Source organism: Panicum hallii, chromosome 6, assembly GCF_002211085.1.
Source record: "Panicum hallii strain FIL2 chromosome 6, PHallii_v3.1, whole genome shotgun sequence".
Lineage (NCBI taxonomy): Eukaryota > Viridiplantae > Streptophyta > Magnoliopsida > Poales > Poaceae > Panicum > Panicum hallii.
Genome location: NC_038047.1, coordinates 5616895 through 5685314, shown reverse-complemented (window position 1 = coordinate 5685314; position 68420 = coordinate 5616895). Strand labels below are relative to the sequence as shown.

The 68420-nt window shown below is 46.8% G+C and overlaps 3 protein-coding genes and 1 pseudogene across 3 annotated transcripts; 3 read left to right on the top strand and 1 right to left on the bottom strand.

Annotated features, from left to right (window-relative positions):
* Window positions 1-9324: 9324 nt before the first annotated feature.
* Window positions 9325-16787, top strand: LOC112898058 (annotated as a pseudogene).
* A 17900-nt stretch (window positions 16788-34687) lies between these two features.
* On the bottom strand, window positions 34688-36050 carry LOC112898057. The gene is made up of 4 exons (XM_025966469.1): window positions 35612-36050; window positions 35439-35505; window positions 35224-35322; window positions 34688-35060 (listed from the first exon to the last, which is right to left on the bottom strand). Exons 1-4 carry the CDS (start codon window positions 36048-36050, stop codon window positions 34937-34939), a joined length of 729 nt encoding a protein of 242 aa, XP_025822254.1. The 3' UTR covers window positions 34688-34936.
* Window positions 36051-52907: 16857 nt separating this feature from the next.
* Window positions 52908-53690, top strand: LOC112898056. Its single transcript, XM_025966468.1, has 3 exons — window positions 52908-52962; window positions 53060-53232; window positions 53400-53690. Exons 1-3 carry the CDS (start codon window positions 52908-52910, stop codon window positions 53688-53690), a joined length of 519 nt encoding a protein of 172 aa, XP_025822253.1.
* A 10490-nt stretch (window positions 53691-64180) lies between these two features.
* LOC112896356 (reticulon-like protein B23) lies at window positions 64181-67759 on the top strand. Its single transcript, XM_025964298.1, has 4 exons — window positions 64181-64470; window positions 66488-66629; window positions 67016-67085; window positions 67205-67759. The coding sequence occupies exons 1-4, from the start codon at window positions 64235-64237 to the stop codon at window positions 67318-67320; spliced, it is 564 nt and encodes a 187-aa protein (XP_025820083.1). The 5' UTR covers window positions 64181-64234; the 3' UTR covers window positions 67321-67759.
* Window positions 67760-68420: the final 661 nt, after the last annotated feature.

Below are 68420 nucleotides of genomic sequence, written 5' to 3'. Positions count from 1 at the left end.
GACTGGACTAATTGGAATTGTTAGGGCAGTAAATTGAGCGTAATATTTGCTCGGGGGGTTAAGCAGACAAAGTGAATTTTTGAAGGGAGTAAAATGAATTTTTTCCGTAGCTTTATAAGCTTGTTTTGTCTGTTTACATTGTTTGGTGTACTGTTTCTTATTAGTTGTACTTGTTTGCTTGTTAACTTGTGTGGTGCGATAGACGGTGCATAGTTCGAGGATGTGCAAGACCAAGGCTTTGAAGACACCGCTAAGCAGCAACAGTTCTTTGAGGAAGGCAAGTGGCTCTTGATCATATTTCGGTCCCAATAATTTTCAATATACACATATTTACTTTATATGTATGCATGAGTCTATAGTTTGATGGATCCCAATCTAAGGACATACCTAGTTTCCATTTTACTTCCTTGATTAAATCTGAGTCGTTTTACTTTATGATGTAGCTATGCTAGTTGCTCATCTACTTAGACTATGGTTGGTTAACTTGAAAATAATACTATACTTGTTTTACTTCATATTCTGGAATACTTTATGGTAATAATTATAAGATTATTACTTTAATTGGAACATGGAGAACCGCCCAGGAAAACAGTGCAACCACAATACTACATGGCTCTGGTCTTGGCTCATTAATTAGAAACTTTAGCTTATGATAATCTTACCGAAAGGGCAAGAGGGGTTGCATCGTCAGGGTATAGCTCGGTCCTCTTGAGTTTATGATATGGTCCTGATTAAGACGTCTTCCTTATTAGGGAGAGTTATGACCGTTTTGACTTGAAATCTTAGCGGACTGTCATAAATTAGTGAATCTTTGTAAAGGCCTCGTAGCGAATCCCTGCCACTCACCTCGGAAGTGTTTCATGGCCTTGCAAACCCGGGCATTAAGGGAAACACAAGTCGTGGGTAAAGTGTACAATCTCTGCAGAGCGAAAACTGATATATCAGCCGTGCTCACGGTTAAGAACGGCTTGGACCCTCACATGATAATTGAATTTGAAGATGATCTAAATTGATATTTTTATTTATGTTGTTGGTACTTATCTTTTTTACTTACTTAAGAGTTTTGGTATATACTTACACTTAGATAATACTTGCTAAATAAAACTTGACCAACTAAAAGCGCTTATCGCAGTCAAGTGATGTCAGCTATTCTTTGAAATTTGCCTTGCATGTCATATACTCCACTTGCTGAGTTCCAGCCACAAGCGTACTCACGCTTACTTTATTAAAACCAATGCTGCTCAGAACAAGATAATTATCCGGAGTTCCTGAAGACTTCGAGGAGTTCTATCCGGAGTTCCTGAAGTCATCTGCCTATGAAGTTGAAGTTCCACAACTAGTTTAAGATGTTTATTTGTTGTTTTAGATTAAAACTTTCGGTTATGTAATAAAGTACTGTAATTCTCTCTTTAGTTATGATATTGTTTTGGACAATACACTTGTATCGTCTATTATATGTGTGTGAATTTGATCTTGGTGCATATATCAGATGTATCTGGTTTCTTCTTAGAACCGGGTGTGACATGCCAGTCTTTAATGGATTTACCTTGAAGCCAATGATCGGTCCAGAAAAAAGAACGATTGCCATCACCTAAGTTGATGGATATTGAAGCCTGGAACATTGCCTGCACCAAGCTTTCATGTCTATCTGGCAGTTGCGACCATGGCCTAGAGTCATCTGTTCTGCTCAACGAAAGCCATCGCATGCGCAGCACGTATATGAACAGTTGGAGATCAAGGAAACCAAGACCGCCCAACTCTGGTGGTCTGCAAACTTTTGGCCAAGCAAGCATGCAGTCCCCCTTTGAACTCATCAGTACCTTTCCATAAGAAAGCTCGCCTTTTCTTATCAATACATTTGATCGCCCAAGGGGAAATATCGATTACCATTGCAGTGTGTGTTGGTATGGCTGACAAAACTGATTTAATGAGCACGGCACAGCCTGCTTTGCTTAGAAGCTTTGATTTCCAGGAAGGGAGGCGATCATTTACTTTGTCAATTAACGGCTGCAAGTCAGACTTTCGCAATCTTTTTATGGACAGCGGGATCCCTAGGTAGTAGGTACTTGGTCCGGAAGGGGTCGAGCTTGCCTGGGCAATGGCGCAACAGCAAAACAGTGTCCTCCAGGTTGCATTGGATGGGCGATATAAGACACGTGTCCAAGTTTGTTCTTAGGCCAGAAACATGGGCAAAAATTTCCAGAATCCCTTTTGTCATTGCTAGGTCTTGTTGCTGTGGTTGCAGGAACAGAACCACGTCATCGGCATAGAGGAAAACTCTCTCTTTTACCCGGTCATCAGGAGGGAGCAGCAAGCCGTTATGCGCGTCATCCAAGCAGAAGAAGAAATTCAATGCACCCCAAGAGAAGAAGAACAAGCCACAATAGAACTCGACAAAAACTAATCAAACAACCACTTTCAGTATGTCAGCCATCTGAATGGTGAGTTGATACAGGGGGCTAATATTTATGTATATGCTGATATTTTCTTATTTTCTTCTTACCAGGTCGGAGGGACTTCCTCCTCGTTGATGGGGAACAGATCGCATGCGCGTATTCTTGATGTTGGTACGGTTGACCTGAAGCTTACTTCATGAAAGACCTTGCGGCTGAGGAACGTGCAGCATGTCCTCACCATGAAGAAAAATTTAGTCAGTAGCTCTCTACTGTGTAGAGATGGTTTTAAATTAGTTTTTGAATCTAATAAAATATGTACTTTCTAAGTATGGAAAATTTATTGGTAAAGACTATGATAGCGGAGACTTGTTCCGCCTTTCTTTATCTGATGAATATAATAAATTTGTGAACCATGTGATGAATACATATGATGAGTTCTCTGTTTGGCATTCACGACTTTGTCATGTTAATTTTGGTTGTATGATGAGGCTAGCAAATTTAAGTTTAATTCTAAAGTTCACTTTAGTCACAAATTCTAACTGGCATGTATGCGTTGAATCGAAACAACCGTGTAAGCCTCATTTGGCTGCAGAGGCGAGAGACTTGGCACCTCTAGAATTAATTCATTCCGATCTGTGTGAAATGAATAGAGTGTTGACAAAAGGTGGCAAAATATATTTCATGACTTTGATAGATGATTCGACTAGATTTTGCTATATTTATTTGTTGAAGTCTAAAAATAAAGCATTGCACTACTTTAAAATAGCTGAAGTGGAAAATCAACTTGAGAAAAAGATGAAACGTGTAAGGTTCGATCGTGGTGGAGAGTACTTTTCTAATATTTTCATTTTTGTGAAGAATATGGAATAATTCATGAGAGGATATCTCCCTAGTTGCCTCAGTCAAATAGTATTGCCGAAAGAAAGAACTGCACTCTAACTAATTTGGTTAATGCTATGTTAGATACAGCGGGACTTTCCAAGGAATAGTGGGGTGAGGCTATTTTGACTGCATGTCATATCCTGAATCATGTTCCTACAAAGAATAAAGAGATAACATTAATTGAAGAATAGGAGAAGAAAAGGCTTACACTTTCTTACTTACGTACTTGGAGTTGTTTAGCAAAGATCAATGTGCCAATAACTAAGAAACGTAAGATCGGGCCTAAAACTGTGGATTGTGTCTTTCTATATTATGCTATTCACACGTGGGTTATAAATTTTAGTAGTAAAATTTGGAGTACCTAACATGCATGTTGGTACAATTATGTAGTCCAGATATGTTACATTCTTTGAGGACATCTTCCCTATGAGAGAGGAAGTTAGAACGACTAGTTCTGAATTGTCCATTATTAAGGAACCTGCTGTTGATAGAACACAATGATCATAAACATGAGCAAAATCTTGAGGAGGATGACAATAAAGCTCTTAGAAGGAGCAAGAGACAGAGGACCACAAAGTTCTTTGGTGATAATTTCATTATGTACCTTGTGTCGATACTCCTAGAACCCTTGAAGAGGCATATTCTTCTTCAGATGCTGACTAATGGAAGGAAGCAGTACGGAGTGAGATGGATTCTATTATGGCTAATGGTATTTGGGAAGTAGTCGAGCATCCTTATAGGTGCAAACCTATAGTGGTTGTTCAAGAAAAAGCTTAGGCATGATGGTACTATTGAAAAGGGCTATACTCAAAAGAAAGGAGAAGACTTTTTTTATACTTACTCACATGTGGCCCGATTGACTACAATCCGAGTACTTCTTTCTCTAGCAGCCTCTCATGGTCTTATCGTTCATCAGATGGATGTTAAGACAACTTTTCTAAATGGAGAGTTGGAAGAGGAGATCTATATGGATCAGCCGGATGGGTTTGTGGTAGAAGGTTAAGAAGGTATGGTGTGTAAATCGATTAAGTCTTTATATGGCCTGAAGCAAGCACCTGAGCAATGGCATGAGAAGTTCGACAGAACTCATACATGAGCAGGCTTTGTTGTGAACGAAACTGACAAGTATGTGTACTATTGCTATGGTGGTGGTGAAGGAGCGATCTTTTGTTTGTATGTGGATGACATACTAATCTTTGAGATAAGACTTTGTTGGAAACGGAGGTGGCCCTAATCACCCACTTGAAGGTGGACCTATACCTAGAAATACCCACTCACTCTATAGTGGATAGCTTTATAATTTCTAATTACTTAGTGCCTTTTGGTCCTTTTTGGCTGCAGGGCCGACCTTCTAGCTCCTGGGTGGCAGAGCCAACCTACAGATGAAGCTTGCTTCCGGGTGGCAAAGCCAACCTTCAGATGAAGCTTGGACCGTTGTAATCCCGGGGGCAAAGCCAACCTTCGATAGATCACAAGCCACGCACTAAGTAGTTACAAACTATAGAAGCAGATTGGGAGACCAACTCTTTTGAACAATACTTTATTACACGAACAACAGTATTACACGAGAGTGTGAACACTTGTTAAGTGGCTATCCTAGCACTCATTCACACACTCACCTAGCACTCCAACCCCAACTCTCTCTTATGCTTGTGGCTTGTATGTGTTGTTGCCTCTTAGGTTACTAGGGGAGGGAGAGCGGGTTCTCATATATATAGACAATGGCGACACATATGGTGATGACATGTGTCCCCTACTCTATAACCTTCCTACATATTTTTTACTTTACCAGACAATAAAAGATATTTTAGAATATTTCTAGATATTTTTTTCACTTGCCATATAAGACAAGTGACTCTAGAACTTTCCATAAATATTTATATCTATGGTAATATCTTTACCTTCAAAATATCTTCTTTCTTGTATGGTTAAGAGTATTCTAGAAGATTGACTTGCTTTCTTCCAATAGACTTAAAGGAAGTCAAAAAATTCTTGTCTGAAAATTTTGAGATGAAAGATTTAGGAGAGACTGATGTTATTCTAAATATTAAATATTAAACTATTTAAGGAAGGTGATGATGGGTGACTCTTGTTTAGTCCCACTATGTAGAGAAGGCATTGAGTCGCTTTGGTTCCTGTGACTATAATCTAGCTCCAACACCTTATGATGCTAGCAAGATATTACGGAAAAACAAAGGAATAATAAGAGATCAGCCAAGATATTCCCAGATTATTGATTCACTTATGTACCTAGCTAGCGCTTCCCGACCTGATATCTCATTTGTTGTGACCAAACTAAGCCGGTTTGTGTCAAATCCGGGAGATGATCACTGGTACGCTCTAGATCGAGTACTGAAGGGTACTGTGTACTATGGGATTCACTACACTGGGTACCCAAAAGTACTTAGTGGATATAGTGATTCAAACTGGATCTCTGATGCAGATGAGATTAAGGTTACGAGTGGATATGTGTTCACACTTGGAGATGGCGCTATTTCCTGAAAGTCTTGCAAGCAGACCATCTTAACGAGATCAACTATGGAAGCAGAACTCACTGCGTTAGACACTGCCACTGTTGAGGCCAAGTGGTTTCGTGAACTCCTAATGGATTTGCCGGTAGTTGAAAAACTGATACCAACTATCCTAATGAACTTGATAATCAAACTTTGATTGTCAAAGTGAATAATTTTAAGGACAACATGAAGTCTTCTAGGCATGTAAAGAAGCGGTTAAAATCTATTAGAAAATTAAGGAACTTCGGAGTGATAGCCTTGGATTTTATTTAGATGGCTAAAAATCTGACAGATCAATTTATAAAAGGTCTTTCACGTAATATGATAGACATTGCATCCAAGAAATTATGCTTGAGACCTATGAGAGTTACTCGGTAGTGGTAACCTTTTCTATATGATCAAAAATCCCGTGAATTAGTATGGTGAAACAAGCTATTGACTGACTAAGAGAAGAGAACCTTTCAACAAGGCTCATTTCAGCGATGATGTATTTCTCTTCTAATATATATGGCAGGTTGGTGACCTTACTGTGATCCAAGTAGCTCAGTGGAGCAGAAATATTAGCCTACGGAACATCTCTAAGGATTGCACCTATATGAGTTTGACTGCTAGTTATAGTCTATAAGTTTGAGTGATTTCTAGATACTCATGAAAGAGTCTGGAGTATGACTTATAAGGTCCAAACCACGAGGATCTTTTAGCAGCCCGGTACCAGAAAAGGATCTTTAGTAAAGCTTGTTTGCACAAGACTTTCAATTCAAGGTATAGTCCATTGATCAGTTGTGGATAAGTGTAGCCTTTGCTCTAGATGGGTGTTCAACTTCACAGTCTTCATCGAAATACTGGTATATCAAAACAGCAGTGGAACAGAGAGCATTTCCCGTGTGTCTTGTAATTCTTGGTGGGGATTGTTGGAATATTTGGGCTAGGCCCATTTATTTAATAATGAATTGAGAACTAAAAGACCCACGAGTTAATGCTAGGGCGTTATGGCCTGTGAGTAATGGTTTTTCCGTTGGAGAGTAATGGCCGTCAAATGCTGTTAATTGCAGGTGCAAATTGATGGCCATTAGCACAGAGGCAGCCCCTCTCATTCAAAAACACTCTCTCACACAATTAAGATATTCCTGCTAAGGAAATCTCTCACATCTCCCTCTGTTCTTCTGCTGCTGCATATTCATTCTCAACGCAACTCTCTACGCGCACAGAAGATTGCGTGAGCAGGCCTCCGGAACCTCCTCGTCTAAGTGATGCTGCTCGGGATAGACGGGCAATAAGGTTTTTGGGAGCGTACGAATACGCGACTACTCGCTGTATCACTAATTCGAGCCTCAACATGTGTACGACTACTTTCTACTACAAAAGTGACGTGTTCGACTACTTTGGCTACAACACGACTACTTCGACTACTTCCTCTGCTAAAGAAGAAGGACGCTCATGGGACTGCACTACGTACATCTTCGTGTAACAACTAAGTTCTACTTCAAGCGAGACCAACCGAGTAGTATGTTTACTCCAATCGGTGACGGCGCATCCAATGCCTCCAGCAAAGGACCCGCCTCAGGGTCCTACTTGAATCTTTTATGGTTCATATTATGTATCATGTTCTTATTTAATAAAAGATTAAACTTGAACACGTGCACATATGATCACAAGATCACTGGAATTTGTTATGTTTAAAATGTTAATTCTCGAAATCAAAATATACGGCGCTCCTGGCCGACCAGATCATGTACAACATTGCGACGCGCTCGCGAGTTCAACCGGCGAACGTTCCAAAGTAGAAAATTTTCACAGATCATTTGGGATACAGATTTTGCGACCTGGGTAGGGACCCGAGTTTACAACAGATCGTTTCCCTCGGAGGTACCGAAGGAAGACAACCCAGACGGCAGCAGCGCGTCCAAAGCCTCACACTGGGAGGAGGTGAGGTTGGAGTAGAATGTATCCGTAAAGCGCTGGAAAGATGATGCGTCCGGCGGGTAAGGCCCAGGCGCTTCATCATGAAATTTTGTGCTTGGAGCGTTCCAATCCTGGATCATCAGACGAGTCCGGTAGCATTCCGGAGCAGATCATGATTTGCTGCAAGTTTTATACTTAAATCTGAACTAAGAAATAGTAGTATTGTAACTTTATTTGAACTATTATAAGCATGTAAGCTTCATTTGCTGCAAGTTTTATACTTAAATCTGGATTTGGAGATGTTATAAGATATTTTATTAATATGTTGTGGACTTGTGGTATTCAAAATTTTTACCTTGGACCATCATAACTTTGAATCGTAGATTCGCCACGATCACATGTTACGGAATACGAATTGTTACCACATTATTAGGGATGAGATCAGGGTCAATACACCAAACCGCCACCTGAAAACGACGCAGATTTTCACGGGCCACAGTTGCTGACGTAGGTTCAGGGCATGCACAAGCATCACCAAGAGCAGTTTCCACCGACCAGGCATGTGCAGGAATCCCCCGCAGCTCCACCAGAACACGGTAGCGCATAGATTCAGCATCAGCCGCAGCAAAACGACGCCACCGACGAAAACGGAGGACCATATCAGCAACCGGGAGAGGGGGTGCGTGGAGAACATGCTCGAGGACGGTCCTGTCCCGGAAGATGATCAGGAAATCTTCCGGTTGGTGCCGGTGCAGGGAGAAAGCGTCTTCCGGGACACCGTAGTTCTCTTGAATGAACTGGCGGACCAGCGGCGGTGAGAAAGTTGGGTTAGTGCCCACCAGGCCACCACCACAGCGACCAGGGCGCGCTCCGACAGGGCGTCCTCCTCAGCTTGGAGGCTGGGTCGCTCATTTTTTTCCCCTCGCTCTTGCCAACCTGAAGCTAAGTGTGGCGCTGCTCCACATGATCACATCGCGAGTTCGCGTATTTGCGCCCGTTGAACTTCTACCGCCGCGAGCCGCTGGAAGCCCTCATCGTCGTCGTTTTAAGGGCCTATGAAGTCAAGTTTGCCCGAGGGCCCTCCAAATCATGGAGCCGGCCCTGCCTTGAAGGAAGGCAACTGCAGCATGCATTCTGTGCTCGCTCTTGCCTTCGGTTGCGCCTGATCTCTTCTTATCACCTTGGCTCAGCGAAGCCTCACTCTACGGCCTTTGTTGAATGCTTATAGCAACTTGACTCCTCGGTAATCGATGTATCAAACTCCTTGGAATCTTGACAACACAAGACGTACTCCTTCGCGAATGAAGGGGTTTAGGTGGTCGTCGTTTCCCTAGCAAATAATATGGTCCTGCACTAGACTGCAACCATCATGCATAGTTGCGGAAATGCATCCTTGTTTGTGATCCTCCCGGGATGTTAATGCCCTATCTGTTTTATATATGTAGCACTTGATGAAGGGTTACATCGAACCATTATGTCAACATATATAGGAAAGCAACACATTTTTTTCATGAATAATTACGTTCTCTCACTGCGTTCTTTGACAAATAGACAGTTTTCGTGAACAGACATCTGCTCATAAATTAATGCTTATTCTATATACGTAAGGGAGGGGGGTGTTAAACCCAGTAATGCCAAGTCTTTTGTTCTATCAGCGACATTTAATTCTTGGTTTGGCAACAAAGAGTGAAAATCTGAATAAGAAAAGCATAGGCAAGCTTGTTTCCTGCAGATCTGAGTGGAAGGAGAGACCAAACAAGTTCGTTGGGAACAAACAACATAATCTTGAAACGGAACTACCTATGCAGGACTTCCCATGGGTGCCATATGTTGATTTGTGGCATAGTAAACACTGGGAAAATCTTCATAGATTTAGCACTCAATGGTTTCGTCCAGGCCCATTATGTTGCAAGCAACATGATCAGCATAAGCCTCATATTAGTAACCTAGAAATGCTAGGACTGACAGATGTTCCTCTAGAACATGTTATTGAAGTAAATTTGCAGTGTCAAGTCTCATTGTCCGAGTACAACAAACGTCGGACCATGCTGTCTGAATATGAAAGTTCTCTACAAGATTGTCCACAACTGAATGTTGGGCTTGCCTTCACGCCCCATGATTCTTCAAAAGACATGCTGCCTGCAGATAAAAGTTCTGCAATAGCATCTATTGACGGTCAGGAGCAAAATTGCTTGCATACAAACATTACCTTGAAATAGCTGAATGAAACCATGCTGACAAAGGCAATAGATTACTTCTACGGAAACACCAAAGCAAAAGTCTGCCAAATGCTGTGGAAGTCTAAACATGGCACTGAATACATTAAGTTTGAGAAGGCAAGCATGGTGACACGGAGAACATCTAGGGGAGCTTGGAAAAGAAGGCCGGTGCAATGGCAGGTTCAGGAGCTGGGGAGTCGGAATCGTATGGTCCTTCGCTTCCTTACACTACCGGATTCAGGATCTTTGCCGAGTGTCTGGGACACTCGGCAAAACCAAGAAAACACTCGGCAAAGGCTTTGCCGAGCGTAACACCCGGCAAAGCGCACTCGGCAGCGAATATTCCGGCAAAGACGTCTTTGCCGAGTGCCTTTTGTCGGGCACTCGGCAAAGGCTTCGCCCAGTGTCCCGGAAGGCACTCGGCAAAGAAAAGCAGCCGAGACGGCGTTTGGCGCCGTGACGGCTCTTTGCCGAGCGCCCTCCACTTGGCGCTCGGCAAAGACTGGACCTTTGCCGAGTGCCACGCAGCAAGCACTCGGCAAAAGGCCTAGCCTTTGCCGAACGCCCTCAGTTTGGCGCTCGGCAAAGCCTCAGTCTTTGCCGAGTGCCTGTGACGTGGCACTCGGCAAAGGCCTAGTCTTTGCCGAGCGCCAAGAGGAGGGCGCTCGGCAAAGTTTAGGTCACTTTGCCGAGTGCCGGCCACGTGGCACTCGGCAAAGTTCAGGTAACTTTGCCGAGTGCTTCATTTATACACTCGGCAAATTGTTTTTTTTAAGATTTTAACTTGTTTTTTCCCACCATTTTTCACAGGCACATATTCACACAGGCATATTATATATTCACACAGTCATATTATTTGAAATTTCACAGACACAACCAAAGTCACGCAAGTCTTATCGTCACAACCAAATTTAACAAAATCTCGTCATCACACAAGTAATATCACATACACAAATTCACCACATAAGTGTTAAGAACATAAAGGTTCATTTGAAGTTCACCACACAAGCTCACCACACAAGCTCCAATGTCACAAATGAAGATTTCGAGATGGCTGATTTGGAGTTGCCTGATTTGGAGATGGCTGTGCATGCGGATCATTTGACGCCGCCGATTGTCTCTACACAGAGAAGAAGAGATTGCATGTGAGACAAGATAAATGACGATCGTACATAAATATAGCCAGACTATTAGAAACCTAATAAAGAAATAAATCAGTACAAGTGAATTCCTCTAATCATCATCTAATGTACAAAAGCATCTAATAATGAATTAAGCTAACAAACAGCATACAATAACTGTCAATAAAGCATCAAAGGCGCCTCGACTCAGACTGTACTGCGACTTTAACGCCATTATGCGTCCAATGGCATCAAGCTGAGAAACCGTCGTATGTCCATGAAGGGGTTTATGTGACGCGGCAAGCATGTCGTAGAACGCCTTTGCGGTCGACTCTGGCTCCTCCTCCGTTTGTCCCTTTGCGAACCGTGCCTCCCCATAGTCATCCAACATGTCCGCTACACCGGCATTAGCATCATAATCCTCGACACGTGGTCTCACCACATCCTCTCTCATACGATTGGCTTCACCGTGGTAGATCCACCGGGTATAATCTGCCGTAAATCCATTCTTGCAAAGATGTTCCCCCATATTCTTCTTATTCTGTCTTTTCCTGTTTGCACACTTGCTGCATGGGCAGAGAATCATATTCGCTCCTTTAGCAGCTTCGCCAAACGCCATTTCCAAGAAAGCATCGGTCTTCCTGATCCATTCACTAGTCATCCCAACCTGACTTGGGCGGCCAGTGTACATCCACGCACGGTCTTCCATCCTCTAACGTATACAGCGGAGACAGAGTAATATCAATTGCCCTACGTATATGCACGAGAGCGAGGAATATGGCATGTTATATCAACACAGCAGAATGATCTATAACAACTCCTAAAGATACATGGTGTATTTTTTAAAGAAACGTGCATCAGCTGGTGGAACATGATCGGATGCAGTACCTGCGGCGGCCGGGGCGCGGCGGGGGCACGGCCGAGGGCACGGGCCGGGGGCAGTACCTGCAATGGAAGCCTCAATTTTGCTTTAATATTTCTAGGTGACTTAATAATATATGTTACATATGTTACATCAAAGGAGGCACACTCACACACACACAAACCAAAACAGAGATCACAAATTAATAAAGAGGCTCTTTGCCGAGTGAGGTGACAGTACAGTTGTTCACACTCCAGGCAGCTCTTTATTTCAAACAGAAAACAAAGAAAAAAGGTGCCATCTTTCAGATGAGAAGAAACAAATAAAGGAATTATTATGGTGTATGGTGTGTAACCAAACAAGCAAGATTGCCATCATCTCATCTCAGGAAGCCATGCATGAAGGCTGTCATGTGGTGTTATTATATGATGCGTGTGCTTTGCTACGAGTAAAAAATTGTTCTAAAACTCTAGCAGCTGGTTCTGGTGCCATTGCAGGCAGCTCGGACTGTGTTAAGCCTTCAGCTTGCCACAGCCCTGCCAAGCTCAGCCCCGGCCATACTTGCACTACTATACCTCCACTACTATGCCCGCCCTACATCGTGGGTTGGCCACTGCTGCACCTGGCTTGCCCCGGACCCTTGGTCCTGCCGGCACGCCAGTCTTGCATCATAATCAGGGGGCATCACTTGACGGCATCATAATAAGATCAACAGAATTTTTGTGGGAGGAGGAAGCGGAGCCACATAAAGGAATCTCCGGAATAAAAGGTTGGAACAATATTATGATGTGCAGGAAGTTGAAATGCACGTTACATCTTCGTAAGCATAATTTACTAGAGCAAGAAAATTAGTAGTGTGTGATGGCATGCTCGGCAGGGCCCTGAGAAAGAGAGAGTTTGGCACTTCACAGTTGTTGAGGTGATCTTTTTTCATGGTTTTGTTGCTACAAAGTTTTTAGGGAGGTTGGATTGGAGAAAGGGTGACAGAGCTACTCACTCTGCTCGGGCCGGGGCGCGGCAGGGGGCCGGGGGCGCGGCGTCGGGGCCGGGGGCGCGGCGGCGGCTCGGGCCGGGGCACGGCGGGGGGTCGGGGGCGCGGCGTCGGGGCCGGGGCGCGCCCGCGGCCGGTGGCGCGGCGGCGGCTCGGGCCGGGGCACGGCGGGGAGTCGGGGCGCGGCGTCGGGCGTGGGCGCGGCGGCGGCTCGGGCCGGGGCGCGGCAGGGGGCCGGGGCAGCGGCGTCGGGGCCGGGGAGCGGCGGGGGCTGGGGGCGTGGCGGCGGCGGGGGCGCAGGGGCGGCGGGGCCGGGGGCGGGGGCGCGGGCGCGGGGGCCGGTGAGCGGCGGGGGCTGGGGGCGTGGCGGCGGCGGGGGCGCAGGGGCGGCGGGGCCGGGGGCGGGGACGCGGGCGCGGGCGCGGGGGCCGGTGAGCGGCGGGGGCTGGGGGCGCGGCGGCGGCGGGGGCGCAGGGGCGGCGGGGCCGGGGGCGCGGGCGCGGGGGCCGGTGAGCGGCGGGGGCTGGGGGCGCGGCGGCGGCGGGGCCGGGGGCCCGGGCGCGGGGGGGGGGTCCGAAATTGAAGATAGCGCCTGTGGGTAACGGGCGCGCGGGAGGACGATATATTCCCTCTTTGCCGAGTGCCCCAGATCTGGGACACTCGGCAAAGCCTGGGAGGATTTGCCGAGTGTCACAGATCGGAGGCACTCGGCAAAGAGGAGGCTTTGCCGAGCGCCCGAGCAGGCACTCGGCAAAGAGGCCGCTTTGCCGAGCGCCCCAAACAGGCCCTCGTCAAATAATTTTAATTTTTTAAAACTATTTGCCACCAAACTTTTTTACTGTGATACTTACATTAAGTGCAGCAGTATGTGCAATTTGTGCCCATTAATCGAAGTGTTTGCTATATTTCGTCAATTTATTTCATGTTATTGAATTTCTTGTAATTATTAAAATTTGAACTACAAGTCACACGAATAATGAAAAACAATGAATCAAAAAATGATATTCATGTTATTGAAGCATGCGTTGAGACATTATCGAGAAAAAAATTAGAAATTTTAAATTTGTTGTCCACGAAACATGACGACGAACTTATTGTTCAGTTGTTTTTAAAATGTATAAAATGCAAATATGGTCCAAAAATTATGAAACTTGTCGAGATGTAATGATATCACATGGGGAACTTATGATAAAAATCTGACGAGGTTTCGTTAAAGTAAAAACATACGATGCTTACAAATTAAAAGTTTTCCAAAGAGGTGTATGACTTTATATACAGACCGATTGGGTGTTAAGCATTGTAGATTGCAAACTTTCACGAAATCTTATAAAAATTTTATCACAATATCCTCACATGATAACATGACATCTCGACAAGTTTCATAATTTTCCAACCAAATTTGCCTTTTATACAATTTAAATACGACTCGAACACAATTTAGTCGCCATATTTCGTGAATAGTAGTTCAAAAATTTCTGGTCCATTTTTCGATAACGCATCAAAGCATGTTCATTAACATAAATAATAATTTTTTATTCATTTTTTCCACTATTCGAATGACCACGCAGTTCAAATTTGAATTATTCAAGAAATTCAATAAAATAAAATAAATTGACAAAATATAGCAGACACTTTGAGAAATGAACCAAAATTACATATGTTGTTGAGGAGAATGTAGGATGATAATATAAAAAATTAGGATAAAGTAGAGAAAAAAATATGTACATTTTGCCGAGTGTCTTGGCCAGGCACTCGGCAAAATGTCTCTTTGCCGAGTGCCTTTGACGTGGCACTCGGCAAAGAATGACGCCGTTAATTGCGTGGCCCTTGTTTGCCGAGTGTCCTCCTTTGCCGAGTGCCCGACACTCGGCAAAGTATTATTTGCCGAGTGTTTTTCTTTGCCGAGTCTCTGGCGCTCGGCAAAGGGTGAATTCACCGTGTGTTTTTCTTTGCCGAGTGCCCGATATTTAGCACTCGGCAAAGCTTCGGACACTCGGCAAAGACCGCGTTTCCGGTAGTGTTAAATCATGGGTTTCACGTGCACCTGAGCAACTGCAAGGCTTGATCCTGGACTGGATCGCGAAAGAAAAGGAAAGTCAGTTTGCAGCACCACCACTATCCCTGAACTTCTGATCAATGGGATTATTCTACGCAACAGATCAAAGGCTGGTGTTACTGAAACTCTGTCAAAAGTACAAAAGTATAGATATAATGGAGGCATGGAGCTAGAGAAATTGGATCAAATGGTACAAATAATACAGGTGCAAGATGAGCAAAGCTATAACATAAAGGTCTTAAAGTTACATGTCAGTAGTTTGTGTACTGTTGGGCTTACAATTTGGAAGTACTACATATGTTCTACATTAGAAACTTATGGAAGCGTAGCACATCACTTGTTCTCATGTTCGATTCCTGAGTGCGTATACAGTATGTTTGTTCTCACCAGCAAATTATAAGCTTGGATACATAGGAATAAAATAATGCATCCTATTTGTAAACATATGCTCTGTTTTTTTTTTGAAAGCTAACAGCGGGGGAAGCCCCCGCTGCATGCTCTGTTATTTTCATTGTGAACATCGAGGTTGTGGTTATGTCATGTACCATTAGCTATTTAATGTTAAGAAGAAAATTATAGACATATTATTTTGCTTTGTGGGCTTCAATAATTGTCATTATTCCTCAAGATTTTACAATTTACTTATTCATACTTATTTGACTTCTCAAATATACTTATTTGTTGTTTCTTGTTCTGCTTTTTTTTCTTTTTCTTTTTTCCTTTTTGAGTTGGCAAGTTGACGATTCATCGAGAATTTTCGTAATAAATTTTTTTAGTAACTAAAATCTCAGCTTCATAAATTGGCATTCCATTATACTAAAATTGTAGTTACTTCTATAAGAATTATTGTTCACTTAATATAACTTTTCATATTTAGAGAAATAAAATGGGAACTAAATAATTATTAGATGTATTATTATTTTGCTTCGCTTTGAAAGTAACAATATTTGTAACCATTACTCACTGTAAAATAGTCTGATAGAGATTCTCTTTTCCTGCCTAAAATTAACAATATTTGTAATTTGCTTATAGACATAGGCAACTGGTCATCTACTGGACCTCGGAATAAGGCATGCTCAGATCATAGCCTCAGAGTTTTAACTATTGCCAAGAGTTTTAGTTGGATGGCCGACGGGAACTCCATTCCTTATTATTTTTCCCTTCTCAATGGGTGACGGTATCCAAGTATCAAAATAGTATTCCTCAAGAGCAAAAAATGAATTCCCTAGTAACTTTTGCCGACCAACAATTCGAGACGATATGGACAAAACAACCTGAATCCCATCAGCCACTTGCTTCAGAACTCTCAGCGCATATTGTAAATCTTGCCCGTGGCATGTAGGAATTGAGCTCGGAGTGAATTTTGGATGCAAGCAGGTTGTTGTTGTTACACTTAAAGTCTGGGAGGAAGTAGTAGGCTCTAAATTTCATGCGGGCCAATAATGGGGGAAAGTTTGGGCTAAGTAGTAGGCCGCTACATCTGCGCATGGCATGCTCGCCGTTCTTCGTCATCTTGCTCTGAGGGAGAAATTTGCAGCCTTGCGGACCTAGTGGTGGAGGTAGATAGGTTATAGACTCCTCGAAAAAGCAGCTGCGCGCGCGCACACACACTCCTCATCGTTACCTCAGGGGACACTTAGCGCGGCAGCTTGCGACGCCTTCTGCCATGCATGAATTATCAGTATAATATACTCCCTCCGTTTCAAAATATACGTCGTTTCGGAAAATTTAGATACATAGTTTTTACTATACACCTAGATAAATATTATATCCAGATAAATATTATATCCAGGTACATAGAAAAATTATGCATCTAGATTTGCTAAAACAACCTATATTTTAGAATGAAGAGAGTATGTCCTTACCTACTCGTAAACCAAGAAAGGGCAGCATATGATGGGCAAAGAGCAAGGTGTAGCCAAGGAGACTTGCCGGTCGATGGAGATGCCAATAACAACCCATGCTGGTGGTTGCAGGTTATCAGTGGCCGCCGGCAAGTCATCCTTGGCTGCATCTCCTGGTCTCTGCCTCTTCTTGCATGCCCCCGAAGGCAGTTATAGGCTACCTCTTCTCCGTCCTGAGGCTACAGCACTTCCCTTGGAGTAAACCTATAGTAACACTAGGAATGTAATACATAGGGTGCAGGTGGGGCCAGCCTTTTGACCTTATCCTGTATATGTTTCTATCTTTTTCGAGATGATCGGTTTGGAACAAACTTTTTCCCTTTGATAGGGAAAACAAGGACCAGCAGTCCACTGACTAGTGCAATGCATGGGGCTATCTGTGTGCAAGATCTGTGGGCCAAATTGCAGCTAGTGGCAAGCATCCCATGCTTCAACGGTAGCGGGAGCTCCCATTGTGTGGTTGGCACATACCCTACTGGGGAGAATATCGATCACAATGATTGTCTTCACCACGCCCAAAATGGAATATTACATCTCCATCTCTCATGAATGATTGTGCTTCCTTTCCACGCACAAGCTAGGCCGTACATGCGTACTGCATGCACTTCCTTTCCATCTCAAGTATGTTTGGGTTTATGACTTGCAAACAAGCTAGACTATATAACCCATCCGAGGCTCCGAGATCAACTGATCTTATTACTATACTCTTGTCAAAATAGATGTCACGTAAAGATCCTGGCCTGTCGAACTTAGTTAACTTTGACCATCCATCTATCAATGTTTGAGCAGATTGTGATTTTCATAATCAGCCAAAATAGATGTTACTAGATTCACCATGAAAGTGCCTTCAGAACAAACTTTACCTTGTTAACCATGTCAATGCCCTAAATCTCCTTGTGTTTAATTTGAATCAGAAAGATCGGAGTATAATAAGAACTGTAGCAGCCAAATAAGCATATAACGGAGCTAAGAGCCCCAGAGTTCAAGTACCAAAAGAAATATCGATCCCAACCTTTCTTAGATCTTCTCTAGCTATGTTAATATTATTTTGTTACGGCACCAGTGCCTTTACATGCACGATTCTGTTGTGATCGATGGAGAGCTTATACATATACACGAGTGCTAGTGGACTTGCATTGTGTGTGCACCATGGAATAATATATATCCATTTAAAATTAATTGTAAGGCCTATATATATTAGTTCCAAGTTACAAGACTTTATTCAAATTTGAGTGCAAAAATCAGCGCGCACGGCCATCAGGTTATATGGAAAATTAGAATTACATATAGACTAGCTTCATGTGCGGGCGTGCATGGTAAAAGTGCAAAATATGTGTGTTCTTTCTTTCCTATGTTGCTACAAAAAATCAGTGCGCACTGCTGTCAGGTGTATATGGAAAATTAGAACTACATATACACTAGCTCCATATATTATTCTTTTTTCATTGCTTCTACAGTTGGTAAAACAATTCAAACCATAATACAGATGTAGATGCTCCCATATACACATGTAAACTCACCCGTATGAATACGTACATACAAACCCTACCCCTGTGAGCACCTTCCAGAGACTGAACCAACACATGATGAGATTAGTGGAGTCACTATAGGTGCTCGTTTCGATGTTGCTTACAAGTTACAATTGAATGAATAGTGCCATTAATTTCTAAAATAAATAAAGGAAAATGTAAGCACTCATACAAGGTGATTGTTTGCATGTTATATTTATATTGGTTCGAGAAATTGATTTCAACGACAAAAGATAAAATTTATATCGGTTCTAAAAATTTATTGCCAGCACGAGAAAGATAATGAGGTTAAAAATGTTGCTCGTTTTATTTTGCGATCAGAAAATGGTTGATTATTCCTGTCTTTCTCCTATTGGTAAAATAAAATCAGCTGAAATCTTCAAAAGATAGTAGTCCAATAAAAGCATGGCCAAAGTCAAAATTATGAATTGTTGTGGTCAAAATTAGACCCAATGCAGACTGTAAAATAGTTTGATAGAGCCATAGAAGTTGCCATTTCAATCCCAGCCTAAAAGAAACAATATGTCCTCATAGATTTGAGCAACTGGTATCCTCTTGGGGACTTGGAAATGCATGCTCGATCCGATCATAGCATGTTGCATCTAGGGACTGAGCTCTAATCGAATTTTGGATGGAAAGGGTGCCACCGTCACACTTAAAGTGTGGGAGGCAGTAGCAGCCTAGCTAACTCCATGAAGGGATGGGACCTACTATATGGCACGCTTATTGTTCTTCTTCCTCTTGCATGCATGCTCTAAGGGAGGAATTCGCTATCCGTCCGCCAAGTAACGTTCATGGACATATAGTCGCCACTGGCATGGAGGCAACGGTCGGCAGTCTCAACCATCACTTACCCACACACAGCTACACTCAAGCCAGGTAAGGGCAACACATGATAGGCAGAGAGTAAGGTGTAGCCAAGGACAGACTTGCCGGCTGAGATGCTTGTCGACGCCTGGTGGCTGCCGGCAAGTCATCCTTGGCTGCATCTCCCACTCTCTACCCCTTCTTGCATGGCCCCCCAGGTAGTTAGAGGCATAGCTTCTTGATCTCAAGCTATCAGCTACCTTCTCCAGCCTTGAGGTCCCTCAAGTTCTTCTGAAGTGAACAGCAGCTCCCTCGGGGCAAATTTATAGGCACAACGAACTAGGCATGGAATATGTAGAGTACAGGTGGGACAACCTTTTGACCTGATCTCTGTGTATTTCTAGAGCCATCTTTCTGGACAGGATTGGAATGGAACAAACCTTTTTTGTCCTTTGACAAGGAAATGAAGGACAAGTCCACTTATCAGCGCAATGCAAGGGACCTTTTTTTTTTGAAAAACAATGCAGGGCGGCCTTAGCTTTCTGTCTGGATTTCCATCTTTCTGCAAGATTTGTGGGCCAAAGTTGTAGAGATACTGTGGCAAGCATTTCATGCTCCAACAACAACAGCAGTTGCATTGTTCTCCTGGTTGTATGGTCACATTGGAAGAATATTAGTGCTACATTAGTACACTAGTTTGCATACCAGATATGGAATATAACAGAGGTAAGTTTTCCCAGTGGCAGGGATGGTCGGAATTGCTCAGATATCCTTTACCATATGTTCTAAACCATTTCTTTTCTTGGGTCGAGTCGTCGAGAGTGAAATGAGTAGAAACGTAGCATGTCCAAATTGAATTAGATTAGATAAAATAAGTACATGCATGCTGAGAAAATCAAATATCATCATATAAACTAAATTATGTGATATGTATAGCGGCGAACACAGAGAAGAAGAGTGAATTTTTTCGTGTCACAAAACACTTAACGTAGTACACAATCATAACTCCAGATCATAGGTCCTAGGTTTGATTCCCTGTTCAAAGTGCAACCAAACGGGGATGACGGTAGTTTCCATTTTCTGCCACTTCTTTTTCATCTACTATATGATAGGATGCTTCACGACATGATTGGGATAAGATTTTGTGCTTGTCTATCCCCCATCTCTCACACGAATGATTGTGCTTCCTTTCGACGCGCCAAAAAGTAGCAGAAGTACTGTATTCTTCTGGAATCAACATATGTATATATATATATATATAATCATTTGTTTGGGAATTTATTATGAGCTATAAACCTCCAATATAACCTATCTAAGTTTCAGAGTTGACTGTTGAGTGAAAGAAAGTATCAGTCCGAATCTTTCTTAGATCTTCTTTAGCTGTACTAATATTATTCTCTTTCTTTTGTGTGATCATGAAGCACCAAAAGGTTAACAGGAACAGCCACCAAACATACCAGCAGGCCCCAATGCATGCATGATGATTCCCAGCAGGCAGAAAGGGAGCAACATAATGTACATGACGACGGTGCTAATTAACTGTAACAGCCTAATCTGTCATACACGAGTATATTCTTTCACTGAGAGGAAAAACCGATTTTTTTTCTCAAATGAAAGAGCTGTAGCTCTTATAAATACAGAAATGTAAAGTAAGGGTGTGGTCTTACAAATAATAGGCTCCCAAATAAAGGAAATTACAAATTATAATGCCAAATAAGGGGTGCGTTGAAAAATAAATAATATGGGAAAAACAAATGATGGCCAGATCTATCCGATGAAAACGTGCAAAATTTTGGTTGTACAAAATTGAAATGCTGAATGTTGGTAAGGCAAGTGTGGGCAGGCTATCTATCAGAGGCAAGAAGAACAACAGTTAGGCCCTTGCAGACGGGGCTCCTATCTCTTCTGGTAGGTAGATAACGTATTCATCTTTAAGATCCAACAACAGCCCATCAAACCAGCCCAAGGTCCCGTTTGTTTCAGCTTATGGACGTAGTTCGCCCATTCGCGCATGAGACAAGAGCGTCAGACAACAGCCCACGATTCCATCTGCAGGCGCAGTTCGCCCATTTGCGCATGAGGTAGAATCACTAGACAATTAAGAAAAAGACCAGTGTAGTTTTTCTTTTCATCTTCCCCTTTCTCTTCCATCTTTCTTTTAAACTCCCTTATTCAAATATGTCCATGAATATGCCACTTCCAACAATCTGGAATGGCTGATTCAACATTACCTAAATCTATTTCAACAATTTTTTAACACATGTGCAACATTTTTATGTTCAAATGTTGAAACCGTAAACTTCAAATGTTGAAATTTTAGATTGAAAATGTTGAAACGATACATTCAAAAGGTTGATTATTTTTACACATATTAGAATTGTGAAACACTAGGCTCAACGTTTCACGAAAAATAGGTTAAAATTTTGAAAACACTGTTCCAATATATTTCAAAAAAAGGTGTCAAATAGGTTTTTGATATCATTGATTTTGAATAATAAAAAGAATGTATCCATATTGGATCTCACTTTGTTGGGTTTATTATGAGCATCACTATGCATCAAACGGTTCTAAAAGCGGATGTAAGAATTAAGAGAAAAAGGTGTTTGAAGTTTCGTATTAATCAAGATAACTCTGTACACCTGCTGTCCAGTTCTAGTTAGCCACATGTCCCATCTCCGCTGCTTTGTGGACGAACAGCCGCACAGTACGTACGGAGACGGATTAGTTGTTAATCTATATGAGGTTTAAGATGTTTTATTCGATTACCTGTCCTGTACCTATACAATTTCTCGCCAGCATGGCGCGCGGTAGATCGACGCACGCATGAGGATCCCACCAATATAATTGAGCTTGAATTGTGTGCACGGTTTGTTGGATGGATCCATGGCGCGCTAGTAGGTGTTGGCGGGCGGAGCCATGCGCGATGAGAAGGGAGCTAGATGTAGCCGAAGGATAAGACTTGCCGGCTGGCCGGTACGGTGTGGATGGATGTGCGTGAGTTGTCGCCGCCTCGCCGGCGCCGGAGTTAGCATCCTTGGCTGCAGCCCGCTCTCTCTCTCTCTCCGTCGTTGCGCATGGCAGCCCGGCCTCCAAATGAAAATGTCAAGATCTCTTGCACAGTTTGTGTATATATAGGCAAAGTTGAGAGGACGGTAGAGGTTCTGTTCGATCCGTTTCGTGGTCATGCATCAGCCATGCATGTGCTGGACGGAGTTAGCATGCAGTACGCAGGGTGGAGAAACGGCCGACCGGAAGATCGAGAAGCAGCTGCCGAGATATGCATGACGGAGGAGTCCGTTGCGTCAGTTAGGTTTGTTATTACTGTGGGGATTAGGGTTGGGCTGCTGAATGTTTCAAAAGGAGGGTGATAAAGTGAATTGTCATTCGAGGCCGGGAACAAAAATCGCGCGTCGGGTGCGTCGTTATCGCTGTGCTCCCAAAATCCTCCAACACTGTCCGCTCGCGCCGCCCGCAGCTTGCCTCTCCAATCCAGCGGCGACCTTCTCCACTCTTGCAGCTCCTTCTCGCTCCCCTCCCAGATACATCAGCCTATTATTCGACTCCGGCGGCGGCGGCTGCTGCTGCTCGCCTACGCACCGTACCATCCACAAACCGCCTCGCAAGTCACAACACCGCGGAGCATGCATGCCGGCGGCGGCGCCATGTGTGTCTTGAGCCGTAGTGCCGTACTAGCTATGACGGCAAGATATATAGTCATGGCATGGAACATGGTGATCAAGCGATGCCATGTGTGGTGGAAGCAAGCATGAAGCAATGCGATGACATGCAGATAGCTGCAGGACGGCGGGCCTCATGACCATTCTAGTACTGTGGCCGCGAGCGGCTGCAGGGTCAAGCCCAAGGCTTGTCAATGTTCATGTGGTGTTCAGGTTGGTATGCATGGCAGGATGGCGAGCACGCCACCTGTTCGACGGAAGGCTTCAACGGAGTTGTGTGTTTCACCATTTTTCTATAATTTTTCATCGTTTCTTTTCTTTATCTTTCCTGATGTTTGACCTCAATTCTGGTTAATATTGTGCCGGGAATCATAGGGTTCGTGATGTTTTGGCATACCCTTTGCTATTTTTAATGGATAGGAATCTAGCTTTTTTTTAGACCGAGGAAAATTTCCAGCCTTGAAGATTCACAGATAAATGCCTATAACCTAGATCTTACAAACTCAGCATTTAAGCTGTCAACACACACTTAACAACGATGAAGATACCGACATCAAATACAGCACACGCTGTCAGACCAAGACCAGGTTCAACTCCTGCAACAGACAGGAATCTAGCTATATCACGTTAACTCCACATTCGAAATGAGCAGTTGTATTAATTCGGATATCAAAACCCCCGACGTGGATTGGGTGTTAGGAGGGGATCCACCTAATCCCCACGTGGTTCATTTTCTCTTGGTTGTCTCCCCTTATTCTAAAACGAAGCCTAAGGTGGTTTTACAACGAATATAACTATCATCAATTTTTATAAATTTTGGAATTTAATTGATTCATTAATTACTTATCGGATCAGCCCAATAAATCTAAGAGCAAGAGTTACTCAGCGCTCGTGACTTTGTTTCTTCCCACTTTGAGTCAATCCGGTCGCCCCCGGCCACCGGGTGCGTCTATACATCACTTGAGGCGATAAAATCAACACCTATCACCTGAAAAATCCGCTTTCCCACGTATATTAAATGAGCCGCCAGCCCACCAAACTAGGTGCACGGTCTATTTAATTAATCAACTACACATATATGACGGGAAGAAATAGTACCATGATTAGTACTACCCTGAGAAGGAATTGCATATACATGCACGCAAGTGGAGACAAATTGATGACATCACCCACATGTCATGGGGTTGAAGTTAAAAAAATCAATAAACCTTAAACTGTACATCCAAATTAAATTTTGATCACATATCGTGTTTTTTATGTCAAGATCTTCAAAATAAGACCACACTTGCCTATGTTTGCATGATATTTTTAAAAATATTTTTTTAATAGTAAATAATTAGTTTCAGCTACTCGGAATAAATATTTTAATAGCACGAACAAATAATTATTTTTACAAATAAAAAATTAAACATAACGAATAAATAATAATGTACAACAAACAAAACATTAAACATCACGAACATTTGATTGTATAGACTAAATAATAGAAAATAAATATCGCAAACAAATGAGGCAACATGGTCGAACAATTAAATCTACAATGTGAACAAATAAATTATACACTTCGAACAATTATATCATGAACACAAAATAAAATATTACTATCTATAAAAAAGATTAATGGATAGATTGAACAATAAGGATTAATAGTGTCAGACCCGGAGCAACAGGACTGCGCACATGGCGTACATCTTACAGGATAAGGGGTGAGACATGACTTACGCCCTACACCATCTGTAACTACTCGTACTGTAGTAGAACTACTCGAGTAGTAGTAGAACTAGTCGTAACAGAAGAAAACTACCCGAGTAGTACTCAGGTAGGACTCCTGGACTCGTACCCGACTAGGACTTCCACGTAACCATGTCCCCTCAGACTGTATAAGGGTGGGTAGAGACCCTCCAAATAGGACCATGAGGGATAACTCATGCCTCATGCAACGGACACAACGTTAACACCTAAGGCAATACAAACAACACACAGAACATCGGGTATTACGCTCTCGGCGGTCCGAACCTATCTAAACTTTGTGTTCCTTGCACTTTCGGGTTTCTGATCTCGGCAACACGCTACCTACAAACTCACCACCTTGGGGGTTTTCCTCGGTGGGCGTGGCGGTAAAACACCAACAGCTGGCGCGCTAGGTAGGGAGGTTCATCGAGCATCCACTGGAGAACTCGATGGCATCTTTCTGCTTCACCAGCCCCGTGCTCGATAAGGGTACAACTTTCATCTTCGGCTCTTGGATCTGCATCGCCAACGGCTTGGGTGGCTTCAACAACCACGCAGCCGACTCTAGGAAGCCAGAGGCCTCTACACCAACTCGAAGCAACAACCTCGACAAGTTTGTCGAGAGCATCGATGAGTTGCAGCTCCCCGATCACGCCGGGGAGATCGAGACGATGTCCGTTTTCAACGCGACTTCAACTCACGTTGCGCCAGAACTATTCGGATTGGATTCAAACCGATCTGAGGAGGCTACATAGTCCAAGACCCTCTTTTATTTGGAGGAGGACTTGGATCGTCTTCTCAAGATTGGATACGAGTGAGCCACCGGTTGTCGGGGGGGGGGGGGGACGTTTTCGACAACTACTCAGACTCAAACGAAGAGTACTCGTTAACTACAAGTTGGAGCCTGGGAGGACTCGGGACAAGGGAGCCACCACTTGTCGGGAGGCCCCTGTTCTCGACAACCACTAGCAGTCAGATGACAATCCCGAATCCTTTTCGGGTAATCATCTGGGTTTAACCATAACGTCTAAGCCGCAAGGCCATTTCGTGTACTGGAAGGGACTAGAGCCCTCTGAGTTACTCGAATACGTCTCCCACCTTGTGGCAGAATCCATCCTTTGGTGTATCAACCCTAGGGAGCTGGAAGGTTTTGACTACTCCGCTCAGCTACGGAGTTTGGAAGCGAGGACGATCCAGGATCGACTACTATCTGAAGAAGAACATCGACGTGCTGCAACGATGACCTCGACTACTTGGCTTGCGCCGCAGTTACGACTACTTCAACAAATCAGCAACGCCAATGATAACCTCAACAACCTGTCTCGACTAGAAACTAGTCATGGAAGAGTCTTAAACTATTCGGTGACTAGCTCCACACGGTCAACAACTAGTTGACTTCGTCGACAAATCGCCCACGGATCAAAGCTACGCTTCGCCGCCTACCTTTTGTGCAATGCACGCACTCTCCAGATTGGTCTAAGGCAGTTCAACCCAGGACACTCTCCGTATCGGAAGAGGATCATCTACTACCACTCGGAGAAGGAGAAGCCACCGCGCGTTGGGGGCTACTGTTCCCGACAACCACTCAGATTCGGCTGCTCATATGACACCTTTAATAAGTAACCCCTAGGGTCTGGTAAGAGAATCAGATTGGTCGGGCAGGTTTGAGCATCGGAAGGGCATGAAACCCTCCATGTTTCTCAAATCAAGTCCACCATGATCCATTACTACACCCGGCGAACTCCCTTTTCAAGAAGGCAGACCCCTCCCTACCTCCAATCGAGAAGTGTTCATGATTCACGCCGACAAGGACTGTGAAGTCTTAGAGCGGGTCCAGCTAGACGACTATGATAACTACCCCCTTGATCCACTTGATGAAGATGTGGACGCATCAATGGGTATTGAATTCCTAGTCAACATCAAGATAGAAGATGCATATGACATACAGAAGGAACGCCGTAAACTCATCAATGCGAAGCACGCAAACGCAGGCACAACACGGTCGAGACGAACCAGCAGGGGAGCGGCAACCTCTACGACTCCTCCACGGACGACCTTCATGCCATCATCAACGTTGGCTGGGACGCTCGCAATGTTATCATTGTCAGGCAGCAAGAGCGCGAAGAAGTGGAAGCCTACAGCCCCACCCACTATAAAATCCCTCTCGACTACTTGGAGACAACTCGGAAGCGTAAGCAAGAAGCTGGGGAACAATCCACCCCTAGAAAGAAGACTCTCATTTCGAAGGAACGATTCGAGGAAGCCCTCGATGGGCGATGCAAGTGGCACCCGAAGAACAAGCATTCCATGTTTGAATGTCAAACTCTCCGAAGGGCCCTGGGAGCTCCGCCACTCAACAAAGACTACAAAGAAAGGCGATGGGATCTACCCGAATAATTATTTTTTTCATAAATTAAGTATCCGATTTAAGGAGGTTTTCTGAGGATCGTTTAGGTGTTTTATTTGTTTAAACCATTGTTTTGGGACTATGTCTCGAAATAGGGGTTCCATAAACCTAAAAGCATCCTTTTTTAGCACTTAGTCAAGGTCATCATTTATATTTATTATTCAGGTTAATCATGACTTCCTCGCTATACTACTCTGAGACGTGCCCAAGGAACGTCCAGCCTAATTAGTGCAATCTTTTTCCAGCCGATCTCCTGTCACCTATTTCTCATATCACGAGCCTTTTTTTACCAACGCTCGGGGGCTAAGGATAGGGCCAGTGGGGATCGGCTCAGGAAAGAAGAAAATAATTCAATTTCTTCAGGGCTAAGCTTAGGGAACCCTATCATAGCCGAGCCATGCGACTGCCAAAAGTGGTCGTTTCATTTGGTAATGACTAGTTGAAAGCATCTAGGCCCCTAATTCGAGTTTTGGTAATTAATGACAATGATTTGTGGATTAACAATTCTTCTTGAGAAAATGAGTATAGGTTGATCCACGGATGAATAAGTGTTATTTGTGAACGCGTGGATTTTTGGAGACGATGAGCAAAGCTTGGGCTCAAGGCAAAGGTATAAAATAGGGTCTTTTGAATTTTACCGGTCACAAGGTGTTTAGTGGATGAAAAGTGACCGGATTTGTTGGATAGATAGCCGTACTATCAAGAGGGGTCATGTACTCGTGCTTGACGGGTCTCTAGTGCCATTTTGCTCAAAATATCTAAGTGCATGCATGAGGGCTAACTACGTTTTGTCGGATTTTGAAAAAGAACAAGCTTGAGAGCTGACTGCTCAAGCGTGGACGGTCCGCTCCATGGGAGCGGACGGTCCGCTACCGTTACAGAAGGTTAAGTGGGAGTGTCTTGTGGCTGGCGGACGGTCCGGCCATCTTGGGCGGACGGTCCGCCACTCTAACTCACTTGGTTCCAGAAAGGGTGTTCTCTGGTCTGACTTGTAGCCTGGTCCGCGGATGGTCCGCCTCTGGGGCGCGGACAGTCCGCTGGCCTTCTGATAAATTGAACCAGAAACATTGCTGTCTCTGCCTGTTCTTCTAGGATGAACTGCGGACGGTCCGCTTCTAGGGAGCGGACGGTCCGCTGGCTAATTTAAAGATTGTTCCAGAGACTGTCATGTCTCTGGAGTGGTGGAACTCTTAACTGCGGACGGTCCGCAGATTGTGCGCGGACGGTCCGCCAGGGCTGTAACGGCTAGTTCTGACACGCATTTAATGCTCTCTGACTCTCTGGTTTATAACGGCGGACGGTCCGGTTTTTGAAACCGGACGGTCCGCGATCTCGCAGAAAAGACTGTAACGGCTAGTTTTTGATGGGATGTCTTTATATACCCAATGCCCGACCTTTGGGTCTCTCTCTTGGCCATTTGGACTGCATTCTTGACCCTCTAGAGCTAAGACATCCCTCTCTCTCACACACTTGCTAAGGATTTGTATTTTTGAGAGTGAGAGTGCTTCCTAGTGCATTGCATCAAGAGTTTGAGCTTTGTGGCACTAGGGAATCTTCAAGCAAGGATCATTGGCTTGTTACTCTTGGGAGTTGCCGCTCCCTAGACGGCTTGGAGAAGGTGATTTCGTGGAGCTTCTTGAAGGAGATTGTTGAGAAGCCCCGATTTCGGTTGTGAGAGGTTTTGTGCTCACCTCACCGGAGTGGTAAAGAGCAACTCTAGTGAAATCGAGGTGTGGAGCGGTTCCTTGTTTCTAGCCGACTCAATATCAAGAGGTTCTTGATAGAGGAGCGGTTGATTCTTGGAATCCACCTCAACGTGGATTAGGGGTGACCGGCAAGTCATCGACACCACGGGATAAATTTGTGTGTCAAGCTTGGTTATCTCTCTTGCTCACTTTAATCTTTGTTTTATCTTGAGCAATTTACTTTACTAGAGCTTGAATTGTATCTTGTCACCCTAGGTTGCAAACCTCTCTAGAGATAGTAGTAGCATGACATAGGACTCTCTTGTGTTACTAATTAAATTTTCTCTAGTATTGTGAGTTTTAGTTTTAAACCGCCTATTCACCCCCCTCTAGTCGGTGTTCTTGATCCTACACTAGTGGAACCTGTTAATTAGCTAAATAAAGCACCTACGTGACTATCTATCAAATACTTCCAGTAATGCTCAGATTACTAGTTTCCAACTAGATTTCTATGTTACTGAAGGGGCCTTGCTCCCAAACTTCCAGTAACACTCCATTTACTAGTTTTTCAACTAGTATTACGTGTAGTTTACTGAAGGAGCCTTGCTCCCATACAACCTCGCCAACGGTCTCGGTGGAAATCAATTTTCCGACTAAAGGCAACCTGAAGCAGCCGCACCACCCGTCATGGATGTCAACCGTGCAATCGACGACTTGATCGACAACCTGGAACCCCTCGAACCGAGTCTGCCTTGGTCCAATGTCCTGTACCACAAGTCCTTCTCTAAGTCGGAGGAGGATTTGGATCGTCTACCACAAATCGGAGGAGGAGTAGCCACCATCCATCAAAGGGCTCCCGTCTCCGCTGACCACTCGGACTTCATTGACGACGCATCACCCTTATCAAACGGCCACCAAGGCCTGAGGGCGCCTCAAACTTGGTCGGGCGGGCTCGGGCATCGGAAGGGCACAGAGTCCTCCAAACTACCCGACCTCAGCCCACCTTTCTGCGCCTTCAACTTGGTCAGGCGGGCTTGGGCATCGGAAGGGCATGAAGTCCTCCAAGCTACCCGACCTCAGCCCACTTTTCTACGCCATCAACCCCGACAACCTGTCGGGCATAGAACTGTTCCTCCGACGAAGAAGACCGGTGGATCGCCAAAAGCTCCTCGTCGGATCGCGCATTCTTTTTGGTTTTCATTGAAGAAATCCCATTCATGGAGGTGGACGCATGGGATCGCATCCAACTCAACGACTGCTTTGCCTTCATGAGGGCACTGGGCGACCCACCGGCGACTACTTCGACTACAAAACCAGTTGGGAGCGGGACTCACTCAATCAGCGACTAGTTGGAATTGATTCCGACTAGTCGAGTCTTATCAACAAACCATCGTGGCTCCATCGATGAGCGATACGGCTTTGTCGCAATCACCCACGAATCAAGATTGACAATTACCCATGCTCGTCTGGTTTCTACGCTCGGGGGCTAGGCGCAACAAGGCGGCTGCCCACGTGAAGACTGAGACCCGATTCAAGGAGGTTTTACGGAGATCTTTAGAGAACTTACTTAACCATTATCCTGAGTTTTATCACGAAATAAGAGGATTTTTTTCAAAGAATTCGTTCAACCACTCGGTCAAGTAATCAATAAATTTACACAAGACAGGGCTTTTGTCCGTCCATCCATATTTCAGCGCCGTCTTGGCCTGCCCAAGGAATTCCTTCGGGCTAACCGAGTCATCTTTGCATGACGACCACTTTCGAAACAACGCATGTGAAGGATTGCGTCATCCCTTCCTTTGGGCCAACTGAGATATCTTCGCATGGCAACATACGACTTGTCTTGCCCCGCCCAAGGAACTGATCAAGATCAAGTGAAGGACCTCGTCATCACTTCCTTCAGGCCAACTAAGATATTTTCGCATGGTAACATATGACTTGTCTTGGACCGCCCAAGGAACTGATCAAGATGAAGTGAAGGACCTCGTCGTTACTTCCTTTAGGTCAATCGAGACATCTTCGCATGGAAACATACGACTTATCTTGGGCCGCCTAAGGAACTGATCAAGATCAAGTGAAGGACCTCTTCATCACTTCCTTCGGGTCAACCGAGATATCTTCGCATGGCAACATACGACTTGTCTTGGCCCGTCTCAAGAATTGATCAAAATTAAGTGAAGGATTGCATCGTCCCTTCCTTCATGCCAACCGAGACATCTTCGCATAGCAACATACGACTTGTCTTGGCCCGTCCAAGGAACTAATCAAGATCATGTGAAGGACCTCGTCGTCACTTCCTTTGGGCCAACCAAGACATCTTCGCATGGCAACATACGACTTGTCTTGGCCCGCCCAAGGAATTCCTTCGGGCTAGCCAAGTCATCTTCGCACGATGACCACTTTTATAACAATGCATGTGAAGGATTGCTTTGTCACTTCCTTTGGAGCAACCGAGACAGCTCCGTATGGCAACATACAACTTGTCTTGGCCTGCCAAAGGAACTGATCAAGATCAAGTGAAGGACCGCGTCTTCACTTCCTATGGGCCAACCGAGACATCTTCGCATGGCAACATACGACTTGTCTTGGCCTACCCAAGAAACTGATTAAGATCAAGTGAACGACCTCGTCGTCACTTCCTTTGGGCTAACCAAGGCATCGTCGCATGGCAACATTTGACTTGTCTTGGCCCGCCCAAGGAACTGATCACCCCACGTGAAGGATCTCATCATCAATTTCTTTGGGCCAACCGTGATGTTTTCGCATGGCAACATGTGAATTCTCATGGTCCGCCCAAAGAATCGACTGAAGCTACCAGCAAGATTTATTTGTCCCTTGCTAATTGACGTCCAGTCACCTTCACATATTTCCAGTAACACTCCGTTTACCGGTTCACAACTGGTACTACGTGTAGTCTACTGCATGGACCTCGCTCCCATACTTCCGAAACTACTCCGTTTTACTGGCTCATGACTGGTACTACATGTAAGTTTACTGAAGGGGTCTCGCTCCCGTACTCCCAGTACTACTCGGTTTTATTGGTTCACGACTGGTACTACGTGTAGTCTACTGCATGGGCCTCACTCCCATACTCTCAGTACTACTCCGTTTTGCACCGTTTTACTGGTTCACAACTACTATTACGTGCAGGTATACTGAAGAGGCCTCGCTCTCATACTTCTGGTAACACTCAACGTTTACCGATTGGTACTACGTGCAAGTTTACTGAAAGGGCCTCGCTCCTATACTCCCAGTACTGCTCCATTTTATTGGTTCAGTACTGGTAGTACGTGTAGTCTACTGTATGGGTATCGCTCCCATACTCCCAGAACTACTCCGTTTTACTGGTACTACGTGAAAGTTTACTGAAGGGGCCTACCTCCTATACTTCCAGTAACGCTTAGACTACTAGTTTCCGATTAGTCTTCTATATTACAGAAGGGGCCTCGCTTCCTTATTTCCAGTACTACTTTGTTTACTAGTTCTTGACTAGTTATACATGGGGTTTACTGCAAGAGCATTGCTCCCATACACTGCATTTACTAGTTCCCGACTAGTTTTACGCATCATTAGCTACTTTGACTACTCGTCTCGCCTACAAAACTAGTCGAAATCAACTCCGACTAGTCGGCTTCATCGATAGTTGAAGATACGCGGCAACTTGGCCAATGTCTAGCCTCGGGGGCTGGTGCCACCAACTACTAGGTGTATCTCGTGTGACTCATCTAGCTCCCAGGCTTAGGGGCTAGATGCGACACGACACTCAGGGAATAAGGTTTGATTTGAGTGGTAATTTAGGCGCTTTTTGGAGAAGTTATTAGTTTAACCATTTTTCCAGAGAATTCATCTCGAAAAAAGAGGTTTTCGAATTTTTGAACCAATTTGCCCATCTTAACCATCAAATATTTACCATCATATATTGCATGCCACGATTCTTTGGATCCTTTATTCCAAACCTTGGGGATTTGAATTCAAGGCTCGGGGGCTGCAGGGACACGTGTCATCGGTGACTTATTTTTTAAATTCTTTGGAAGATAAGGACAGAAGACTCAGGACTAAATTGATCCTCAGCCTGATTCTAGGAGTCAACCTAAGGCTCGGGGGCTTCTCCATATGGAATGCAAGTTCAATCGCACCCCATATAAAAGAAGACTTGACAACTACTCGGGGCATGAGCACCTCACAGTCTTGATGCAGCCAAAAAAATACTCGGAAGACACATTCAAGATGGAGTCCGGGAGAACTCGAAGACGCCTTCAGAACTACTTGGAAGCCTGCAGTACTCGACTACGAAGAGCTCGGGAGCTTGTCAGACCCGGGGCCACGGGACTGCGCACATGGAGTACATCTTACACGATAAGGGGTGGGACATGGCCCACACCCTACACCAACTGTAACTACTCATACTGTAATAGAACTACTCGAGTAGTTGTTGAACTAGTCGGATAGAAGGAAACTATCCGAGTAACCCTATCCCCCCAGACTATATAAGGGCTCTTATCCAAGTAGGACTTCCATGTAACCCTGTTCCTCAGACTATATAAGGGCGGGCAGGGACCCTCCAAACAGGACCATGAGGGACAACTTGTGCCTCATGCAAGAGACACAATATCAACATCTAAGGCAATACAAACAACACACAGGATGTAGGGTATTACGCTCTCGGCAACCCGAACCTGTCTAACTTCGTGTTCCTTGCACCTTCGGGTTCCTGATCTCGGCGACACCCTACCAACAAACTCATCACCTCGGGGGTATCCCTCGGTGGGCATGGCGGTAAAACACTGACAAATAGAACAATATAAAAATATAAAAAAGAATTTAGGTACATGAAGAATAGGTAAAAAGAGTGGAATAAGAAAATTAAAGAATAAAAGAAAAATATTAGATAATAAATAATAGGAAAATCATATTAGAAAAATATATCAATAATTAGTATAGTTGTCGCGGAGTGAGTATCTAAAAAAGAATGGATTAAGAAGTATAATAATTAAATTAAAAACTATTAGATAGGAATGAGGGAAAAGCAAATGAAATAAAAGGTTAAATAAAAAATAGAAAAAAGAAGAAGCATCAAGTGTTATAAATCACAAAATTAATATAAAGAAAAGACAAAATGGAAGAAAGAATTTTATACATCTAGAACAAATTTTACGAAATCACGAAACAAATTAAGATACAAAGTAACCTGCCATGCCAAGAAAAGAACAAAAATAGAAAAAATATTACAATGAAACAAAAAAGAGAAAGAAAGGGAAGAAAGAAAATTACGTCAATGAGAAAAGAGAAAAAATAACGGAAGGGCAAGGTAAACGAAAAAGATGGAAAGAAACAAAGCAACTAACAGAAGGGACATATAAACGAAAAAGAAAATGTATAAAAACAGTAAGAAACTCAATAGCGAATAGGAAAATAAAAATTGTAAGAAAAATTATAAAAGAAGAAAAACTGAGCAGGGGAAAGAAAAACCAAAAAAACGTGAATGACTAGCGTTCATGTGTGCCGAAAGCAGAAAGAAAAATGAAAGATGTAAGCAAAGTAATATAAGAAGAAAGGTGAAGGAGAAAAAAAGCACAAAAGGTTACTGTGCAGCAACCCTGCCATGTTGCAGTAGATATAATACGTCGCTAATCGTATGTATGGGCAAGAGCAATAAATTTGCCTGGTGCATGCTGCCGCTGCCAACGTCATCAACGTGCTGATTGGAGGAAAAAGTTATTGTTCCGAATAAGCTAATCAAATATTAGCCCAACTACGAGTTCAGGTGATGGATCTGGAATTTGTAACATAAACGATGTATAGTCCTCGTTAGCCACCCTAAAAAAAGACACATGCAGAATTCAATTGTTCACATGTCGCAATTCGATCGCGGCCTTGGTGCCATGCGCGTGCGGTAGGTATCAGGAAGGTTCTTCCATTGAGAATGGTCAAATTGATGGCGTGTTGCGTAAGCCTATCTTCTGGTAATAGTAATGTAGACATGTAGTAGTAGTATGCATAAATCCTAGGAGATCTGGATTTTGATTAAACAGCTTAATTTACTGGAATTAACGTCTGAACACTCAAAACAAAAAAAATGACTAGCCACCGCAATTAAATTGGCCTCTAGAGCAAACATGCCGCCCTGGGCCAAACACTAGCTAATTAATACGCCTACACATTGCATGCCCTGGCAATTAAAAAGGGAGCAAAAAATGGATCAACATGATCCATTAGTTTCAGAGAGAACTAACGAATGAACTCTTCATCCCCGACTAGTGAATGAAACTTGAGGCCAAGTAATCCGAGGTGTGCAGAGAGTTCTGAGCTCTCTGCTTGTTGGTTGCGTGAGAATGGTCGTAGACTGTTGCAGTCGTCGCGCCAGCTGAATCGGGCAACCTGCACGCAGATTTACGATTCATTTTAGTTTAATTGTACTACCTACCTGCAGTAGTAATCACGGAGCATAATCCGTACTGTACAAATGGTAAACGTGGTAAATTGTCTTTTTTGAAAGAAAAGAGTAGCAGCATGCAGATCGATCTGACTGAAGTACACTCACATCCTCTTCTCTCTGGAGCTGAAGTCTGCCTGTGCAGACAGATCATCCAGGCCGCATTCATCCTCCCGTGCGCATCGCTTCTTGCTTTCTGCCCCTTTCCTGAAATAACCATGCAATTTTCAATTTGTTAGCACGCATATCTAACTAAGACTTCAGCAGCGTGTACGCAGATGACGATGAAAAAGATGCTTCAGGCGAGAGCAAAACGTTCTTGCCTTTCTTTCTTCTTTTGGATGAACCACTTAGTTGAAGAGCTGGCTGCTTGGGGCACAGCAGCGACATCTGCACAAGAGCAAATATTGCGGAGGCAGGCAAATGAGCAACGTACGCTTGGAATAGAACTTGATCATCAATGCAAGATGAGGAAGAAGAGCTAGCGTGTACGCACAGTTGTCGGCACCGAACTGCTGATCCGCTCCGCTGCTTTGCTCGTCGATGTTGGCCAGGCCCTTGCCGATGAGATCGTCCAGCAGCTCAGGGATGTCTACGCCGTCCACGACAAAGAACGGCTCCTCAACGGAGACCGGCGGCGACGTCGGGTGGTCATCTTGGTCACCGCCGCCGGGAGGAGGAGCCGTGAGCTGCTGCCGCCGCCGCTCCGCGGCGCGCTGCTGGCACCTCTTGGTCCCGGTGTGGCGGCGGAGGTGCGACGTGCCGATGCTGCTGCCAGCGCGCAGGATCTGGCCGCACTCCCCGCACGTCGCGGTGGCAGGTCCGCCGGCGGCGGGGCGGTTTCTTGTGAAGCTACCCCACACCGCGGACTTGAGCGGCTGCCGCCGCGTGGTCGCCGCTTCTTCGTGGCCTGTCAAGCCGTGCAGCTGATTCATTGCTTCTCGCCCGCCGGGAACGATAAGATTGGACTAAAAATATTCTACGGCGGCCTGTGTAGTGGGTGTATATATATATATATATAAAATGAGTTTTACCATCAGCTTGAATTTTGCCGGCAAAGAGGGCCGGGGAGTCCGAACCGACACTCCAGGGGTTGGTAAGGTTTTGTATCAGCCGGGCCGGGCCGGGCCGCCCTGGTTCGTCAGCGTCATCTTATCCTATGGAGTGTCCAACGCATTTCGTACCTCGTGTTATCCAACGCATTTCGTACGTCTACACTCTTATTCAGCACGTGCATGCATGTCGACACAGTGGATCCCAACCGTGTTGAAAGGGGGGTGGAAAATGAACTGCGCGCAAGTTCACAAGGGAATTTCCAGCTGTCATCCAAGCGAGACGAAAAGAAAACGTCGCGCGCGCACGCAGCGGGTCTCCGTGAAATCGCCAGCAATCCATCACCTGAGAAAAACTCAACGCGAGACGAAGCTTCCTACTGCATGGTACGTAGCCAGCACACACGCACGTTCCACACGCGGCCACAAAATTATCTGTTCACAAACTGGTAGAGACAGAAATTAAATAAAGAACAAAATTCGTACGCGGCTATGCCATTTATATATTGGGTAACACAAACGATGGCTAGTCTTCGGAAAAAACAACCTTCGAGACGAAGATTATTGCCAACACGAGTGCCTTATTAATTTAATTTCTTTGGTTCCGGTCCGGCTGGCTACATACAGAAGAGAGTTTGCACTCGCTCATATTCAACGAGTCCTTGGACTGGGCTTGGACAGTTGGACCAGCCGATCGAATCTTGGACTGGACAGTTGGACCAGCCGGTTGGACAGTTGGCTAAGGGACTGTTTGGATCCAATGGAAAAAGAGAGAGAAAGTGCAAAACTTTTGCTCTTTTACACTTTTGGATCCAAACATCCCAAATTGCAAAAGGGCAAATGCTACCGTAATTTTGCTAATTATGGATTAATTAGGCTTAATAGATTCGTTTCGTCATTTAATCCTCATCTATGTAATTAGTTTTTTAATTAAACTATATTTAATACTTCTAATTAGCGTTCAAACATCTGATGTCACAGGAGCAAAAATTTTACCATTTGCCCTTTTGCCATTTGCCCCTTGGATCCAAACAGACCCTAATTCACAAACTGTATGGTCTAGAAACGCCGGGCTGTAGGGCTTATAACCTTTTCAGCTCTTAAAAAACAGTAGCTAGCGTCCGCTTTTACCCAGTACCACGTGCGCAGCGCGCATGCATGGCGCCACACGTCGGCTTCTAGTCTGAAACGGCGCCGAATGAACCAGCGGTAAAACCTCCCGCCGTTCCACACCAGGCGTTTTCTTCACGCTTCCACCCTTTTAATTGGCGATAGTGTCAAAAGTTGAGTACAGTACATCTAAAGCTCCTTTTAAAAAAAATGCATTTAAAGCTCGTTTGGCAGGGAACATTTTTCACTCGTGCATCTCGATTTAAAGCTTGTTTGATTTTCATGTCAATTCGACAATGAGAACCCATGAACGGTGCAATAGACATGAACAATGTGGCAAAAAAAATCCTGCTATAAAAGAGAACAGCAAACACACAAGAACAAGGGCAAGAAATTCTTTTCCAACAAAATCCTACAATTTCTAGAGGTGGAGTCACGTTGCTAGCCAAATATTTTTATTTATTCTTTTAATTTAAATCCAATAGTTTTTGGAAGTCACCATACAAATATTCTTATTCAAATATTTAACTACCAAAATTATTTAAAAAAGAACAAAATATATAGCTAATATCTTTAGACTTATAGCCGAATGAAACGGCTATAGCTGATGAAGAATTTAGGGGTATCTTATAGCCGTTTCAAACGGCTGCACCGTCTAAGCCTGGACTCTAGGCACTATAAGAAAATAGTGTAATTTCGTCGGTCAGAAACCGACGAAAATAGCCTAAAACCGTCGAAAATAGTTATTTTCGTTGGTCGGCCGATGAAATTAGGCCGACGGAATAAAGTAGATGAAAATAGCTTTATTTTCGTCGGCAACCGACGAAAATAAAGCTATTTTCGTCGGCCAGCACGGCCGATGAAAATAATGGTAATATTTTCGTCGGCCATCTGGCCGACGAAAATACTGGGATCCTGTTTAAAAAAATAGCTGATACAAATACAGTAATTGAAGAATCTGTAAGAGAATCCAGAGTTTCTGACATACATTCTCAAGAACAAATATGTATTCTGGCCATCGGCAAATGATAACTTCATACTCTGTCAATGTATTCTTCAGTAAATCATACATCTCATCCACAAAACGTGTTGTCATATGCCGAGTCCTAACTCCTGACCATTTGACCTGATAATTGGCAAAGATAGTGTGCAATGAGATCCAGAAGAGTAAATAATGAAAATTTGGCCGCACTCTACACAATAATTGTTTTGGACACACTAAAATCTTTTGAAAATAAATTACGGATAAGTTTATATGCATTTTATGTGCCCTGTTCCTAATGGCACTACAAGTAATATTAAACAAACATTTTCACGACTGTCTAATTTATAACTACGAAACACATTTCTGCATGTGCACGCATGGAAGCATGCCCAATGTGCTGCCATGGTAGGAAAAAAAGCACAACCAACATTATGGAATCTATGAAAGAAGATTGACCATTAGCCACCTTTCAATTTCATGATGTTAGGAATCTGTGCTCTGCAAATAAAAACTTAGCACCTACCTTATCCAGTCTGCAATTTTCCAGTAACATCCTGCGCTTGTCTTCAATCCATAATACAATGTATAAATGGAACAACTCTTTTGCATAATACAATGCAAATTCTGTCAACAACCACTTCCAAGAGCCATGCACGACTAGGTTCCGTTGTTGAATGTGCTGTGCTTTCATTGCAACCTCCAAAACGATATCATATGCCACAGTTTCTGCAACAGAACCATACTACAGAGCAAAGAATGGCTATTAATAAAGAGACAACCATTATTGTCCAGCAAGTGAAAACAGAGCAGTAGTATTCCTTCAATCAGTACGGAGTATATAGTAACATTTAAAAGCTATTGCCAAACTTGTAACACTTGTGAAATGATTATTAATTCAGGTCTTACATGATTTATATTTTGAAAAGGGCCACCTTGTCTTTTGTATTAAATCCAACAAAGTTTGCAGACTCTCTAGTTCCATTATTCTTTGCTAAGAGATATTTAAGAATAATATGATTTCACACTGAAGATGCTCTTAGTATGTCAAAACTCAGAACTACAGATAGTGCCAAATTCAGTTCTGATTGTCTTAAGTCAAAATTGTTTAGCTTTGACCATCAATAGCTAAAAATACAAATAGTTCTCCAGCATAAGGTTCATGCTACTAGATTCATCATTAGAAATGATTTACTAATATATGTAACCTTTTATATTCAAAATAACATATTTTTACATAAATTGGTGGTCAAAGTTGCACCTAGTAGACATTGTCGATGTCCTAAACTGCTTACATTTGTGATCGGAGGGAGTAAAATGTTTGGCAAGTAACAAGCCTTTTGAGAAAATCTAAGATAAATTTGATATAACCTTTCCAATAAAAAAACTATCATACACCATCAAGCCAGAGATGAGCTGATCCAGATATTGTTATTCTTAGGTTAATAAGAATCAAAACAGCAGCTTGCGAGGCTTCAACTACTGTGACATTTACATCTCTAGTAAATTAACCACCAATAAACGAATATAGTAATAGTATGTGAGCTGGTTACAGTCTACCATGAACTAAGGCCACCAAATTACATTAGATAAATATGTAACATATTCAGAGAGCTGAATTGGCAGCATCTGTACCTTCATATTGTTCTCATCAGCAGCAGTGGTATAGTGGATATATAGTTGTATGCGACCCACAAGTTCATGCTCAGTTCCCGATGTATTGACCACCAGCGCAGCTTGTCAGCCTACACAAAGAAATTTTGATGTTTTTAGAGGAGAATTAGTTTTATTGAGGCACAAAAGTTATATGACGCATTGAGAACAACAGGGTATGAACACAAACAAGAGCCGATTTTTTATGACCCTACTGGGTACAGTAGTAGTATCCGAACATGGCAACATGCGCATACTGACACCAGACCTACAACTATACTAAGAAAAATCTACGAAAGCATCCAAGGCCCCAAAGGTGACGGGTACATCACATTCCCATTGTAGATTCACAAATGGCGAGGAGCGGGCAGGGTTCGTTGTCGTTCTGGTAGACGATGGGCGTGCGGCGTCCGAGGAAGTCGACGGCTCTTGTCCGGTGCATCACCTCCGGCGGCTCGGCAGGCGGCGCGGCCGGCTGGGACTGGGGATCCACCTCCGCCGCGCCCGGCGGAGCCACCGGCGCGGGGAGGTGGGGCAAGGGGTCGGACGACATGGATGGATCTCCCATGCGATCCCCGGGGCGTGGAACTCGCCGGAACCCTAACCCTAGGGCGTCGCTGCGGGAGTCGCCGTCGCGGGAGGAGGCGAGCATGCGATGTCGCGAGGTGGAGCGGCGGCGGGGGCCGCAGGGCGGCGGCGGCGGCCCCCGGTGCGCCGCGGCAGAGGGGCGGCCGTGGGGCCGCGGAGCAGCGGGGGCCGCGGCGGTGGCGGCGGGGCCCCGGGCGGCGGCGGGTGGCCGCGGGGCGCGGGGGCGCGGGAGGCTCAGAGGGGTGGGGGGGAGTGCTGTGCGGGCCTGGAACAAGACATCCAAATCCTATAATTAGGGTACCTATATTTTCGTCGGCCTTCTGTAGGCCGACGAAAATATGCTCTTTCTTTCATCGGCCCGGGCCTGGCCGACAAAAATATGGACTGTTTTTCGTCAGCTTGCGCTAGGCTGACGAAAATAAGTTCAAATTTCATCGGTTTGTGTTGGCCGACAAAATAAGCTTGTTATTTTCGTCGGCTTATGTTGGGCTGATGAAATTACATGTGGTCGACGAAATTGAGCTGCTTTGGTGTAGTGAGGGATCTTACCGCCGTTTCAAACGGCTATAGCCAGTTGATACGGTACCCTACGTGGAGTCATGTGGATCTACCGCCTTATCAAACGGGGTAGTTCTAAGATTCTTTTTGATAGTCTTTACCGCCAATTGATACGGCTATAGCCGTTTCATTCGGCTGTATTGGTCTAGATCTGCAATTTTTTCAAATGGATACTTATTTTTGAAAAATTAAAAAATAGTAAATATAAAAATTAAAAAATTCTCACCAGCTGGCAGCGGGGCAGAGACGGCGTAGATGACGCGCGGCAGGGTGCCGGCGAAATGTCCGGGCGTCGGCAGGCGGGTGGCTCCATCAATCTCTTTGCCTTCAGACTTGATCCTACCGTCGGTGCACTCCATTTTTCGTTTCAAGTGTTGATTTTTTGGTGGATTGTTGCAGTAATGTCAACTTTGGATCCATACGTTAGTGGCAAAGATACCTCAGCGAATTTGCTTTTGTAGTTATTGGCTTGATCGGAAGTGCTTCATGAATGACTCTACTGAATACAGTGCTTGCCGCTATGAATGACCGTACTCACTATGGAAGCATCTCTTTTTAGTCATTCAGTGAGTTAACTGGGTGTACTCAGTGGTTCAGATCATCAGTGTGTCTGTTCCTTTTCCTTCCGTAAGATTTTTTATTATTTTAGATATATTTTTTAAATATGTAAATAAATATATTCTACGTTATTTTATCTTCAGTGTGGATCCAATTATTCAGTGGGTTATCAGTTTGTGTATTCAGTATTTCCGATTATTAGTGTGTCTGTTCCTTATCTTTTGTAAGAACTTTTATCTTTAGTGTGGATCCAGTTATCAGTGGGTGTATTCAGTGTTTTTTTCTAGTTTTTTGAGCAGTCTTATTTCATATATGTATTCAGGTTATTATTTTCTACAGCTCATAGTGCTCCAGGATGTTCTGACAAGCACTCATGCTGGTTTTTATATTATTTCATAAGCTAACCGACGTACTATACATCCCGAGAAAAAGCATAATGGCCAACCATCTTTAGATATCAAGAGATTGAAGGAAAAACTTGTGATGTCTTATGGTGATCACTTGCTTATAGCAAAAAAATTTCCCCTTGGGATGTTATATTGTACTGTATATTTTTTTACCAATTTTTACAACATCAGTATCATTTGATGAACGATGCCACCTTGTTCATGAAAATTGTATTTATAAGTGCAATTTTCACAGCACCGCGCAACAAGCACAGGAGATACTCCATCCCACAAAGACGGTTTGTTTAGCCTTCAAATTTTATCCCACAAAGAGTGTTCTTTTAGTGCCGGTGTTTCGATCACCGGCTAGTAATTTGCGTCGCGCTTCTCGGTGGCTCGATGGCTAATAATCGAAAGCAAGAATTTAGACTGGTTTGGCCAAAAGCCCTACATCCAGTATGGGGTGGCTCACTTCGTGTTCCTCACGTTCAAATGCTGGGTGCTTACAACGAGATGCTCGCAAGCGGTGTATGTGCTGTATGATCGCGTGATCCTATCTACAGAAGGCCTAGCTCCGCCTTATATATGTGGCAGGCTGGGCTACATTGCGTGAGAGAGGGGGTGCTCTTTCCCCAGGGGTCGGCTGCCCTACAGGTGTCCTACGGGGCGCGTCTGTTCGTGGTCCGCCGCCTGCCGAAGTCAAGTCCCGCTCGTCCGGTCCGCGGCGCCGCCTGACACGTCCTTGGTCACGTCCTCCATCCCCTTATCAGGGGATGGAACCGTTCTCCTCATGCCCCGTCTCCCTGATGCACCGGTGGCGGCCTCTCGTCGAGTTGGCAAGCTCCCTCCTCCTCCTCGCTGGTCGGGAGGTTGGATGCCTGGGTTCGGCGGCCACCGGGTTCGTGCTAGGGCCCGCTAGCTCGGCAAGCCTACCTTCCCTTATGCCTGGCCGTGGAGGGGACCCGGCACGATCCTTCGCATCGCGCTGATGGAGTGGTGGTGCAACCAACGCACCCGCCGATCGCGACGTCACAATGGCCCATCAGATCTAGAGTCTCTTGCCGGTCCTCCAGTCCGTAGGCGGCGCCCCTCCCCTGGCTATCAGGGGAGAGATATGCGCACGTCTTATCATATCATGGGGAGTTAATGCCTCGCCGCGCCTTCCCTAGGAAGCCATGCGCTCGGTCTCCCTACCGAGGCGGGTCCGTCCTGCCAGCCCCTGCTTCGGCGCGACGGGTCGGGAGGGCTCCACATGGCCCGTGCCCGGCTACTCCCGAGCTTGGGCAGCGCTTTGCACTATTGGGCCTGCTCCGGCCGCATTTAGTGCTTTACTAGGCTGAGCTGCCTGACATCGTTTGGCTAACCCTTGCTTAGGCCCTTGAGGGCCGTACTTTGGGGTACCCGTTGCCTGGGACCCCGTCAGTAGCCCATGAGCCCATGCGCGGCTTGGAGAGCCATGGGGGGCTCCTCCATCCGGCTCGAGATCGGTCCGCCCGAGCTTGCAGCGCGCTGCGTCATGCTCATCCTTGCTAGCTTTGCCTATTGACGATGAGCAGTGGGTCTAGACCTCCCAGAGCTCGGGTTTGGCTTGCACAAGCTAAACCCGGTTCCTTTGTTGGTTGTTGTTAGAGGATTGGCTATTAGCGGTGGAACATCTCGGGGATCGGCCCAAAGTTCCAAGCCCCCCCTGCGGCCGTCGTCAGGCGGTTGCCCTGTTTCTGGCGCCGGCGTCCTTCCGCGGCGCGGGCGGACTCGTTCCTCCGCTGAAATCATTGGGGAAGGAGCGGTCCCTTGGGCTTCCCTAGTTGGGAGGTACAAGTGGACTCTACTCCTCCAACCCTATTTTTGTGGAGGGGCACCAACTCAGATTGGTGTCATACGGGTCTGCCTGACGGAAACAGCCGGTGGGGTTTGCTACTTCGAGCCTCTCTTTCTCATCCTCCCCGTTCCCGTTGTCGGGGCAACTCTGCTATTAGGGGATGGGCTGCTACATGGCACTCCATGGTGGATCATGCCCCTGCAGAAGCAAACCTACGACAACTTTCAGCACTACCTTCTCGGTAGCGCTTAAGTTCTTTGTTCTTGTACACGGCCTCTGGCCAACTATTATGTAATCGTTTCCTCCTCGTAATCGAATAAAGGAGCTGTTCTTTGCATAACCTCAATTTGCGTGTGACTCGTTTGTTGTCTTTTAGCTGAGGGCGGGGCCCATCGTCGGACCTCGCTCCACGTTCTTCCGCAGATGAGCCGTGCGCCGTTAGCTGTGTTTGCCAAATGGCGTGCTCATCGAGCGTCGTTGAGTTGACCGAGTGGAACCTGATCGCCTCCCCATCGTGGGAGTTCGGCTGTGCCTCGCTGGGACACGTTACATGAATCCCGATTGTCCACTCTTCTGGTTCCCGACCTCCATCGTGGGAGGTCTGGTGGCTCAGCGCCTCCCCTCGTCGGGGTCATCCAGAGCGGGAGTGTAGTCTGGACTCGGTCGTGAGGAGGCGTGGTTGGGCAGCTTCGCGCTGGCCCGCTTCGCGGCCTCTGGGGCCTCCGCCGTCCTGCCACTAGCTCTTTATTTGTTTGCACGCCAGGTGGCCTTGTGCCCACTGCGTGTAGGCCAGCCTACGAACCCCGCACTTCCGCGGGCCTGACTGCGCTGTCGGCCCAGGGCCGGTTGGCATGCCCCGCGGGCCCCCGTGGGCCTTGGTTGGTTGCGGGAGATGAAGCGCACGGGCGGCTTGCGACCTTCGTTGTTGCGCTAATTAAAGGCGTGTTTGGTTGCATGCCTCGGATGCCGCGCCACGCCACACATCTCGCTCCGCAGGTGCGGCGGCCGAATCGGCCGCCGCACCTTAGGCGCGGTGTGGCGCCGTCAGCAGGCAACCAAACAGCCCTTAACTGCGCCTACCGCGCGAACGTCAGGCGTCCTCCTCTCCTCCCAAAGTGTCACGTCGTGGTGCTTACCACTCGCCGAGCGGTTCCTGCCCAGCCTCGCCCATTTGACTTCCACGCAAGCGGATATAAATTGCTCCGCGTACGTGCGGCCGTTGCTCTCCTTTCAACACCTCCTGCCATTCGGACGAGCACAAGGAAAAGGAAAGATCGAGTTGAGAGTGAGGAGACAGCTTACCCCGACCTCACCGTCATCGCCGCCGCCGCTCGCCGCCCTGGAGGCCATGTCGAACTGGAAGAGCTCCATCATGTCAGGGGCGAAGATCCAGATCCTCGAGGAGAGAGGTTTCCTCCCCCACGACTCCGATTTGCGTCCTGCGGCCGGGGAGATCTTTCCGCGGCCCGTTCCTTCGGAAGCGGTGGTGCTGGTCGAGCATTTTCGCTGCGGCTTCGGCACGCCGGCGCACGACTTCCTCCGCTCAGTCCTCCGCGAGCTCGGCATCGGGCTTCATCTTCTCCATCCGGACTGGCTGCTTCAAGTTGCCATTCGTCTCCCTATGTGAGGGGTACCTGGGCGTCGCTCCCAGCCTCTCCCTCTTCCAGTGGCAGTTCGTCACTGAGGGCCTAAAGGTGAAGCCTGATGACGCGACGGTTGCGCACATCGGAGGGGTGATGTTGGCGGTCCGTCCGCACCTGGCCTGGAGTTATCCTCGCCTTCAGCTAGCGGGGCTGGCTCTCGGTTGGGAGACGGAGTGGTTCTATGTCCGCAACAACATTGACGGTCCCGTGCTAGAGTTCATCATGGTGCCCCCAGCGAGCCTCCCCCTTCCTCCTTGGTCGTGTCAGGCGGAAGATCTCCCGTGGGTCGATGAGCTCGCCGGGGCCATCCGTGGTCGGGTCGAGGCCGGCCTTACCGGTGTGGGACGGGCGCGCGCGTTCATCCGCCACCGGGTGCAGCCTCTCCAGCTTCACAAGCGCCTGCTTTGCGAGCTGCCCTAGGAGGAGGGCTCGTAGATGGGGGAGCAGCGGTTCCTCGAGGGCCCCGGCACGGAATGACGCCTGCAAGCTATCTTTGGCGAGGAGGAGGATCCAAGCGCCACGGGTGAGCCAGCGCCGTTTAGCCTTGAGAAGCCTCCAGGTTTGGTACGTGCCCGACACCCACCTTTTTCGCAAGCGGCCGTCTTCGCAGTTCTCTCGGGTTCTGTCTTATTTCTTTCCTGGCTTCGTAACTTCCAGGGATCCTCGCGCTCCGGCTTCGCGGTGGTCACTCTAGGGACGCGGTCGTTCGTCCCGCCTGCGGCGAGCTCGGGGAGCAAGTGCGACGCTCCCCGAGGGCCGACCTCGGCACGCGCTCAGTTTGAACTCCGCCATCGGGGCACGGATCGGGGATCCGCATACGTTCCCCTCCGCCACCGCTCCCTTCACCCTGCGGCGCGGAAGGTGCTGCTAAGGGGCTACCACCGCCCCCTAGCGCGCCTCCCCCTGGCGTTGAGATGTGGATGCCCACCGCTGCCGCAGGCGCGGCCGTAGTGCGCGCACGCGGTGTTACCGCAGCCTCCCGGGTGCTTGCGGTGCTTGTTGATACGGCCGTGCCTCCCGCGGGTGCTCCTGCTCTTCCGCTCCCGAACGTGCCGGTCGCCCCGCGGATTTCCCTGCCGCCGGAGCCAGCAGTAGAGTGGCGCCACCATGATGATCCGTCGTGGATGATTTTCCATCTAGATGATGGGCTAGAGCTGGAGAGCTGGGACGTTCTCCGTGCCGAAGGGGAAGCCGCGGAGCGCCGGCTGTGGGAGGCGCAGGGGATGCTGTCCGCGATTGCCGCGTCAATTGCCGGCGCGCTGGGGTCAATGACCGGCAAGGTCGTCCCGGCTGGCCAGGTGAGATCAAACTCTGGTCCTTCCTTACTCTTGGTTCTGTTTTGTCGTCGGATGCTAAATGCCATGCCTCCTCAGGAGCTCATGGCGATCTCCTGGGCCAAGTCGGAGTTCCTGCGAGAGCTGCATCGTTGCCAAGGGGCGGGCTTCTCCGAACCTCCAGGATCGGGGGGTCCTCGCATGCCTCCTCATCATCGGGACGAGGAGTTGGAGGAGGCCCGGCTAGCGGTGATTCGCGCAGAGGCCACGGGCGATGCAGCTTGGGAGCTAGCGCGTGTGAACGCGATCGAGGCGTGGCTCCGGGAACTGCAGGTCTCCTCCAGCGATAAGTTCTCCAGCGCTGTCCTTCGTCATTCTGCTCTGGAGCAGCTCTTCTTATGGCACTCGCCTTTGACCGACCAGCGTGGCAGCGGAAGGTCGGCACCGCCTCTGATCGCGTCGTGGAGCTGAAGGACGAGCTCCTGGGTGGGAAGGAAGAGCTGGCGGAGGTCCGCGTGGCGGCCCTGGAGCTCGGCGCCCACATCTTCGGTCCAGGCGGAGGAGATTATGCCGAGTTGGTCGAGCGGCTTCGCGCGGCTCCTCGGTGAATCGACAAGCTGATCTCGGTGGGATCTTCCTTGGCGCCCACCAGGCGCTTGTTGCCATTGCCTCCCACTATGACAAAGAGAACCTCGCAGTCGTAGGGGGCGGGTGCAACCCTGCGCGGAGCGACAGTGACCTGCTTGAGCTCGGATGCGCCGCTGAGCCGCACGCCTTCCTGCTTGCCGAAGAGATCTCACCGTCCGTTGCCATCAACCGCCGCATCAATATGCCTTAAGTTTCAGCCCCTGCGTGGGCATTCGTTGTTTAAACCATTTGTGCTGGATGAACGTGGGCCGTGATGGCCAAAGCCATGTTTTATTGTTTTGTTAACGTTGTTTTCGCATGCTTTCCAAGCGTGCTTCGTTATCTTTTGTTGTTGCGGTTTCCTTTGTTGTGCGCATGCTGGAGTATTGGGGGCTGGCCCGCTAGACTCGCTTTCATGCGCCGGCAATGCGGGTCGGCCGTGAACAACTCGAGAGAAAGATTACACAGCTCAGACGTCGAGCAAATTGTTTGTGAAAAAACAAGTAGTTTAGCATGCGACATGAGAATGTATGTACATTGGCATGTATGTAGCCCCCGCGGGTGGGTTGTGCGGACTACACGCAAGGGTCCGCACGGTTGGCCCGGGAGACATTGCGTCCGAACACCGAGCGGAGCGAGTCCCGGCCTAAGAAAAAACTAAGATAGCGAGAAAGAAATAAGGCTAAGGTTCGATGTTCCACGCGTTGGTGTAGACCTCGCCCTTCTTGTTCTTCAGCTTGTAAGCCCCCGGGCACAGGACTTGCGCGATGATGAAGGGTCCTTCCTAGAGGGGGCTTAGCTTGTGCTTATCCTTCGTCGATTGCACGCGTCGGAGCACTAGGTTGCCTACCTGCAATGCCCGACCTCGAACGTTTCTACTATGGTAGCGGCGGAGGATCTGCTGGTACTTGGTAGATCGGAGGAGTGCCATGTCGCGCGCCTCGTCGAGCTGGTCGAGCGTGTCCTGCAGCGATTCCTCCGACCTTCTTTCGCCGTACACCTTGACTGTAGACGCACCGTAGTCGAGGTTGGTCCGGAGCACGGCCTCGGCGCCATACACCATGAAGAAAGGTGTGAAGCCGGTAGACCGCTGGCACCGCACCGGCCCGCTTCACCGCGAACTTGCTGAGGCGATTGAAGATGCGCGGCTTCAAGCCTTGCAGGACCATGCCGTTGGCCCTCATGACTTGCCCGTTGGTCCGAGGGTGGGCGACCGAGGCCCAGTCGACCCGGATGTGGTAGTGGTCGCAGAAGCACATGAACTTTTCCCGTGAACTAGATCCCTTTGTCGATAATGATGCAATTCGAGACCCCTAAGCTGTAGACGATGTCGAGGGAGAACTCCACCGTATCGTCGGAGCGGATCTGGGTGACCGGCTTCACCTCGATCCACTTGGAGAACTAGTCCACCGCTACGAGGAGATGACTGTAGCCCCGGGCACTTTTTGGAAAGGGCCGACCATTTCCAGCCCCTAGACCGTGAACGGCCACGTGATGGGGATGGTTTGGAGTTCCTCCGCGGGCAGATGGGTCTACCACGTGTTGTACTGGCACCCTTCGCAGGTGCGCACAATGTGCTGTGCGTCCGCGACCGCAGTCGGCCAGTAGAACCCTTGCCGAAAGGCCTTCCCGACCAGCGATCTCAGCACCGCGTGGTGGCCGCATACACCCCCACGTATCTCACGGAGCATCTGTCGCCCCTGCTCGTGAGGATTTCATTTATGCAAAATCCCCGACGTGCTCCTCTTGTACAGGTGGTTCCCAACTACGACGTACGACTTTGCATGACGCGCGAGGTGCCATGCTTCCATTGTGTTGGCAGGAAGGGTGCCTTGTGCGAGGTAGTCCAGGACAGGTGGGATCCAGTCTGTCTCGGCCATTGCAACCTCCCGACCCCCATGGGTCGGGAGTGGTTCCTATCCGGCTCCCGCGCTTGGGTCAGACCCTACGGAAGCCCCCGAGTCCGGGTCCGACGTCATGGTCAGACCACGACTGGGGTCTTCCGAGACCGCGATCAGGCTGGGCGGTTGCTTGCGCTTGACCGACGGCTCATGGGCGTCATTGACGAAGATCCCCGCTAGGGCCGGCTCTCGGCTGGAGGCTAGCTTGCCCAGGAAGTCGGCTGCTTCGTTGTCATGCCGAGAATCTGGTGGAGCTCGATGCCGTCGAACCTTTCCTCCAACTTCCGGTCTTCTTGGCAGTAGGCGGCCATCTTATCGTCTTGGCATGACGCGTCCTTCATGACCTGATCCATGACTAGCTTGGAATGGCCCCGCACGTAGATACGCCGCGCACCCAGGTCGGAGGTTATCCGCAGCCCGTGGATGAGGGCCTCGTACTCCGCCATGTTGTTGGAGGCGGTGAAGAGTAGCCGGATGGTGTACCTTAGACAGTCCCCCGAAGGAGAGACGAGGATGACGCCAGCCCCCACACCCGTGCCCATGAGAGAGCCATCGAAGTACAAGGTCCAGTACTCATGGCGGATCGGCGGTGGTGGGGTTTGGGTCTCCGTCCACTCTGCAACAAAGTCAGCCAGGATCTGTGACTTGATCGCTGTCCTCAGGACATAGGTGATGTGATGGCCCATGAGCCTTGTTGCCCACTTAGCCACCCGACCTGACGCGTCCCGATTTTGGATGACATCACCGAGCGCTGCCAAAGACACCACCATGATACGGTGGCTCTCGAAGTAGTGCAGCAGCTTCCGCTTGGCAATGAGTACCGCGTAGATTAGTTTTTGGATCTGCGGGTAGCATAGCCTGGTGTCGGAGAGGACCTCGCTCATGAAGTAAATGTGTCGCTGGATGTTCAGGGAGTGCCCGGGCTCGTCTCGCTCCACCACGAGCGCCGCACTGACCACCTGCGTGGTGGCGGTGATGTAAAGCATCAGTGGCTCGTCGGGTTCGGGGGAGATCAGGGTTGGCGGCTTGGCGAGGAAGGCTTTTACCTAGTCGAACGCCTCCTGCACTTCGTTCGTCCACTGGAAGTGGTCAAATTTCTTCAGCAGCTTGTACAACAGCATCCCCAATTCCCCGAGCCGCGAGATAAATCGACTCAGGGACGCGAGACAGCCATCAACATCTAGGCGCCCTTGAGGTTGGTTATCGAGCCCACGTTCTGTACAACTGCGATCTTCTCCAGATTGGCCTCGATCCACCGCTCGGAGATGATGAAGCTGAGCAGCTTCCCCTTCAGGACCCCAAAAACGCATTTCTCGGGGTTGAGTTTGACCCTGCAAGGTCAGAGTCTTGCGAACGTTCGCTCCAAATTCTTGACTAGGTGGTCGGCCTTCTTGGACTTGACCATCATGTCATTGATGTAGACCTCGACGATCTCTCCAATGAGGTCATCAAGGCAGTGCTGCATGCAGCACTAGTAGGTCGACCCAGCATTTTTTAGGCCGAAAGGCATCATCACGTAGCAATACGTGCCGAACAGGGTGATGAACGAAGTTGCGAGCTGGTCGGACTCCTTCATCCCGATCTGGTGGTACCCTGAGTACGCATCCAGGAAACATAGGGTTTCGCACCCCGTGGTTGAATCGACCACCTGATCGATACGCCGCAGCGGGTAGGGCACCTTTGGACAAGCCTTGTTTAGGCCCGTGTAGTCGACGCACACGCACCACGTTCCGTTCTTCTTTCGCACAAGAATCAGGTTTGCTATCCATTCGGGGTGGAAAACCTCCTTGATGAACCCGGCCGCGATGAGGCGGGCGATCTCCTCACCGATCGCCTTCCGCTTCTCGTCGTTGAAGCATCGGAGGCGCTACTTGATGGGTTGGACATTTGGCAAGATGTCCAGGGCATCCTCGGTGACCTCCCTCGGGATCCCCATCATGTCCGAGGGCTTCCATGAGAAGATATCCCGATTGTCGCATAGGCAGTCGACGAGCGCGCATTCCTATTTATCAATCAAGCCAGCCCTAATCCAGACTGTCTTGCTGGTGTCCTCGTGATCGACCTAGACTGGCTTGGTGTCCTTCGTGGGCTTGAAGGTCCCCGTGGAGGATTTCGCCTTTGCCGAGTCGGGTGCCACCTCCGTGGTGGCGAGATGGATGCTCTGGAGCTTGAGCGACCGGACCACCACCATGGCCAGATCACAGCTCTCTTGCTCGCAGAGGTGGGCCTGCTGGAGGCTTGCCCCCATGGTGATGACTCCCTTAGGTTCGGGGATCTTGAGCTATAGGTATGTGTAGTTCGGGACGGCCAGAACTTCGCGTACCACTGCCGGCCCAGGATCGCGTACGATCCCGGGAAGTCGGCCACCTCAAAGGTGAGCATCTCGGTGCAGAAATTCGCACTGCTTCCGAAGGTGATAGGTAGGTCGACCTGCCTGAGAGGCACCGCCTATACACTAAGCACCACTCTGTGGAACGGTGCTCCCGTGGGTCAGATGTGGGACCGCACCAACCCCATGGCGTCGTAGGTTTCGTCGTAGAGGATGTTCAGACCACTCTAGCCATCCAATAGGACCCTGGACGGGCGTGTCTTGCCAATTATGGGGTCCACGATGAGTGGGAAGCGGCCCGGCTGCGGGATGTTGTTCGGATGATCAGCTCGGTCGAACGTAATTGCCACCTCCAACCACTTGAGGTCGGTCGGGATAGCTTCACGCGCAGAAATCACCACGTTCACCCTCCGAGCCTTCAGCTTGTGCTTGCGCTTCAATTTGCAGGCTGCGGGCCCACTGAAGATCATCACGCACCCCTCCGGACTCGGGAACTCGTCCTCCTCCTTGTTTCCCTTGCCGGGCTCACCCTGCTTGCCCTTGGGGGCCAGCATGAGCTCGCCCTTGAGATAACGATTCAAGAGGTCGTCGTCCTTGAAGAGGTGCTTTATAGGGAAGTCGTGGTTCAGGCATGGCCCCTCCATCTTCTTCTCAGAGCTCTCGGAGTTCTTGCCCGCGTCGGCCCGGCGCATCTTTTGCTTGCTTGTGCGATCGACAGTAGTGACGAACTCAACATCGCAGCGCTTCACTCCAAGAAAACCTTGTTTCTATGATGAAAAATCCTCATGATGGGGCAAATGTTTGTCATATAATGTATGATAATATGACGCTAAGGTATGTAGGGTCATAAAATCAGGACAGTGTCAGAACTATTTGTGACGATAGTCTTTCTTTCATCACATTTAGGTACCAAGGGCCATCATAAAATGTAGATTTTAGGCATCCGACTGACGATGGCGAATTTGTGACGATATATGTTATCTTTATGTGACGGCAGTGGAGCATCACTAAATGTTTGTACAAATATTATGGCCCCCAATGTGAATATACCCCCAGGAGGTGGACTCGTGACCCTTGTGCGTTGACTGGCTTCATTTGGTCCCCATCTCTCCCGGTCTCCACAAGTGACGAGGTGGCCTCTCAGCGGTGGAGCGCAGCTCGCCTGCAGTCCGGCCGGCGGAGCGTGGATCTCCGGTGACTGGCGGCAACTCCAGCTCGGTGGTCGGCGGCGTGCTCCTCGTCCCCAGGTGCGCCATTCTCCATCTCGGTAGTGCGGGCCTCATCCCCCCGGTCCACCTGCCTTGCCTTCCCCATGTCGCTCCTCGTCCATTTGATGGCTGAGGCCTACTCAATCCCCGCTCTCTCTAGTACTCGTGTTGCAGGCATCATCATCGACCGCTCGCACTCGGTGCTCAACCGCAGCTAGAGTTCCCCTGCAAGCTGCACCCCTTGCTGTTGTTGCAGCAGCGCTGCCGGCCACTGATGTTCAGCTCCCGGCGTCGATTGATGATGTGACCGGGTTGCCGTTGATATTGTGCCCGGATTGCAAGGATGTGAGTGTGTTTTCTGCCACTACCACGCAATCAGAGCATAACGTGGGAAGGAGATATTTCAAGTACCCCAGGAAATTTCGAAATGTAAGTGTTTTAATCTTTTTGCAGTGCCCAAATTTCATTCTTGTTTGCAGTGGCGAAGCCTGAATCACAATCATGGGGGGGAGGGGTTGAATTTGTAAGATTAAGCATAGTTTGTGTTCGGCTGCACTATTGATGTTAATTTGGCTATTGTTTTCATCTGGATGCAGGTTCCTGGGACATGTTCAAGGTATTGGTTCGAGGAAGAATATGTGGTGTTCCTTCGTGATAATGGATATCTTCTGTCCGCTTCCTCGACCATTGCAGCAGCTTCGACAACAAATGTTCCTGAGCTGGTGGATAGAATTGATAACTTAGAGCTAAATCTAAACAAGGTGAAGGAAATGGTTGGCAAGAGCAGGGATGGCATGGGAAGTTGCATTTGTCTTGTGTGTGGCTGTTTGAATGTAACATTCCTGGTGTTGACCATACTATTGGTTGTAACTGTAGTGTTGAAGTAGGCCATTTTAGCTTTCAATATTATGAAGTAGGTTGGATATGTTGGCCACATTTGATATGCTTCTGGCTATGATGATGAAGTAGGACATGTTGTAACCTGGATGTATTTGCAATTTGTATGAAATATGTGCCTTTGTGCTATTGGACATCTCTTGTGCATGGATGTGACCATATCTGTGTGATTATATGTTAGCAGCATAGCACCTATGCATGTGCAGCGTAAAACCTTTGGTAGCATATAACATACATGAAATTTTTGTGAGCATATAACCTAACCATGAAATGCTTGGCAGCATAATATATCCATTAAAATTTTGGCAGCATGTAACATAACCATGCAATTACAAATTCATTTAAACAGAACCATTCCATACAAGGTTTTGGTACACAAAAACCTCCAGCAAGACACACAGGCTCATAATTCAGATACAAATTTCAGTAGCATGAATCAGATACAACAGAATCAGTAATAGAAGACCATGGTTCACAAATAGCTCCAGAAATGTTATTCAAAGGTCAGTCATCATCACTGTCATCTTCTGATATACTCGCTCCGTCAGCACTATGGTACTCAAGGAAGGTCTCATCTTCATCTTCACTCACTGTTTGACCATGTTGAGGTGTTTGTTGATTTAGACGGATGCTGTGAACAAGGTGTGCACTAGCAGGGCTTCCTGGTTGATTTTCCATGTGCAACAAATCCATGTCAGCATAAATATCTCCCATAGGACAATCTTCCGGCAAAGTATTATCCTCTTGGTATGCCTCCTGACATCTCATCTGTACTTGTTCATGGATTTGTTGATTTGTGTCGGTCTCTTCAACATCATATACATGTCGGTGGCCAAAGTTTTGTACAACTCGCTAACCATGAGCAAACTTTGTATCTTCCAAGAAAAATATCTGTGATGCTTCTATAGCTAGAATGAATGGATCATTCTTATACCATCGACCTTCAATGTTAATTCTTTTGAAGTAACCATCGTCTTTTATCTGGTATGTCTTTTCCTCAAGATTGTACCATTCACACCATAGTAAGATAACAGATCTAGGTCCTTTGTTGTTTGCAATGTAATTCAACTCAATAAATTATGTTGCTGTCCCATAGAACTCAATAGTATCATCATTGTTAGTACCTAAAGTCTTGATGGTGCAGTTTTGTGTTTTCCTTTGTGCCTCACGAGCCATGGTGTGGTACCGTACCCTATTAATTATACACGATGAGTATGATCGCACACTCCTATCAGGTCGACATGCAAGTGAGTACAGATCTTCATCAACATTTGTTGTGCCTTTATTTTTTAGATGGGTAAGCTGCAGGAAACAATACTGAATAGGTGAGTTTGTAAATTTATAGTAATGATTCAATGTGGTTGTAAAAGATGCACGTACATATTTTTCGAACCATGCTGCAAATTGTGTTGACATTATTTTTTCAATATTGTTGACCTATTGTTGTTCCAACTCTGCCCTATACATGCTACAAAGGAAGAAGGTGGTTAGTTTACTGTGAGATTAATAGTAAATAAGGTCGGTAGAAATAAAATGATAGAATTTGCTTACTCTTTGTATACATCGACCTCTGCGCAATTATTTAGAACAAACCAAACCATGAAGTTATAGTCATTATCTAGGTAATTAAGTTTAGAAGCACCCAGCAGGTTAATACCATCCGCAAAACTAGAGGAATCAGTGGGTAAGATGTTCTGTCCTCCATCTAAGTTTCTTTCAGGCCTTGTGATTTCCTCATCTGCACTAAATCAGCTTCTGACAAATTCCATGGCTGTTCTGCGCCATCCAGATAGGGTGCACTAAATGGCAAACTATTATAAATCCACCTTCTATCCATCTTGTTTACCAGTGAGCTCAAAGGGAGGCTCACCCGACCTTGCTTGCCACCCCTCCTCCCCATTCACTGATATGCAGGACACCGGTGAACTAGATCTGGCCTCAAGCCGACGTTGTAGAGCTGGAACTGGCAGGTGACGCTCTCGGCCGAGCTGGCGTGCGCTGCCGGCGAGGCTGCAGTGGGGTCGCTGGCGAGACAACAGGTGGGGTTGCCGGCGAGGCTAGCTGCAGGTGGTGAGGCCGAGATGTGGCCGGCCAGACCGCGCGTGGGCAACCTGCGGCCTCTTCTTGTTAGCCACAGCAGTTTTATCTTCATAGAATGCCATGTGGGTCCAACATTTGAATGACATGTGGGCCCTGCATGCTGTTTAGCCTCTCATGTAATGTAGTCGTTGAGAGTGATTTCTCTTTTTAATCTGTGTCAAAAACTTGTAATTAGTATTTCTCCCACGTACTAACTTCAAATGTGATGTTTTTTCCTAAATTTTTTTAACATCATGATCGATCAATTTATTGTGTTGATTTTGGTCATCTTTACATGTGACAAAGTTTGAACAATTCAAAAATTGAATTTCAAAAAATAAAAAATTCAAACTAGATTTTGAAACTCAAAATGATTTTAGCTGAAAAAGTCATAGAAATAAAAGTTGTACAACTCATCAAGATCTATAACTTTTATTTTGGTTATTTTTTACATAAAATTTGTGAACAAAGTTACCATAACTTTGTCGGATGAACAAATGACCAAAATAAAAGTTGTAGATCTTGATGAGTTGCATAACTTTTATGTGCATGACCTTTTCATTTGAAATTGCATAGTACCCCAAAATTTTGTTTGAACTTTTCATATTTTGAAATTCAAATTTCGAACTGTCCAATCAAAGTCACATGAAAAAATGACAAATATCAAAGTGGTACATCTCGATGCGTTATACAACTTTGTTTCTGACAGTTTTTCCATTTGAAATCATTTATTATCCCAAAAATCTATTTGAATTCCTAATACTACTAATACTATCACTGACATGGTGGACCCACCACACCAGACCAAAAATTAGCCACCGCAGGCGGCCACCAACATAGCGGACCCGCCGCACCAGACCAAAACTTGGCAGCTACGTCCCGCTCTCCCATGTTGATTCTCTCGTCGACACATAGGACCCACCATGCTTCCCGCTCAAGAAGGGAAAATTTTTCCTCGCGGCCTGCCTTATCCTCTTGGTCGGTAGCCATAGAGACCATGGCCACCTCTTCCCTCGCCTCACCGTAGATCCGCCACTCACCGTCGACCCTAGCCCCACTAGCCTCCCCACGCCTGAACAGCCCGCCGTGGACCCCCGCCACTCGAGGTCGCCAACCCCCGCACCGGAGACAGCTAGGGTTTTGCCTTGTTCGAAGTTCATCAGATCCCGCAACTGCTGAAGTAAGTCAAACTTCTCGATTCAAATCCACCTTTCATTGCACTTCCTGACATCTTAGTTTTTTTTCAACTTCATTTTTACTGAAACTGAATCTAGTTTCTACTCTTTCTGCATTCCCTTGTAGTAGTAATAGAAGAAATGCCTAAGTCCAAGTATGAGCAGGACAGGGATGTGAACATACAGAGGATTCAGGATGTTTTTGTGTCCTTGGGTATCACCATGTTGAATGAAACTGTTAGTTCTGTGTTATCAAAAGACAAAGTGGGCAAAAGAAAGACATTAGAGTTGGAGAAACCAGAATCTGACAATGACTATGATCCAAACTCTGACATTGATAACCACTCTGACAGCGATGATGATTATGATGATGACCTCAATACTGAGGTGAGCTAGATGGATTAGTAGATGGATTAGTAGGTACCCTTTATTCTATGCCTGCATATATGACAAATACTTCACTGACTTGTTGAACTGTTGGCGCACATGTACAATTCCATTTAATTTACAAGATGCTTGTTTCTCTTGCTAGGTAAGACCAATGGCTCCAGGAGCTCGCCATCCAAACAAGAAACAAAAGGCGGCCCCAGTGCCAACTAGCCCAGCAAGAGTGACTAGGGCAACTGCTAGCAAGCTGCGCACCCCACCCAGATATACCTGAGCCACTGCACCTCTAATTACGGCTATTGCAAACTTGTCCACTACCAACCATGTGGCAGCTAGCCAGAACACAACCACCATGCCCACTGCCACAAATTTGCAACGCACCGTATCTACAAGCAGCAGCCCAACAAGAAGCACACAATCCAATGGGCAACGGTTTGCCATAAACCGTACCACACAGACTACAAACACAATGCCTAATCCTGCAAATAGTATTAACAACCCACAAGTCCTCGCAGGTTAACAAGGTTCAGTGCTGTGGACAACTCGCTAGGACAGAGCTCTAGGCAAAGCAATGAAATCAATATACTGAGTGACCACTTTGATGCTGCTAACTGTTCAGAGGCTCAAACAATTGAAGGACAGCCAACACGATATTTCCTTCCAAGCATTGTCTTCTCCATTGAATAACTATAACTTCTTTAATAAATCACTTGTATATTTTTGTTGGGAATGCAGTGCCACCAAGGAATGTCCGCAAGAAAACCATGGGTCATGGCTTAGAGAGGATGATTAAACGAGGAAACAAGATGCCTATCCAGGTGACTAAAGGGAAGCAGAGACCTGACCTCCCAATTCAAGCAGCTAAACTAGCATCAGAGTGTGGTGTTGCCCTTAGAGATATCCTGCCTATCTATACATCTTGGAAACAATACCAAAATAGGGAGGGGCAGGAAGAAGTAGCAAAAGTCCTTAGGAAAGTAGCGGTGAGATAACTATTTCATTTTTCCTAACATTTTCATTCTATACAAGTTTCCTTTGTGAAAAATTGTTTGTACTAAGTCATTTTTGGCTCCAGTCAAGGTTGGATGTGGATGTCAGGAATGATGGTCCAAGGAAAGAGGCATGCAATGATATCATTAAGAAGGCAGTAAAGCAGCAAAGGTATCTCCTAAAAAGCAGTACTTCGATGAATCACTCACAAGAGAACAGTTGTTGGCCAAACAACCTCCACCTAACATGAAGGTAGAAGAATGGAACAAGCTGGTAGACTATTGGTGTGACCCAAAAGTTCAGGTCCATGCTTGCATTATCTGGCTGTGTTTCTTAGAATCCTATCTGGCTGTGTTAATATGCAATGCAAATTGTGCATCTGGATGTAACCCCTAAACTGCATTTGTGGTCCAGGAGAATTGTGCTATTAATAAACATAACCGAGGCAAAGTTCGGCTTCACCAAAGGACTGGAGCTAGGTCCTATATTGCCCACCGATACAGCCTGGTATGAAAACTAACCGTTCCTGTGTATTCCAGTTACAATTTTATGTACACAACTATCTTTACCTTTGCTGAAAAATAATGTAATCTAAATTATATGAATGCTGCAGAGGCCTAAGTACAACAACATGGAACCAGATGCTGTTGAGTTCTTTGGGGAATGTATGACTAGTCCACGAAATGGTCGTACTGAGCTTGCAAGTCAGATATATGTAAGCTAAATAGTGTGAATCATGTCCTTTAGTCAAGTTAGTTGCAGATTGGTAGTTGAATGAACCTGATAAGTGGAATTATTCTGTGTAGGAGGATATGGTTGCAGAGAAGGAAAGAGAACCAGAAGAAGGTGAACCACAGAAGTCTCCCACTCAGATTGTTGCTGACAGTCTTAGCTAGATCAGTCGTTCATCAACCTTCCTTCCAAACATGGGTGTGATTCCAGTGTCAAAGACTGCCCGGTCTACATCAGCCACGGAAGCACGACTGCGTTCTCAGTTTGAGGCCACAATCCAAGCAGAAAGAGAGGAAGCTGCTAGGAAGCAAGAACAATTGGAAGCACAAATTCAAGCTCAACAAGCCTCACTTGTAGCAAACCAAGCTGTGCTTCAAGAAAACCAATCTTTGCTATGCCAGACCCAAGAAGAGGTGAAGGGGATGCAGACCAAGTTTGAAGAGACTAATGCACTGCTGCAAGCTGTGCTGAATCTTCAGAAAGATACTGGAGGTAGGTCTACATGATGTTTGAGTTGATGATGCCTTTTGCCTAGTCTTTTGCTGCATTGCCCGAACAGCAAACTTTATCGTTGTTGGAACTATGTGCACTCTGTGGTTGGAAACTTATGTCCACCTTATGTGCATCAGTTGGTATGTTGGAACTTTGTGTGATGAAACCTGGAACTTGTTAATTGTGTGATGTTTGAACCAGTGCGTAATGTATTATGCTTTGGAGTGTATGTGGATGATGGTTTCGTTGTTATGTGTGTGCTTCTTGACCTGTGATGAGAGTCATGGAAAATCTGTGCTCATGGAATGAAGTTTTTTTTGTGACAACAGTGAGGCGTCTCAAAATGTCTCGGCAACGGTTGACAGGCATACATCACATGACATAACATAGTCGTCATGAATTCTGCATAGGAATATATGATGATATTAGATCGTCACAACAATATTACTAAATAAGGGTCCGACCACACAATTTTCGACGATTTGACCAACACTATGTGACAGTTACAGTCGTCATATAATGTCAACAACATAAGACGTAATAATATACCGTCACATAAGGTCCTACATTATGTGACCGTTTATCATTTTATCGTCACAAGGTACATTTTGCGACAGTCTTTCTGTGATGACCCTCATGACGGTGGATTTTTGTCATACGATTCTTTCTATGACCGTTCCTGTATTTTCCATGACCATATCATTTTGTCTTGAAAATCGAGATTTTTTGTAGTGCTTGCGGTTCTTCTTGTTCCACCCGCACCACGCCAAGCTTGCCTGCTATCGTCCTTGCTGAAGTTGGCTCAGACGGCCTCCTCACCCGAGGCGTGGCTGGTCGTGATATCAAACAGCTTCCGCATCGAGCGCGGCTGATTGCGCCCAAGCTCGTGCACGAGCGACTCATTTGTCGTCCTGCTATGAAGGCGCCGATCACGTCGGCATCCTCCACATCAGAGAGGTCATTGCACTGCTTGGAGAAGTGGCAGATGTACTCGCGCTGAGTTTCTCCTACCTTTTGCTTGCAATTTTGGAGGTCTCAGGAGTTACCTGGGCGCACGAATGTACCCTGAAAGTTGCCGACAAACACTCGGCGTAGATCACTCCAGGAGTTAATGTAGCCCACCAGCAGGTGCTCGATCCACACGCGTGCGCTCTTGGCGAGGTGGAGGGGGAGGTACTGGATGATGAACAGCTCATCTTCAGCTTCCCCCATCCGGCACGCCATGCGGTAGTCCTCCAACCAAATACTGGGGTCAATGTCCCCCGCGTACGTGGTGAGGTTCGCCGGCAGCCGAAAGCGTGCCGGGAACGGAACCTATTGGATGGACCTTCCGAACGCCCGAGGCCCCCGATGCTCATGGGTCGGGCTTCGGTCATCGTTATCGCTGCCACGCCTCCAGCCACAGTCCTCCCAGACGCAAGGGTTGGCAAGCGCCACCTCCTCGCGCTCACAGTTGCGGGCATTGATGATGTTGCGGGCATTAACACTGCCCCCGAGCCTGCTCCGCACTGGGGGCATTGCGCGGCTCTGAGCTGCGCCAAACCCTCGGCTAATGGCTATCGCGGCATGCCGCTAGAACTGTGGCGCCCACTGTGGGCCCCGCGCCCTGCGGCAGGTCACCACGAGGCGCGCTTGACGCGGCTCGCTCGTTGGGACTCCAGTAGCTGCTGGCCGCCGGGCGTCTTCTATCCTCGGAGCTATTGGCGTGATGGCACGCCGCCACTTCGAGCAGCACGCGGAGCTCGTCCATGACGCGCTCCCCCTCCGGGCTCGCCTGAGGCGGTACTGCCCGCATCACCGCCGCCGTCGTGGCAACGTTCTGACTTGCTTGAGGGAAGTAGGGCGTATCGTGTTTATCACGTAGGATCCTGCTGTTGACTGCCCTAGCCCTGCCATGCGCACCACCGACGTGCGGCGCGTGACCGTCGGGCGTGCATTGGTCGCGTGCATGCATCGCGCTCGCGCTCCTTGTCCGCTGCACAGGCTTGCGCACTCTCGGCCCTTTCCTGCTCGTAAGTGACCTGCTCCTCCGACGTGCGCAGCACCGGCAGGTGATTGGGCTTGTCGCCTTCCCCTCCCGTCGGGTCCATCCCCACAGGGTGCACCATGTTGCACTGCCGCGAGGGGTGACTATCCTCGCCGGGCGAGGACTCGGAGCTTGAGTCGCACGACTCCCCCTCAAGGAGGTCGTGCACCAACACGGGGGCGTAGTCCGCGGTCCCAAAGAATCGCGAGCTCGGGGTTGCACCCTCCGCATGCGCTTCATGATCTCCTGCTTGTAGAGCGTTGCCACGTTCCTCAGCCCAAACAGGAGAGGCATGCTGGGGTCCCAGAAATCGCTTTCTGGGGGCATAGGCTCGTCCCCCGTTGTTTGGGAGAGAACATTGGCCAACACATAGAAACTACGCCGGCACTCCTCGGGCTCGGGCTCATGCCCGAGGTGGGCGTCGATGTTCCGTGCTAGGGCGTCGGTGCCCACCACGAGGGCGCCTCCCTTGACGGCAGAGGATCCCACCGCGGATGGGGTAGGCACCTCCTGTGCCTCGTTTCTTGCACCGCTAAGGTGGAGGTGGCCGAGCTGGTAGGCCACAAACTCCAGGCTTCTGAAGTGGATGGCCTAGTTGGGACAAAAGGTGGGGACGTACCTAAGTCCTCCAGTGCAGCCAGAGGCGAACTCTAGGCCCCAGAAGCGGACGGAGTCCTCACAGGCTCCGGCCGTCGCGTTGACGCCTTGGGCCGCCATCGAGCGATCACGTGGTGGTGAGAGTGCATGACTTCCCCTACCTGGCACGCCAACTATCGGTGTTTCAATCACCGGCTAGTAATTTGCGTCGCGGTTCTCAGTGGCTTGATGGCTAACAATCGAAGGCAAGGATTTAGATCGGTTTGGGCAAAAGCCCTACGTCCAGTATGGGGTGGCTCACTTAGTGTTCCGCACGTTGGAATGCTGGGTGCTTACAACAGGACGCTTGCAAGCGGTGTGTGTGTCTGCTGTATGATCGCGTGATCCTATCTCGAGAAGGCCCAGCTCCGCATTATATACATGGAGGGTTGAGCTACATTGCGTGAAAGAGGGGGTGCTCTTCCCCCCGGGGTTGGCTGCCCTACACGTGTCCTACTGGGGCCCACGTCCGTTCGTGCTCCGCCCCCTGCCGAAGTCAAGTCCCTCTCATCCGGTCCACAGCGCCGCCTGACACGTCCTTGGTAACGTCCTCCATCCCCTGTCTGTCAGGGGATGGCACCGTTCTCCTCGTGCCCCGTCCCCCTGATGCGTCGGGGGTGGGCCTCTCGCCAAGTTGGCAGGCTCCCTCCTCCTCTTCGCTGGTCGGAAGGTCGGGTGCCTGGGTTCGGCGGCCACCGGGTTCGTGGTAGGGCCCGCTACCTTGGCGGGCCTACCTTCCCTACGCCTGGCCGCGGAGGGGATCTGGCACGATCCGTCACATCGCGCTGATGGAGTGGTGGTGCAACCGGCACACCCGCCGGTCGCAACGTCATGATGGCCCGTCAGATCCGGGGTCTCCCGCCGGTCCTCCGGTTCGTAGGCGGCGCCCCTCCCTGGCTGTCGGGGGAGGAATACGCGCACGTCTTATCATATCTTGGGGAGTTAATGCCCCACCACGCCTTCCTCAGGAAGCCATGCGCTCGGTCTCCCTGCCGAGGCTGGTTCGTCCTCCCGACCCCCGCTTCGGCGCGAGGGATCGGGAGGGCTCGACGTGGCCCATGCCCGGCTGCTCCCGAGCTTGGGCGCCGCTTTGCGCTACTGGGCCTGCTCCGGCCGCATTCAATGCTTTACCAGGCCGAGCCGCCTGATATCGTCCGGGTAACCCTTGCTTAGGCCCTTGAGGGCCGTACTTTGGGGTACCTGTTGCCTATGACCCCGTCATTTAGATTGTAGTAAAGTTCATATAATTAAAGCAATATCAATACCAAGAAAATAATTGCATAGAGAGGGTATGGAGCCAATCAAATGCTTAAGTAGATGTTACTTTTGAGGTTCCAATGCATTTGCATTTATTGAGGATCTAGGCAACCAAATAAACAGTGCGGTCTTCAACCATAATTACTATAGTTAATTAGGGTAACCAAATGCGGTCATTTCTCACTGCTAGTAATATATCTAAAATTTTCTAAATAAATATTCTTTTAAGGAATGGAGGGAGTATGTCTTATGCTGACCGCTTGCTTCTGCAGGTGAATGCATTGCGGCCACGTTGGGGTAAGAAAGAGAAATGACTCACTCGATTTCTCGTTGGATGTATCTTATCCAAACTCCAAACAACACATCACAACAAACACGTGGTATTTAACTTTCCTGAGTGATTTTTTGGGCTCTTCTCACTCGGTTTTCTTACTATGAAAGATTGTTGCTTTTCTAGATGATAGAAATTGTTGTATCGCTCAGATCTCGTTTTTATATTTAATATTGACATGTCACTATCTAATTGGTCTAAAAAGTGAGTGATAACCAGAAGGAAAATCATCCCGTGAAAATATCCACCGTTTCATCCCTACTCCTAAATCACGGAATGAATGGGCCATGCATGAGAAACGTCTAGGCCCAGTAACACAAAGACTCGGACCAGCCCAGCCCATAAAAGATGACAAAGTCACAACCCGGTGGACCAGGACAACTGAAAAGGTACCGGTCCAACAAGGCGGGCACGACACGAGACGCGCCGATGGACCCCACCGGCGGCGGCGGCGGCGACGGCGACCCCGCGGCGGCGAGGGGGAGCGGAGGAGGAGTGGGGACGGGGGCCGGGCGGTGGGCGGTGGGCACGGTGTGCGGGGGCCTGGTGTACTACCACTGCGCGGTGCGGCACGCCAGCGCGGTCTCCCTCGCCGCCGACGTCCTCCTCGTCCTCCTCTGCTCGCTCTCCATCCTCGGCCTCCTCTTCCGGCACCTCCACATCTCGTGAGCTCCCGTTCCCTCGCTTTACCCTGCTCTTCGTCGTCTCCTTGCCGCCCTCCCTCCGCCCGCTCCTCGGTCGAAGCAATTCTGCCTTTCTTGGGTCGTTGATTGGTTCCTCTTGCTGGTAGTTATGATGATTAGGTGTGATGCTTTCTCCAGGGAACTTGATTTCTCTGCGTTCGTAGTAGCAAAGTAGTGCTAGTAGATCATGTTGGCAATAGTTGCTGGTGGATAGTAGATGATGCTAAAAAAGGGGAAAGGAGGTAGGCGACTAAGAGGAGAGCGCATGACCGATTGAACTATGGATCCCTGAATTTAGATTTTTTTTCTGTAGGAAATTGACTATTGGTATGAAGTAGCCCATGCAAGTGGAAATTAAATCAAAATGTAGTACCAAATATCCATTCTATTTTGTGTAGAAACCTACATCAGATAGCTGGAGTAGGGAATACACAAACTAAAACTCGGGAAGAAGGAATTAAAGAGCATAGCTATTCTCGAGTTATGTCACTTGCTTATCATATCCAGCCAAGACAGTATTGCTTCTGATTGCTTTTGGATTGCATACTGAATTGAATAGGATACTTCAATCACGAGCTCATGGCCATCGCACTTTCTTGAGGTGTTTATACCAACAGAAAATTGCAGTGAACACTTCAAATTGCTATTGATTAATTCCTATTAAACTAATTCAGCGTACTGGCTGTTGATTTCTTTTTCCCTGCCAGCAGTCCAGCATCAGTTTCCTACTACTACTTTGTGATGTACGTTATCCCTGCACAAAAATGTTCGCTCATCAATAAGTGAACAGGTTCTGAAGCTGCTTATAGCTAAAGTACAGTGGAACACAAACTTAAAGCTGCTCCCTCTTGCCTCTAGACATTTCCTCCTGCTGTTTGGCCTCAAAATGTTATGCTTAGCAGATTAGGCCTGATGGTTTGACTAGGATTCTTGATTTCTTGGTTGATAGTAGTGGCTAATGGTGGTAGCTCCTGCTGGTGGCTTAGTAGATTATTCTAAAAATGGAGAAAAGCTGAAAAGGGATAGGCAAGTGAAGAGGAGCAAATCAACTAGGGATCCCCAATTGTACTATTTTGGCAAAAGTTTATTGGTATGGATATGAAATGGTCTATACAAATATAAAATTCATCGAGTTTGACCTTATTGTTGAAATCAGAACGAATATATCCTTTTCTTGTTGCATGGTAAACTCAGTGCTAGCAACTAATTTCGTTAGGTAGAAACCAACTGACTCAGTTTGTATGAATGTGCTAGAGCACATGAAAATGTCTAAAAGGTTGAACTGAAACACACAAATATTCAATGGATTTTAGAAAAAAAAAGGTGTTCACAACTCGATACCATGGCATATACGGCAGCTTAGCTTGCGTACAACGTTATTTATACCCTGGCAAGAATTTGGTAGATACTTCTGCACCAGTTTTACTTCCATTATGTTTGAATTTTCTTATTTGATTGATTAGAGATTTAAAATATGGCAACTATCCACCAGTGCTTGACCTAATTCACTTTCTTGGGGTGCTTCTGCCAAAAGAAAATTGCATTGAGCACTAAGTTTGAATTTTAACTCAGATGTAGTCCTGCTAAACTAACGCTATTTTATTGGCTGTTGGTGCTTTCTCCCTGTTGGCACTAATTTCCTACTTCATGAGATACTATATTCTCCAAGTATCACTAGTCACTAAAACAGTAAGCTTGTTTTCAAAAAGAGGGCTTTGATGTACAGTAAGCTTCTTTTCAAAAAGAGGGCTTTGAGGTACCTTATAATTTCGGATGGTTTGTTGTTGTTAATTTCCTGATAATTTTGTTTGTTGGCGGCAATTTCTTTACCTTAGCAGTGGCAACTGGCAACTTTATTGGTCAATTAACTGACAAGTGATGATTGCCATGCAATTTAGTTAGACTCTATTTTACAAGTTACTTGTGTTTTATATCATTTATATAAAATTAAAGTTCCCATTGCAGTGCCTCATTTTGCCTTTAATGGTTTTGCATATAGGGTGCCTGTGGATCCTCTTGAGTGGCAGATTTCTCAGGAAATGGCAAATAGCATCGTTGCATCCTTGGCTAATACCGTAGGTGCTGCTGAGTCCGTGTTAAGGGTGGCTGCAACTGGACATGACAAGAAGCTGTTTTTCAAGGTATGTGTCATAAGTCATAACTTCTTTATATGTGGTCCCTGTAGATTTTGAGATAAAGAAATGTTGAAATTCTATGATATTCATGTTGCTAGTTGCCTAGCTAGTGTTTGTTAAGACTACAACTTGTTGTCATTTGAAGTACAGTAGGTGGTCAGTGGTGAAGTCACATTTTTCCCTGCTGTTCTCTGATATGCAAGTTGAGTAGAGAAACGAGAAAAGGCACCCTTATGTTGTTTAAGTGCAGTTCTTTGTTGATCTGTGCGAATTTCTTATTCTCTGGCTTGCACTGATCTACAAGACTACAACCATTTTCTAGAGAACAAAATCAGTTTGATTCTCCCTCTGCTTACATATCCTCTGGCTTACAGTGACCTACAACCTTGCAGGTGGTTTTTACATTGTATTTTCTAGCAGCTTTGGGGAGAGTGGTGTCAGGAGCTGCAGTTGCTTATGCTGGTAAAAATCATAGCAAACTTTCCCCTGCTCTCTGTTTTCGTTTAGATTTCCTTTTATATGAGAAATTCAGCACAAAAACTAAATTATGACTTATGACTATGTTTTGTTGCCATGACCAGCACTATGTATCTTCTGCCTCTACATGTTTGCACAGAGCACCGATCTGTTTGATCAACTTCCTTCCTGGCTACCTGTGGGAAGGGATTCATTGGGCAGTGTTCAGGATACCGCGTGATTTCCACATGTACATGGACTCCAGCGCTCTTCTTTTTCGATTCCTTCCTCTTGTACATGGTCCTGCAGGCTAATAGCTTGAACTATGGCATCTATGGTGCCTCTACCCAATATTTTAGCAACTGTGGAGTGAAATGGCCTTTGTATATCATGATACATTTCCAACTTGCTAATGATGTCCCTTGTATGTTACCATCTAAGTAAGTGCAGATCTCTCTGGCTAGACTTGATCTCATGATGCATGGTTGGTCATGAGATGTGGCCTGGTGTGTTTTGCTTGTCACAGGTGACCTGGGCCGCCTGAACCTGCTGTTGCAACGGTGGCTATGAGATTGCATTGTCTGTTGTTCTTGTAATCTGAATAGAGTAGCTTTTCACCACATAATAATGCTTATGCATGTAGAAGCATCACGTTTTATCTGCCAGATTGATTTGGTCCAGCTGTTGCTTCCACGTTATTCTGAAAAGGAAATATTATAAACACCACGATGATTTAAATGTGATGGTGATGATGCTTATGATGGTGGTTAATGCTTATGATGGTGATGATGCTGTCTGTGTAATTTCATGGGGCTCTTCAAGGCTTGCATGCTCATATGGAGAGAAACTAACTTAACAGGCAGCATTTGGTTATGAAGATTATAATCTTGTTTTTGGATAGGAAAGGGTTTTTTTATAAGAGTTAGGAAAGGGTTAGAGACCCAAAAAATCTAATCCGCAATATGAAGGGATTAAAATAAGCCTAAAAAACTGGTTAATTTCGATGTACAATTCCGTTCAAAAAATCTTTCCTTTTTGAAATGTAAAAATAATTTTTTTTTTTGAAAGGATAACATAACCCACCTGATGACGTGTGGCTAACAAGATCCATTCTTTGCCGATAGCTACAAGACATTGTGGCTTATTTAGTCTAGCCCATGGCCTTTTAGGCGCTATTTTTCTCGCATCCTTTTGTTTCTATTGATGAGTTGTGATTATTGAAACGAAGAAGTTAGCTATATTAGTCTCTTTTTTTTTCAAAAATTATGGTTAGTGACAAATTAAATTGGATAAATGACATTAGTGTGGGTGTCGCCTATTTCTTAATTCTGGACTTCTTTT

Excerpts from the sequence above, each read along its gene's own strand:
- LOC112898057 (XM_025966469.1), bottom strand. The coding sequence starts at position 36,050 with ATGAATCAGCTGCACGGCTTGACAGGCCACGAAGAAGCGGCGACCACG. Across the intron at positions 35,506-35,611 it reads GCAGTTCGGTGCCGACAACT|ATGTCGCTGCTGTGCCCCAA; the intron begins GTGCGTACACGC and ends GCTCTTGTGCAG. Across the intron at positions 35,323-35,438 it reads ATCCAAAAGAAGAAAGAAAG|GAAAGGGGCAGAAAGCAAGA; the intron begins GCAAGAACGTTT and ends TGGTTATTTCAG.
- LOC112896356 (XM_025964298.1), top strand. The coding sequence starts at position 64,235 with ATGGACCCCACCGGCGGCGGCGGCGGCGACGGCGACCCCGCGGCGGCG. Across the intron at positions 64,471-66,487 it reads TTCCGGCACCTCCACATCTC|GGTGCCTGTGGATCCTCTTG; the intron begins GTGAGCTCCCGT and ends TTTTGCATATAG. Across the intron at positions 67,086-67,204 it reads AGCTGCAGTTGCTTATGCTG|CACTATGTATCTTCTGCCTC; the intron begins GTAAAAATCATA and ends TGCCATGACCAG.
- LOC112898056 (XM_025966468.1), top strand. The coding sequence starts at position 52,908 with ATGTCGCTCCTCGTCCATTTGATGGCTGAGGCCTACTCAATCCCCGCT. Across the intron at positions 52,963-53,059 it reads CTCAATCCCCGCTCTCTCTA|CAGCGCTGCCGGCCACTGAT; the intron begins GTACTCGTGTTG and ends CTGTTGTTGCAG. Across the intron at positions 53,233-53,399 it reads ACCCCAGGAAATTTCGAAAT|GTTCCTGGGACATGTTCAAG; the intron begins GTAAGTGTTTTA and ends ATCTGGATGCAG.